The sequence below is a fragment of the Rhipicephalus microplus genome, chromosome 3 (genome assembly GCF_043290135.1).
Source record: "Rhipicephalus microplus isolate Deutch F79 chromosome 3, USDA_Rmic, whole genome shotgun sequence".
NCBI classification, from domain to species: Eukaryota; Metazoa; Arthropoda; class Arachnida; order Ixodida; family Ixodidae; genus Rhipicephalus; species Rhipicephalus microplus.
In genome coordinates, this window is record NC_134702.1 from 88,606,077 (window position 1) to 88,678,165 (window position 72,089).

Genomic DNA, 72,089 nt, shown 5'->3' on the forward strand with positions numbered 1-72,089 from the left:
AAGTGCTTACGTATAATCGTAAAGTTAGGATGAATGCTGCATTTACAAATACAAGGTGTTTTTTTCTAGCTTTTACAGAATATTTTGTCCCCTTGAAACAATCGTCCTTGCATATGGCAATGAATTGAACAAGACTGAAAGTTGGGCTAGTTGGTGATACATTATGGGCAGAAACCGCGCACAAACTCACGGGACGAAGAGAAGAGACACAAACAGCGCTTGTTTGTGTCTCTTATCTTCGTCCCGTGAGTTTGTGCTCTGTTTCTGCCCATAATGATGATATGTGGGGTTTAACGTCCCAAAACCACCATTTGATTATGAGAGACGCCGTAGTGGAGGGCTCCGGAAATTTTGACCACCTGGGGTTCTTTAACGTGCACCCAAATCTGTGTACACGGGCCTACAACATTTCCGCCTCCATTGGAAATGCAGCCGCCACAGCCGGGATTTGAACCCGCGATCTGCGGGTCAGCAGCTGAGTACCTTAGCCACTAGACCACCGTGGCGGGGCGTTCTGTCCATAATGAATTCGACAGTATGTTTAGTGAATTCAAAACAAAATAAATTAGGAAGTAGAAAAATTGAGCAGATTAAGTACACCCGTCCGCAAAAAGTCGCACGTGAAGAGTGGCACATTAGTATTGGTGTTTCTTTAAATAATGCACGTAATTATCTCAACTGTAGTGCTAATTAGGTTCGGATATTGCGAAGCTGCCTATTGCACGTAAATTCTGCTATCGTAAGCATCTCCTCTTGGAAAGCTCTGAAACAAAAACAAACGTTCTTCGAGCTAAAAGCAGGGCAAAATACTCGTGCGATGCAATTGTAGGATCTAAGAACACTTGAAACCCGATCTAAGCAAACCTGCTTCTACGAAGTGCCAAATCTAACAAAGATATTTTAATTTTCCGGCAAATGACCAAGAGGTTCCCAAATTAATATGGCAACCAAACGCGATACCACAAAGTTTTTTTTCTTGAAGTAACTCAGTGGAAAAAAATTATTTTCTTTCTAATTTAGATACAGACGGGCTTTTTTATCGCACGTGTACTTTAACGCTATCGTATTTAATCTTTGTGCCCACCTTATTACAGCGTTAAATACTTTGACCATTCTGAATGCCGTGTCCATGCACAGAAAAACATACTCGGCCAAAGCCACCTATAGTAGAATTTTATAAGGCCTGCTCACTGCCGCCGTGACGTCATTCGTTTTGCTTGAGCGAGCGGGCGTACGGGTGGGTATGAATCCATCGCCACCGTCTTCTCCCGTTAGTATTACATGCTTAACAGCCTTATTCTGCTTTTTGACTAAAAAAAGGCACATGTTTAGGTAATGTCTTGCGCTTGAAAGTGTTTGGAGATTCACTTGTGAGCCATTTCTTTCATGAACAAATCAGAGTGTACGCTCAATAGAAAGTTTGCTCGATTTATAAAAGCAATGTTTGTTGCACCAACACAGTGACAAAAAAATAAGGCACATGATAGTCATCATTTATTTCAACACACACACACACACACACACACACACACGCACACACGCACCCTGTCTAGAGCATGCAGAGAAACTGTTACTATTCATTTGAAAAATTACTGCAGCTTTATTTGTACTGTTTTCAACATCTGTCTTCATAGACACGTAGATATTGAGGACACTGTATGCTGCTACCACAAGTATGTTATTCAGCACAATATCAGCGGGAGGACCATTGCAGGAGAAAACGAAATCTTTTGTTTCACAAAAATTACTTGTGACCGACACAAGAAGAGGCATTTTCTCGTTTGCTCTGGCCCCTGTCGCAGTGGTGCGCAGTCGGTCATATAACTTAGGGCCCGTGCAAAATCTTAGTACTGGGTAGCCGAGTAGCCCCCATGGGCGCTTCTACTGCACTGCCAATTCTTGAATCGGTCTATATTTAGTAGCGGTTCTTAAGTATTCTGGCTTGAAGTAGAAATCACACACCTGAAAACCAATGAAGAAAGCGCTCTACCATAAGTCTCTACACATGTCTAAATTTCCAGGAAACTTATTACGCTAGGGTTGCTACCGCAATAATACCGGCCTAAATAGGTAAGAACACATGCAAGAAAATACTATGCATAAAACCGATGCACGAAATAATGCAACAGCATCCTTTCCATTTTGCTCAACCAAGTGAAACAAAGGTAACACAACAAGTGCCCGGTGCTAATCGCCAATAGCAAAATGTTTACCGACCCTGAAGAAAAAACGCTTGTTCGGAAAACGTGCTGCCATGCGCGTTTATTATTTCAATTCCAGGGCTTACGACAACTAGTCAGATTGATGGATATGTGGGGTTTAACGTCCCAAAACCACTATATGATAATGAGGGATGCCGTAGTGGAGGACTCCGGAAATTTTGACCACTTGGGGTTCTTTAACATGCACCCAAATCTGAGCACACGGGCCTACAACATTTCCGCCTCCATCGGAAATGCAGCCGCCGCAGCGGGTATTTGAACCCGCGACCTGCGGGTCAGCAGCCGAGTACCTTAGCCACTAGACCACCGCGGCTGGGCGCCAACTAGTCAGATGCTCACATGACACGTTTATTTCAAAGGAAGAACAGAACGTGGTAGATATGGTGCTATTGAAACGACTTATAAGTATGTAAAGTACACACACACGTACCTTCGGGTCACGAAGAGAACAGATGTCGGCGTCAGTTTGTCGAAGTTCTTCGGTTGTTTTTAGGAAACGAGAACACTCGCAACTTCATTCCCTTTGCCGCAGTGCTTCGCAACGCTGCATCACCTAACCATTCTGATTTGCAGCCGTGCATATTGCGAATACCCATTGCACAAAACGCAACACATATACATGCTGCAGTTCCTATACGCAGGAAAAGATGGTCTTCTCGAGTCTTCAACAAGCACACCAGCACGCCATGAAAACATTCGTCGGCTTTGGCAATCATGTCTGTCAAGCGAAGAGAGCAAGCGTAGGCACCTCGGTGCAGCGAAACACACTGGTGTTAATGAAGTGACGTCAGAGCCCACAGCAGATGCAGTGAGCTGGCCTAAAATTATAGGTGGCATTGACACGGTGGTCGATAACGCTCTTACGTACCCCATGGTGCGTCGCTGTGGATACTTTCGCTGTTTCTTGGTCTCTGGGGCACATAATATTGATAGCCTACTCGCAACATCCTCACTTGCCTGTCGGTGCTATCACTCCGATCACTTTTCCGTGCCATTGCGTAGTATGGGATTATTAGTACTAAAAACTTTTTGATCACTGGCTTCACGCAATAATAAAGATAACAAAAGATAGACGTCTCGCCCCCTGTTTCAGCACGCAAATTACATCCGACGAAAGAATACGCCTTACTTATATCTTGTAGTAAACATCAGGCTGGGAACCATGACCATGATTACTATTGCATCGGTTTGACTACGATGAATAAACCCTGATTCTACAAATCTACTTGCACCCCAGCGTACTTCCCGTGCCAGTGTCATCGCATTATAGGAATCTAACACGCGTCCTTCTGTCAGGAGCTTATACATCTGACCTTATACACCACGCCACTCTGTTCACCCAGGGGGTCTCGTCCTGAATTCTCGTTCAGGAGTACATTTAAAAGTGTGTCAGTGATAAAAAACGTTGAATACAAATTCCCCTGACGTTTGAAACATTGTTTCAGGACTATCAACGTTTCACGTGAGTGCCTGCCTGACTTGCATCCATCCGATGTGATGTACACCAGTGTTACGGAGTCGCCACTTCGGAATTCGAATGACTATGCAAATATTTCACGTTTTCGCGACCCCGGGATTGAATTGGTATATAATTACGTGTTCTAGCGAAAACAGAGCACGTTTTATATACGCTCTCCTTTTCAGAGGCTAAAAATTACTGTAAAAGCCCCGAATTTAACAATAAAGCAGTTATTAAATGCACGGTAAATTTAAAAGCCATGCACCAATTACAATTCTGCCTTTGTACAGACTGTGATGCTCTCAAGTTTGTCTCTATTGTTCGTTACCGTGAATAATAACAGCTCATCTTTGTGAAACGCGGCCCATGGGGTAGATGGCAGTTGTTTTATTTCACCTTTTTTTCTTTTTTCAAATATTCAGCCATTGAAGCTTCTGTCACTCACGCTTCTGAATTAAAAAACTAAACGGCGAAGCATGATTTCGCTCATTGCATTTTGGTTCATAAATTCGACGAATAAAACCAAAATAAAGCTTCTTTTAACACGTTGCGCTATTTGCGACCTTTATTGCCACATTTAAAATTTTCGAGGACACCTACCTAAGCACTTTTTTTATGACGTAGTGATTGCCGAAAAATTCGTTAAATTGCCGTGCGTGTCATTGTACAAACGTTCTTTTGAGTCGATCAAAATGCTTCGAAAGACTTCTGTAGTTCGAGCCTAGGAAATCAGGCGCTTGAAAGTCCAGAGCGAGAGCTGGTCCGCACACACTCCCGCTAATTCGGAGTGGGGTCATTCCATTATTATCTTTATCCTTTTTTTACCATCTTTGCTCAGTCACTACGATTCGGCACGTACCCATAATCGCATCGTGAAGCAAAGGGGGCACTGGGAAGAAGGTTATTTTGCAACAGATTTAATTGCTACTACTCTAATATCATGCCTCAAGTTAGTCGTCTACGCCTGAGTACATCTTTTTTCAAAGCTGAAGGCCGCAAGGCATTCTCTATGTCCACCTTTAGTTAGCCAGGATCACGGTGACACGAGCGTAGTCAGAAGTATTTTACGGGGGAAGGAACAACTTGATTTCAACGAGGGGAACGAGGGGGGCACCTTCTTGAAATAGTGATTTTTCGCTCTATATGTCATGGTGAAAAACTATGAGCATGGTCTCAGCGTGCCACTCCCTGGCTTTACCTTTGCACGGTGGTGGCCAGACAAAGCCAAAGGTAGGGGTGATGCAAAAGTGTGAACTCTCTCCCAGTTCGTAAAAAAGACACCAAGGTGTTATTTAGTGTACAAAAATATATTATTCCTGCTGAGACTGAAGGGGAAAACAAATTATCCCTGCAGGTTGGTTCCCACTGATTCCCCTACATGAAAGTGGCGAACACTCTATGCACAGCCTGGTCTATCTCACTAGCAGTTCAGTGCCTGATACGCGTAGATAATCTTTGCTAGAAGGAAAACACTGCACACCTGCGCACAAGCGAACAGAGAAAGTTCTCGTCTTCCTATTTATGCTTGCGAAGCGCACTTGATAAGCGTGAATGCTGAAGAACAGTGTGCCTCAGAGTTTTGGTTCAATGCAAAGGCGCAACGTGTCCGAGCGGTGCAATGTTCCGACTAATACCAGCCGATTTATAGGGTTTTCTTCCTCTTTAATCGATGGAGGTGAAAATATTGTAGACCCTTGTGCTCAGATTTGAGTGCATGTTAAAGAACCCCAGGTGGTCGAAATTCCGGAGCCCTCCACAATACGGCGTCTCTCATAATCATATGGTGGTTTTGGGATGTTAAACCCTACATATCTATCAATGTTCCTCAATAATCAAGTCTTCGTTTTCTCTATATTCACGACTGTTCTAGGCGGATGGCAACACTGCTCAGTCTTTTTGAACACTACTTTTGTCAGCATAAAAATGCACTCCATTGGTATTTCGGCATTACTAATTCTAAGCTTAAGCAATAGTAAAACATCACTATTCGTTCAAGCGCGCCCACCAGGCAAATGCTAATGTTGCAGGAATTATAGGAATTTGTAGGGTGGATGTACTGCAGGAGATAAGCCACCAAGCCACTATCCTTCAGCATTGGTGATATGTTTTGCGCACTTGAGCAGTTTTTACCAAATTTGAAGACATCAGATTTATAAAGCGCTAATTCTTAACTCGATTAAACTATTCTGATCCTTTTCCTACTTCGAGGAAATAAAGGAATGAAATTGAAGCACCCTGCTGTTACCAGAAAGGAAATGGGTCCAGTATTTTTTTTTCATTCTGTGGAATTTAAAGAAATTGAATTGCGGTGAGTTCTAATTCACCGGAATGCAATTGGAATAGAATAGAGGCGCCCATTCCGCAACACTGTTGTACATCATGTCCAGTTCACTTTCAGACCACAATCACAGACTTTTTAAATGCACGCACATTTGTCACCGGCAAAACAATACAGCTACATGCTCATTCGAATCGCTACGTTTTGATTACGAAGAACTGCAAAATCTTCTTTTTTCATTTTTCCGAATTGTCGATTTGATGAAATAAGTGAAACGTCGTCAACAAAAACTTTATCAACTCTACAAACAAGACACGGGAAAACGGGTTTATAAATTTGAGAAGACTACCATATGTGCTTGTGCAACAGTATTATTCGCTACCATTGGCTTCTTTTGGCTGATCCTAGTTACCACCTCTTAGAATCAAGAATTAAAAATACACGTGTGCTGCTGCTCCTCTGGCTTGCGCTTCTTCTTCCATATATATATTTTTTTTCATTTTTTCGCTTGAAGTGCAACAGCCGAATTGTGCGAATCCAGGTCGTAAAGGCACGTTCTGTGGAATCGAACGAAGAACGTGATCTAAAAGCCCAATTTTCGAACCAGATTGCCTGCCGCAACATTATTTCATTCGCTCTACAGCACGTAATAAACTTTCGACAAGGTGTTTCTTCTCTTTTGCTTTCTGCACTTTCTTTCGCACTTTTTTTGCGTGTATGTACAATAAGAGTTCAGTACTGACAGCGCAGCGCAATGACACGAACGACCCTGAAAGCGAATAGCTAGCCTGGTGTAGACCGAAAACGAAGAAATGTGAGGTGAATGATGTCCAAACATCTGAAGCACGAAAATTACACCAACTCCTACTGAAGGTAACCACGTGTAGATACGAAGCAGTGTGAGTTAACGCTCACACTTGCTGCGCGTTGACGCTGGTGATCATCGCGGCGTTGCGCAGTAGAGAAACCTCAGAAGGCGAAGCTCGAAGTGATGGACTAGTGTTTCCTTCGGAACATGCGAGCCACTGCTAACGGGCAACGAGAGACAGAAAACTCGGATTAGACACAGAGACCCACTGTTCACATTTAGTTAGCATGCACGCTGCGAATTTTTATTCAGCAACGCACAGGAGAAATCCAGCACCGGCACTACCTTGGAGGCAAGATCCAGTGCCTATATACACGGGGTGACCAGTTGACAGTTGTGCAGAACGAGCAGTCCAATTTTTAGGGGCGAAGCTCTTTATAGCAACACCCGTTCGTCCCCCGTAACCGTTGTAGTATGTAACAAGGATAACATTTTAGCCTCCAAGGGGGTGCCGGTGAGAGATTTCTTCTGTGCGTTGTTGAACAATATAAAATAAGACTCACTGTACATGCCAATGACTGCTAATGGAGAATAAGGGACAGGAGCAATTGGCTTTTAGTTAACGCTCACACTGCAATTTCCATTAGCAGCCATTGACATGTACATTGAGCACTATCTGACAAGAAAGGGTTGCTAGGCTATACTCTCTGGGTGTAACCTCCTCAGTTTTAAAAAGGTTTAGCGAGCGTTGAGCCGCAGTGCCATGAATACAATGAACTAGTATATACCATGAAAAAAATTGCCAAGCATTTCCCCGAGGGTGAACATGGTTAACTGCGAATGCACGGGGTGATGCTATGAGGGGTATTTATTAATTCGCACTATTATATTTATTAATCACACTATGGTGCCTTTATGGTGTAATGGTTTCTGGGAATCGCAATTTGATCACACGGGGGAGTTTACGTTAACTCACTGGCGAATGCCAACGGATTTTAACTTTACTCCCCCTCATAGCATCACCCCGTGCATTCGCACTGAACCATGTTCACCCTCGGGGAAATGCTTAGGAGTTTTATTACTGATGATGATGATTAAAGTGTAATTAATGAATTTAAGTGTTGTTTGTCATGAAGCATTTGTACACAGATACAATATATACGAAGTATTATTTATTTTTACTTCACGACGCGTCCGGACGAGCAAAGTCCAGGGCTCGCACCCTCTCCCGCTCGGCACGTTCACTGGCTCGAACGGCTTCGGGAACGTCCACTCGCCGTTGACGATTGCGAGCGGCGTCTTGACGCCGGCCTTCATCGCCCATCTCCGCCTGACGCTTGCGTTGTCGTTCCGCTTTTTGGGCCGCGTTCGCGGCTCGATGCTGACGCCTCATCTCGGCCTCGCGAGCGCGCAGTTCGGCATCCGCTGCACGCTTCGCCCGCTTGTCCTCGGCCTCGCGAGCGTGAAGTTCGGCATCCGCTGCACGCTTCACCCGCTTACGTTCGGTCTCGCGAGCCCTTCGCAGCGCCGCCTTGTCTTCCAACGTCGGCGAAACCACCACGGTACCGTCGCCTCCAACGACGGGTGCAGTGCTGGCATTCGGTTGTACTGCATTCGTTGTTGATGGTAGCGTTGCCTCCGGGACATCCATCGCACGACTCACTCTCAACGGGAGACTGAGAGAGAAGGCGGGCGCGCGAGAGAGAGGGGTGTGCGCGCAGCTGCAGCGAGCGAGGAGAGCGGAGAAGCGAGCGAAGGGGGGGGGGGAGATAAAGTGCGTTACTGACACCGATATCAGCGTCGCGTCCGAGGCTTATTCGGTAGAGTGTCGCGCTGCGGCCCGCCAAGTCCTTTTTCTTTTAAAGATACAGAGAAGACTGCGGACGCCGCCGACGGCGGTGGATGGTTTGCGGTCGCTTATAAAGTGTATTCACACTTAATAAACTCGAGGTGGCTAAAGGTGGGAAGTAGATACGAAGCACAAGCCGTAAGAAAGTCAAAGCCGAATTCTCCTGTCTCTCATTTCCCATTAGCAGCCATTGGCATGTACATTGAGCACTATCTGATAGGAAAAGGTTGCTACGTTATACTCGCTGGGCGTAACATGCTTGGTCTTAGAAAGGTTTAGCGAGTATAGAGCCGAAGTGCCATGAATACTGTGAACTAGTATATACAATGAACTCGAGGTGGTTAGAGGTGGGAAGTAGACCCGAAGTGCAAGCCGTAAGAAAGTGTGCGTGTGCCACCTCTCGTTTAGCCCTTGGAGTGTCGCTGAATGGCGGAGCTTCTATATGGGAAATATATGATGAAAAGATGCGAGATGGTGGTACTTGGAGTGTTGAATAGATGGACGAACGGACACACAGACAGATGCATGGATGGACGCATGGGGATAACCGGGAAATTCTTACAACATATAACGAGCTCACTAAACATTTCTACCTGTCTAGAAGGATTTTCCCTCCACCTCACAAAAATCTAACCCGGCCCAAAGCACTTACATTAAGGCTTTTGCAAACGCGGATGTGCCTTCTTTGAAAATGTTACACATCATGTACCCTGACCTATACCCAAGTAATCTTTGTCCACATTGTGGGGAAATAGCTTCATTAGAACACATGCTCTAGCAGTGCTATAAATTTGCTCATTTATCGCACATCACCTCTGCCAGATGGGAGGCGGCAATCCGCAGCTCGTCCTTGGCAGATCAGCTCTGGGCTGTCCACCAAGCCCGCGAGGCAGCTGAGGAGCTTAGCATCTCAGTCCCCACGTGGGAGCTGCCCGCAACACAGTGATCTGTGTTTTGGAGGACCAAATGAAAGTTTATCCAATCCAATCCAATGGATGGACGCATGAACGGACGCAGGGGTGCATGGACGAACGCAGGGACGCACGCATGAACAGACGCACGCACGGACGGGTGGATGGACGCATGGACGGTCACACAGATGGACGCATGGACGGACGGAAGCAAGAACGAATGGACGGACGAATGCTTCGCCCCACTCTCCATCATTCACTGCGTGGATATGCTGCCAATTTTTTTCTTCCTAGTAACTCGCTAACGGACGCTGCCTGCATTGGCATTGCGAGTCGAGAGAGGGGTGCCCACATGCCCAATTAGAACGCAAAATCCACGTGAGGGATGCCTATCGGAGTGAGAGGGGTGGCAAGCGTACACTGGCGGACGCTGCCTGCGTCGGCTTTCCGAAGTGAAAGAGGTGGCGAGCGTAGGAGAGGAAAGAGAGGAGAGGGGATACGCAGGTGCACTGAAGGTGGTCACGCCGCACACCTGATTGAGCTCGACTATAAGACGCCTCGCGTGTGAAAAATAGAAATGGTGAACATTTGTTTCAGCATGCACGGTATTGGACACGGTGACGATTTCCACTAACACGGTATTGGCTCAGGAATTTTTCATTGCCGATTTTTGCAATCTCAAAAGTCTTTGAGCGTATCTATCAATATATTCCTTTGATTCCGCTTAATAACCTGGCCATATTTAATAATTTAGTGGTATCATTATATTTAAGAGGAATCGAAGGCCTCGTTTTTCTCTATTAGACCCAACTATAAAAAGAGTATACATACAATCAAATGAATACAAGTACAGAAGAAGTTACATGAGTTATTATAGTATAGATTATTGAGTATTATATGATAGTAATACATGAGTGATTATAATATTAATACATTATCTTGATGGCAGAGACCAACCCTGCCACCTTCAAACAATGGGTTTCATGATCCACCCAATGGAGGGGGTTTGGATGTCCTTCTGGTGGCGTACATTTGTGCGTTTGAACCATGAACGTTTAGTGAGCGCTGTCTGTTGCCACGACGGCGAGTGTGATTTTGAATACGATAGTACTTCTTGGATACCGTCGCAAAACTTTTGGTTTGTCTGTCTGTACATTTGTCTGTTCGTCCACCTTTGTGGTGCATTCAGATGACGGGCCGAATCCGGATGTGGCGGGACAAACGGCGCGTCACGTGACCTCACATCAGCGATTCCCTTCGTCCGCGACTCATCCGCGCGGCTCGCGGACGGATGACCCCAACAAGTTTCTCACATCGGGATTGTGGTAGGAGAAAGCGGTACTTCAGCGGATTAGCTCGGGGTTTCTGGCAACCAGTACATTTTTCGTCTGCTCACGGCATGTCCTCCATGGCTCGCGGACAGCTGCTTGACTGTTTGGCATCATCTACGCCTGAGCATGGTTTACTTAGCTTCCGGGGGCTTTGTTCTCAGGTGAATAAATACGCTGAAATAACTTTTGGTGGTTCGGGAAATGTCGCCGCCGTTGTTTTGACACGCGAGATTTTTAGCCGTCATGGTGGGGAAATATTCTAACTTCTGCAACCAGTGGCGTGCCGCTTCTAGAAACGGATGATAGATGCGTTCAGAAGTACTGCAAGTGAAGAACAATGTAGTTGAAAGAACATTCTGCCAGCAACTCCCTTTTCTTATGAAAGATTAACACTCCTCGTTCATTTGTCACAACGCGACAGACATCGCCGCCAAGCATCGCTTCTTCCAAGTATCCATGTTGAATACTCTCAAACCGGTCTGCTGCCAGCGGGCGCAGGTGAACGTCGAATCTGCTGTCGAGGGTAATCCCGCTCTTTTCTCCTAGGACACCGTCCGTCGTGTGGATGCGCCTGCAGGCGGATCATCCGCGGAATAGCCGTCCACGTCCATGACAAATCCGTATTCGGATCTTCGTCTGAATGCACCCTTAACGATACTCAAAGCGGCACCAAACAATACTCCAAACGGCCAACTCCATCCGCAGCGCCCACCGACATTGCTCAACGTTTAGCGTTCATACTTGCGCGGTTGTCAATTAAAAATCAATTATTGCACATATCTGAGGCACCTTAGCAACACGTCATTATTCTGTATGCGTGTCTTTTTACTATAGAAGGCATACATAAGTAATTATAAGGACCATAGCACTTATCACGCTACGCTGACGATGCAATGTTTGCACGAAAACGCAAGTGTTTCTAACGCTTTGCTAGGACGACACGGTGGTGGTACCTATCCGTCGCCTTGCGTTCTACACCTTATCGGCTCCGAGACGAGCGCGCATGCCGCGCGCTTCGTTTTCCAAGTTAACTGCCAGATAGTGGTCATGTCTCACGTGTTACGTGACTTGATGAGCTCGTACGCCTCCGCTGCATGCTCGAGGCACTCTAACGCAGCGCCTCCAGAATACCATTCACCGATTTTCTTGCGCAGAACATCAAATAAACGTTTTGTTCTCTCTCTCCACACGCAAGACTATCCTCTTTCGACGACATTCACAGTGTAACACGCAGATACACGGCCATTTTTTTTTACCTGCTGGCATCCTGTAGCGCATGAAGTTTATGAGCTGGCATCTAAAGATCAACACATCGCATGCTACTTGAAGGGGTCACGCTTGTCAGAACAATACTTTCATTATCAAAGAAGAAATGTAGAAGAGTTTCAAGAGCTCATTTTCTTAATTAGACACGGTGCTAATGAGACCCCACGGAAAATAATTCAAAAAGTATACGGGACGTTATTTGCAGTATTTGCGACGTGAATGTACAAAATTTAAACCGAACGGAAAGACAGCTTGCGGTCTGCAGGGATCAAACTTGTAACCTGCAAATACTTCATCGGAAGTGTTATTCTAACGCTGTTGATTCGGTCCCTGTCAGTGGAATGCTGCCGCTTCATTCACTTCAAATTTTGCACATTTGCAGCAAAATTACTACGAAAAACTTCGCAATAACAATCCTTCGCTTGGCTCTCAATGGGTTTTGATGCTATTGTGATTATGTCTGAACAAGACGAGTTCAGTTGGCGAGCAGCATAGATGCCACAAATCAACACATTCTTTTTTCATCTGCACAATAAAACGTGTTTTGTGAACAGCTTGCTATTTGTCTTAACGTTTTTTTCTTTGAAGAGGCTGTGGAAAATAAGTAGGAATATATTATGGCAAAACAATCGCGCTTTTTCATGTGTAAATCGCAAGACTTTCTTGACCCTAAATCTGTTAAGCTGGCATTCTGAAAATGTACATCCCTTGGACACACCGCATACTCGTGAACACTACACAAGAAACATGATCCCTATGTGGTCATGTTTCTCAAAAATGTTTACGTAACGTTACCCCATGTGTAGGCCTAATAGTTGCTGGCTGTTCATTGCGGTACTAGGCCTTTAAAACATCATTATGCTTTCCTATAAAAAACCATCATATTTCAGATGAATAGCAAAGAAGGTGCGTGAAACTAGCAGCACGAGCCACCAGTTCAGCTTTTCATTACTTCGAATCCGACCACAAAGGAAGCCGGACCTCCTCTTGGCGTATTTATTAGTCTCGAGACAAAGATAGATGACCGTTCAATCGTTTCACTACTGTATACAGCGCCATCATTCCAAAGGGCGACCCGTGTACATCCTTGAGACACCAAAGCTGACACATGAAAGCCCTACAGCTCCCGCGATTCTGATTCAGACAGGTGATCTGTCAGAACAGGGTGATTTCTCAATGCACAGTGACCAGTAACAGAGGTAGCGTGCAAAAAAAAAACTAAACAAGCTAGTTGCATGCCGGTCTTTCGATTCTTTGATTTATAATGCTCATAAGAGCATGCTGCTGCAAAAGAATATAGTGTTGCAACAATGAACCGGATAGCCGCTTATTCACAACATTTATGTGGGTAAATATTCATTACAAGAAAGTCAATTAGCCTTAATACGTATTATAGAAGGACGGAAATATTTCATTGCAAATATAAATTCCATGACCAGAGCTGTAGAATTATTTTTCGTAGGCTGGGGCGGGGGGGGGTGAAATATTTCTCATATGTTCATGTGTCTAAAAATGCGCATACAAAGTTAAATCATTTCGGGGTGGAAGGTTTAACCCCTAAACTCCCTCTACCCCTTCGTCCCCCGGCTCACCCTGTGAGCGCAACAGTAGGGTGTCGAACTATCTTTTTTTGTTTCGTTTTGTTTTACATTTTCATTGTGATTTACGTAAATACGGACGCTAATTCACTTTACATGTTACTCGAGGATGGATGCTTAGGATGCTGATAAAGCAGCATGCACTACTTTGAATGGAAGATGCACGAAAGAATTCGTTCAACGAATCTACAAGCACCTTTCCCTCGTGTAGAACGCGCCACGTACACGATCCGTGCCGACACAATGGCAAGAAACAGTGAAACACCAAGATATAGTGTATAAGTAAAGCTGTGACGCTAGTTATTGGTCCGTATGAGTTTCGCACGAATTGCGTGCCACTCCGAGCGAAACAGGACGTAACTGCTGGAGCTGTCAAACTCTTAGGTGACGTCGAAGACAAACAAATGAACGCTTATGTGTGCCTTTATAGTGTACATAACTCAAACGTCGTTGTCAATCCACAATTGCCATTTGAATGAAGATAAGCCCTGTGTTAGCAAAACACAAAATGAAGGCGAAAACACTCGAAACGAGGAGAAGTCACAGGCGCACGTCCAATTGTGTCGGGAAGCTCCAAAATGCCACTGCATGGTTTTTTTTAGTACACCTACTAATTCAATTTCAAAATATGTTCTTTTTATCTTCATGCAACATGACTACTTCGTGAAAGCATTGCCAGTTCAAATACTTTCTTACACCTGGCGTAGTTCAACATAACCTTTGTTGTATGTAATTAAAATCTTGACCCCCTCAATGCACTCCATTTTGGGGACAGCATTGGACGTGCGTTTTAGATGGCAGTGATGCAAGCTTATTTTCGAATACACAAATTGCCCGATATTTTGCCATGAATGTGGCCACGCAAGGAGTCTATGCAGATAAATTTGTTAAATTTAATTGAAAACGTACTTGGATATTTACTAAGGATGAAGGGGTGTTTCGTTTCGGTAAGTTCCCGTCGACTTGAATGGGATAAAATAACCAAGCACCCTTTAGCAACCTGAGTGCTTTTGCAAACGTAGAACACTGACTGAAGAGTACATTGCTATTTTTTACCCAATATACCGAACCGTTTTAGTAAAGGGTACGCAAATCTATCTGAGTTATCTAATTTCTAGAAGGTTCTAACAGAGCCCCAGTCAGTGACTGCTGACTGCAGTGCCTAGGAAAAAAAAAAGAGCCCTCCTACTCGCTTTATTGATTGCCGACTTGTCACATGCATAAATGCTTTAACATTACAAGCTAAGTCTCTATTGGAGTGTTAACGTGAATCTCTCACGACACTCAAAACCCCCTCAAGGCAGTATAGTGACCGTAGAAAGAGAGTAGTGTATTTTGAAAGACTGTTAATACTGAGGCAAGTAATCCCTCATCAAAGAATAGTAATTCATTAGCTGTACTATTTTTATTCCTAGTAGGCAAAGGTTAAGATAAAAGCCTTAAGAGATGAATAATTTTTGCAGCACGGAATATCGATGGAGCTAGCAGGTGCCACCTTGAGGCAAATAAGTTCGCCTGTCAAAACATTCGTGGCAGCCACACCCCATCTTTAAGAATGTTTTTTTCTTAAAATGTATTTAAATACTGTAGTCCTTTAAGCACCTTCACTTTATTAATGACGTACAAGTGTTACGAGTTTGTTCGCAAATTCCTCAACCATTTTTCTGACGACATTCAGACACTTGTATTGTCATGAAGACTTTGATTGACGTCGTCAGCGTAGTTCATCTTACGGCACGGTAAGTTTCAGCCCAGCAGTGATAGTTTGCTAAGTAAAATTAAGTATTCGATGACCTCTGATGGTCCATACTGACGGGCATATTCGTATTAAAACTCATTCTTATATCATTAGCTTTGTCTATGTTGAAATAACGTTGCGAGTGGTTCAACCGAGCTTTCTATACAACACCTAACGAGGGTTGTAAATCAGACAATGCTTCTTCTGGAAAAGGCAGCCACTCTATTGGACGATATAATCCTTTCAGCACAATTATTAAGTCAACAAGTTCGGCCTTAGTGCTTGCACATGTGATTTGAATTTTTATGTCTTTACCACTCACTTGGAACCGCGTTCGCGCTTCCTTCTTGGCGTGTCTCTCAGCCTGTGCATTTTACTCTCTTTTTTTTTCTATACTGCAAGAGATTTCAAGGTAACATTTATGAAGAAAAAAAGAAAATTCAACCAAGAGATGTTCGTCTGGCGTTTCCCGGTGGGTCTCCTTTTACATTGCGTAATTCTGTTCAACACGAAGAAGCCCTGCGCTGTTTTCCTTCATCGCTTTCGACAGTCAGAAAGAAAGTATGTGTAACCAAAGACGTGCTCTTGCGGTATCTTTCTACCATCGATCTCGTTTCCAGTACTTCAATAGCGGAGCCAATGAAGTGTAAAAAAAAACGGTCGTAAACATGTAAGTTTCTAATTTTCTGTTTTCATGCGCGCATTAGCCCACTATTTGCATCGAAGAAATCTTCCCTCTCCCATCCCTTCCCCCTTGTGTGGGCACATTCGGTGAAAACATCTGAGCTATAAAAAGGACTCAAAGTCGTCCGAGTAACAGTATCAGCCTCACTGTTCTACTAAATAGCCACCGCAACCAGCCATGGCCGCCGTAAGTATCACGATGCCTTCAGCGATTCACCTTGTTCTATGTGAAAAACATACTTAATATCAGCTAGCCGTGTAAGAACGTCAATGAGTTATAAGGATAAATAAAGCTGGTACATGTAAATGTAACACAAGAAGCTCAGAAAGTTCTAGGCACATTTTTATTAGATTTATGTTTGGCACTTTTATTTGAATGCTGTGCCCCACCAGCCAACTATTCCGCTTCTTCGATTTAAGCACGTGAGCGTGCACACTTCAGGTATAACAGCTGTACAGGCATTTACATTTTAAGTTATAGGTAAAGTTTAATATTTTTATTGTAACAGCGCTGATATATATGGTTGTTATCTGCCAGATACACATGTTTATAAGGCCCGTCTTAATGGACGACTCCACCAAGTTGTACCATCTTGGGATCTTTGTCATATTCCCCTAAATTTAAGTAAATTGGCCTCAAGCATTTCCTCTCAATTGCAGTCCATAAATAACCTGTGCCCTTCTAATCAACTATTCATTCTTCTAAAGAGGGCTATCTCTAAATATAGGCTGCAGTGACAGGATGGGCCTCAGGAGCGGGAGTTTTAGAATAAGATGCGGGAAGTGTTGTGGTAGCACTTGTCGCCACTTCGCATGCGTCCTACGCTATCTTCTTGCGATCTCCCGATAACTTACCGAAATAGCGAGCGTGAGCAATGAACTTTATTTTTTGCGTGTGCTACTCTGAAGCTACCTATTATCATATATAATAATGTGATCTCGTGTTTACGTACCGAAACCACGATACTATTATGAGAGACGCTGTCGTCGAGGGCCCCGGGAATTTATACCGTCTGGTGGTTCCTTACGTGCACTGGCATTGCACGGTACTCGGGCCTCCACCATTCCACCTCCGTCAAGATGCGGAGTCAGCGAAGTGCAGAACGTACGCAGCCTTTGTTACATTTGCCGAAAGCCTGCTTGAAGGTGCACGTTCTTAATGCGCCCATTCACCGCTATCAAAATGTAACAATTGTCGAAAAGTATTCTACTGTTGGAGCATTCGGCCAATATGAATTTATGACATGAAAGATCAATTAGTGGAAAAAAATCGTGGCGCTACGTGTAAACGAGCCCTAATATCATTATTTTAAAATAGCAATTTACGCCGAGAAAACAAACAGGATAATGCGTCAGAATGTTTTCGAAATGTAAAATTTTCGAGAATACGCTAGGTGGTTGAGCACTAAATAATTATTCGTATATTAACTGATATGCCGCATCTATGGCATTGGCCACAAATTTCACTTGAAGCTGAGTATTTCGTTCAACAAGAAAGAATTAGAAAAACGAGGCATTTATGTCCCTTATCGATCCACTTATTTTTAAATGATGATTACTTCCACTGTAAAATTGTTATACTCCCTTTTGAATTGATATCCGAGTCTGATAATTCTATTTCACTTCCTCCTTGCAGATTCAAGTCGCCCTCCTTCTGACTCTAGCTGCCAGTGCGATTGCCGGCAATGCACCGTACAGGGTTGTCCGTCTGGGCTACAAGTATGACACACCGTATGGAGCGTACCCGATACGCTCTGCCCCAGCCGTCATATCCTCTCCAATCACCCACGTCACCTCGACTTACCATTCTACTCCAGTAAAGGCTGCCCTTGCAACGGTTCCTTCGTACTCAACCTCTTACCGCAGTGGCGCTGTCGTCGCACCTTACTACCAGGCGGCGCCGGCCACTCTTGTGGCACATGCACCAAGCGTGGCGACCACCGTCCACACTGTCCCGGCATCCTACGCTAAAGTCACCAAATTCAACACATACCAGACTGCGCCAGCCGTTGTAGCCAGTCCAGCTTTCGCCACTTACAACTCGGCCCCAGTCATCACCCGCCAGTACTCAACTTCCCCGGTGTACACGTCTTCTGTACTTGGTCTGCCCAACGTAGCTACTACTTACGGTACAGCCCCATACACAACCAAGGTCTACCACACTGCTCCAGCCGTAGCTACCACTGTTCGTGCCGTTCCAACTGCCACTGGCCTCACTAAGGTGACAGGCGTCACATATCACAATGCCCCTGCCTTGGCCACATACCGCAGCTCCCCAGTCGTCACCGGAGTGTACCAGAACTCCCCAGTCTTGACCACCGGACCAGCTGTTACCGCTGTGGTTCACGGATTTCCAGCAGTGACCAAGGTTACCGGGCACAGGTCATCACCAGTGGTCACCGGTGTCTATGGGGCCAGCAGTCCAGTATTGACTGCTGCTGCTCCAGCCACAGTCACCGCCGTTCACGCTGCTCCTTCTGTCGCCGCCGTGCACCACACATCCACTGGAGTGACGCGGGTGACCAAAGCCGACCCGTTCCACGTGATCGATCAGCACACCGTCCACACTAGGCCACTCGTCTCCACAGTCGCTCACTCTCCAGTTTCGACTGTCGCGCATGTTCCGGCCTACGGATACGGAGTCGGAGCTCTGGGGTACACTCAGGGCTTGCCCGTGTACGGCCACAACTACGGATACGGACTAGATGCCTTCGGTTACACTGCAAAGATTCACAAGAAGTGTGAGTACAAGTCGTTTTATGCCTAACTGCTTTCTTTGGGCTTCAATCAAGGTCTACTTTTTGGCTAGGTAAGAGAGCAACGCATTAGTTACATATCAATGTATGACAGCGCAGTGATCTTTTCTGTGAACTTTTTAATCAATGAACGAAACTCTCTGGAACACTCGTTTCAGAATTTGTGCAGAAATTGTAGTACGTTATTTCGAAATCAATAGCTGCACAATATGTCGTAGCTCATTCACTTTTATTATATTCCAGAGTTGACCGAGAACGGAGCACATGAAGAAACTGCCATCGTTGTACCACTTTCAAGACATTGCGCAAGGATAAACTCCCAACTGCCCATTTCTCTTTCAGTTTTAGAAAATAAAGTATGACAATATTTTATATTCTGTTCTTATTATTCGACCAGTGTATTGATTCTATCATTCGTTTGAAGCAGTGATAGTAGTTACTTTCGCAAAAGCCTGATAAATATTTTTTTTCGATAATCACAATCATTCCTCTTTCAGAGTTAACGTAGAGCTTCTCTGCACTCCAAAAAAAGGAGGTATCAGTAACACTATGTTGTAATACGAAGAAGGTGAAACTGTATGGAAAGGTAAAGTTAGCGAGAAAAAAGAAATAAAAGCTTATTTCAAAACCGAGTGATACCCGATATCACCGTAAGGCGGGAGGGTTTCCTAGTACATGAACCCTCTGGCTCCGACTCTTGGCCCTGGTGACAAGTTTTCGCTCGTCTCTTATGTCTTCGAGAACGAGTTTGGCCTCCCAAATTCCGATTAGGTGGTTGTCAATCATTTTTGGCCCTTGGCTCACGTCTCTCTGCGGCTGCGTGACGCTGTTTGGAAGGTACTGGCATTCCAGGAGCAAGTATGCTGAGGTTTGCGGTACACCTTTGCCCAACTTAACATGTAGCGCTGCTTTGTTAGGCAGAACTGTTGCAATGATGTTCAGGGTATTTGCGTCTTGCTTTACAGGCGTCGGGTGATCCCGCTACCTTCTTCTATCAATTTTGGAAGAAATGAAGGATGCGCCTATTGCTCCAGCCTATATTGTTGGAATATTGAATAATATGTGTTTTGTACAGGTTCCATCGCTACAGTCAAGGGTCGGATATTCTAAGAGCAGAGGTGCAGCCCGGCCGATGTTCTCGCGGACAGTGGCATGGGCCCGCTTCATACACCTGTATACACTCGTTTTCAGGAACCCACATTACGCCGGTATATAAATGAGGAGCTCTTAGTCGTTTTATGATGTTAGGTGCATCAGATGAGACGCGGGCTTCGGCATAATTACTTCAAGCGGCTTACGAGCAGCTGAAGATCCCCGCGGCGTCTAGTTGTGACGAAAGTGATTGCCGCTTCGTGCGCTGCTCCTGAGCTGAATAAAAATTGAATGATAAAGAATGCTTGATAAACAAGTGCACCTCAACTGTTGCGCTTTGGCCCGCTGTGTACTGTTTCATAACTTAACATTCTTCCCTACTTCCTTATCCACGCATTGGCAAAATAGCTGAAAGCGCTACTGTTCTGTAGGGCTTCCGCATATCAACCGCACTTCCCTAGTTTTCTCTGTAGTATACGCTCGTGTTCATGTGAAGTAAAAAGAAACCAATGGCCAACACATATAATAAAGAAGAACAATTTCTGTGAAGTGATTCATTAACATTCGTTAAAGCAGTCCTGCGAAAGGCGTTGTTATAAACAATGCCAATTATGAAAGCATTCCCCAAGAGCAGGCATTTGTAGAAAAATGTTAGACGCATAAATACATTTTCGTTTCAATATAAATCAGAGAACAGCTAACCGTCACAATGAGCAGTTAAAGTGCACACATATAGAAATGGAGATCAAAAAGTGATGTTGTTATGAAATATGTTCCGCCTAATATTTCGATGGTTTCGGTTCTTATTTTTTCGCACTAACATCAATGCATTCGAAATTCAGCGTCAGCATTTACCCCAGTTTAATGGGACTACAAGCCACACCTTCCAACATTTCCACAAATATTCAGATATTCGTACAACTAACATTTAGGCATAACACTTGTCACCAAGAAATGAACCTCCATCGCATGACTGCCCTAAGAGCACCATTAGGGCACGTAATATTTTGCTTGCAACGTTTGCACGCTAAAGTTAGAAATACTTTTTTTCTGGTAGAAATAGACACAATAAAATCGCCGTAGTTAACGACTTTGAAATACGCACAATTAATACTAAATATTGTGATGGGGTCGTTATGGGCTAGGTAATGAAAAAGTTATTTCATTACCGTTATTTTTATTTATTTTCTAGTGGTCCTACTATTCTGACGCTTTCTCCATTACACCATCTCAAAGCTGTTGCGCCCCACATTTGCTTATCATCACACTTGCGAATCGTACGCCATTCGAGGCGCACTACTAATATTTTTACCTGCCCCACTTTCATACGTGCCTCATAACCCTTTTACTGCTTTTTCGTAAAAGCCCTTTAAAGAAGTCAATACCCAGCAGCTCATTCTTCGACATGCCAACGCATATCCACCTTTCTGTTTTGCTTTATTTTAGCCCCACGTGTATGTAAGCCCTACTTAAAAATGCAAGTCATAAAAACGAGAACGCCGTCCGGCGAAGCTGCAATCACTTATTGCCAAGCCCATTTCTTACTTTATGTTTTATCTGTCGACGAAGACGTGGCTAGAATTACACGAGCGGTACCCGTTCTTCCACTCAGCGCTTAGGGTCACTGAGTTCTCGCATAACCTAAGAATGCCTTTTCGCCGGTCGGGCCATGTCGTCGTAGCAGCGCGCTGTTATTGTTTTACACGTTAACGCTTTCAATGGTGGCGTCAGCAGGAAGTGGAGAGCTGCGTGACCTCCGACACAAAGCATGATTTTTAGCTTTTGCACTAAAAGGTTGCTTCCCAGCTCGTCGTGAACCGATCCGGGCCGTGAAAGGCTTGTTTTTCTTCGACCTTGAAATCTAGTCTGTTGTCCTCGTAACGCAGACAGCTGCACTCGTAACCCTTGTCACACGGACACCAACAAACTCTGTTTAAATCCGTCAACGTAAAGCTTCGCTAGGTAGTTCAACGAAGATGGAGTTGTATCAGGGTCACACGGCAATGACAAGGTTGCAATAGTTGCCGCGAGGGGGCTCAGCCGGCACCGTTTGAGTTTCACTGAAGTATCCCGATTTCATCTCTAAATGCTTTTTTTTGTGAATCTTCGTTATACGGTTTTAACGAAAACAAAATATTAAGTACGTCTGAAGGGAACAAATCATTAAAAAAATTGGCAGATCCCACGTATAGTGGGAATCGATGATATGCGAAGCACAAATGAGGAAGGTTGATATGTCCCTTTAAAATCAGCACAACTTTACGAGGTGGAAGTAAATTGCGCCCTACATGACTTCCGTGTCATGATTATCATGTTTTGATGTGTCGTTTACCTTCATCTATGCACGTCACGTGACACCAAATTTAGTATATGTGTAGCTACTTCGTCGTCTATTGACGTCACGTAACACCAAATTTGGTGTATGTGAAGCTAGAGAAATGGCCGCGAGCGTATCATAAGGACCCAATATACTACAACGTAACATTGACATGCGTGAACACTGGGCACAGCGACGTTACGTTAGGAAAACGTGAACGCTCTATAATCTGATGCCAGGCGCGACCAGCGTCCGTCGGCACGGCCCGACGGCAACCGGCGCAAAATTAAGTGACATGCTGCATTCCACATCGATGCATTACCCAGACAGCACTGCGTCTGCCTTTTTTTGTGACGGAGGGATGTCGGACGCGCTGCAACGCGCATGCGTCAAAGCAACACAGCGCGGCACGCGCATGCAAGTATATAGCAGGACCGGCGCTTGGCGTGGCAACACCCGCGTGACGTGATGAAACGAACGCCGACGAGCACGCGCACCACGTCACGTGGAAATGTATTGGCTCCTTGACTGCGTCATGCAGTCATGTTCTCACATGACACGCCCCTCATGATTATCATGTTTGCACCAGCCACATACCTTTGTCATCCATTGACGTCACGTATTGCCAAATTTCGCATATGTGGAGCTAGCGAAACGGACGCGAGCGCACCATGAGTGTGGCATGTAGTCATCTTGTTACATGACATGCATGTCGTGATTATAATGTTTGAATGTACCATGCCGTCAGTTCGCGTTACGTAACACCGAGTTTGGTACATGTGAAGCTAGCGAAACGGCCAAACGGCCACGAGCGCATCATGAGCGTAGCATGTAGTCATGTTGTTACATGGCACGCATCTCATGTTTATCATGTTTGCACCAGTATCATACATTCGTCATTTATTCACGTCCCGTAATACCAAATTTGGTATAAGTGAAGCTATCGAAACGGTAGCGAGCGCATCATGAGCGTGGTATGTGGTCATGTTACATGACACGCATGTCATGATTTACATGTTAGGGTCTGTCGCTTGTGTTCGCCATGCAATTATTTCATACCATCCCAGTTTTGCAACATGTCATGTGAACTAAATCACCACAAGAGCAACAAGATCATAAAATATAACTCATGACATTCACGACATAGATATCATGATTTTCGTGTTTTGACTTTTCACCTATGCTCGTCATACAGTCATGTCATGCCATACCAAATTAGGTACTGATACTATTATCGAAAGAGCGAGGAGCGCTAAATGTCGTAGGCGGCTAGATAGATAAATAGATACGCTCAAAGTCGCCGAAGTTCGCTAAGCAATGCTTCGCATTTAATAAAGATTATTTCAAATGAAAACACATTCGCTAGTTGTAGCAATGCTGGCAGCACCGCTGGCCACCTTGTGCCGAACACTATGTTTGTTTACAATTGCGCTGTGCTCGGCGACTAGTTGGTTTTGTAGCTCGTGTACCAAAGCACTTGTTTCCTTCCTTAGGAAGCGCATCCCAAGTCACCCTTGAATTAGGTCTGATCCCATTACCCATTCCTGCAGTATTCGAAGCAGGTGACAATGGTGCAGCGCTGTCAGTCATCCTTCTCCTGGGCACACGCAAACACGGCGACGACAAGAACCACACGCATCGACGAAGCCCTCCATGCCGCGCTAAAGAAGCACACGTTATGAATGAGTACTGCAACAAAAGAATGTTTAATATTACCAAAATATATTTATTGTTGTCACTGCGGCATTTAAGGGTTTGAAATTTTTTTCTGACCTGCCGATACTGGGAACGAGAGTACCTCGTTCCGCTGCAAAGGGAGATCGTCGAACGTCCTTTGCAAAATGCTCCATTTACCTTCGTTTGCGGAAGGGTTGCCGTGTGACACGGACCGCATCTTCCTTGTCGTAAGGACGAAGGAGCTAAACGGTGTTCGTGGGTGCCCGTGTGACAGGGGTATAACGGGGGCACCAGACCCTATCACCGTTTTTTGCATGGGCACTTTTGCCTCGTGTTTATGTCAGTTCGATTTCAAAGGTAATGCGAAATAACGAAAGACAGCAGTACAAGACAGTATACAGCAATGATGTGGCCCGGAGAATAACAATGTGAGAAGGGGGTCGAAATGTTTGTTAGACTAGAATGCTCAGGAAACTGCCGGGCTCAAGCTGGTTTCACCTCTGTAAGAATAGACCACGTGAAATGACGGTAGTTATGCGTACTTGCAAATCGGCTGGGTACATGTCAATCCAAAATTATGCTTTGGGTGGGTCGGATCGCATATTTGCGAGTTCTTTTTGTGACAGCACATATCATGTAAGTGGACATGAAGTATCTTCTTTTAGTGCTTCTGTATCTCTAATTAATTTTGATAGATAGTCATTGTGCGAAATCTCACATTATAACATGATTGGTTGCCACTTATGGCTCAAGGCAAATGATCTTGAGAAATGCATTCACAGAACTCGAGCCATCCCGTTGATATCAACACAAGTGAGGTGTTTGAAAACCACGTTATATACACACTAAACAAAAATGACCTGAAATAACCTCAAAAACTGGTTAAACCATTTGTCCTCTAGCGCACTACCTTTCCTGGGTTTTTTTTGCCACCTACTACCGAGGTAAAAATTCACTCTCGCGCTAACTGAGTTTTTGAACGTAGCGAGAGTAGTAATTATTTACCCCAGTGAGGTTTTCAGCGAGTATAGAGGGAGAAAATTTTTACTACCTTCACAAGGTTTTTGAAGTGATTACTGGGAGTTATTTCTGGTGGTAAAAAATAAAAATGACGCGTGCATTCGCCCAGAGTCAACAAATTTATTGAATAGCAGAATTGATTGAATTTATTGAACGGCAGAATTGGTGACACATACATTCACATACAGACAAACACGCACACACAACAAATGCAGAATAATACACCAATAGCACAGACTGCATTTTTTTTCTTTCTTTATTGCCTGTTTACATACAACATTCACAAACATATATACATCAAACAAAGTAGAAACATGAAACAAAAAAGAGGTAAAAAGCATCATATTTAACAGGCTTTTTAAAATTCCTTCATCTGTAGAAGGCTTTCTACTTGATGAAGCCATTCGGGCACCTCTTATTGAACTTTTTGTGCTTCCACGAACGAACAGACAGATTGAAAGAAATATTGCCTGACCGGACGTGCATTAACATCAGCATGGCGCACCGCCATTCTAGATTGCCATATACGTGCAGGCCCAGTAACATAACTAGGTCGAAAGGTATTCCTTCTTTATTTGATACTGGTAGAAATCTGATGCCATAGGCATCGAGAGGCAGATCCTTTTTCAAAGTCCTCTGGAGAACATCCCAGAATCTTAGCCTTTTGGCTAAGATCAAAGTGTATGCCGGGTGTCTCACGACCCGGCTGCAGCGGTGGTTGGGCGACCATGCGGTCTTGTCCAGGTGTCAGAAGGGCTTCCTGCCGTACGATGGGGTGTTTGAACACAACTTCGTGCTGCAGGGACGCCTGGATGACGCCAGGACAAAAGGTGGGGAGCTGTGCGTAGGTTTCCTCGACTACGCCAATTCCTTTGGCTCGGTCGCCCATCAGGCCCTCGTTGAGGCTGTCCGCGGCGCTGGCGCAGGAGAGACCTTCGCGGAGATCGTGGAGGAGCTCTACCGCGCCAACACTACCTGCGTCGTGGCAGCAGCTGGCACCACGGAGCCTATCCCCATCAGAGCTGGCCTGAGGCAGGGATGTCCACTGAGCGGCCTGCTATGCAACTTGGTGGTGGATCCAGTCATCAGGGCAGTGCAGGGAGGCGATAAGCAGCACAACATCCTTGCTTACGCCGATGATCTGACTCTGCTCGCTGCGGACCCCACCACCTTGCAGCGCCGTCTCAACGTCGTGACAGCCCTCTCGGACCGGCTGGGACTGCGACTCAAGCCCGCCAAGTGCTGCACCCTCCACCTATCCGGGCGCTATCCAGTGGGCACACGGCCCACCACTTTCACCGTTGGAGGCGTCCCGGTTCCGGCACTGGCGGACTACGAGGGGCATCGTTTCCTGGGGCGACCTGTGGGCTTTCGGGTCCTCCCGGACCAAACGACCGTCGACGAGGCCATCCACCTGGGCAGGAAGCTACTCTCCTCAATGCTCACCCCGTGGCAGAGGCTGGATGCAATTAAAACTTTTTTATATCCAGCTCTGAACTTCGCCATGCGGGTGGGCCTCGCCAGCAAAGGAGAGTGGCAGCGTCTGGATGACGAGCTCCGCCCCCTCATCAAGAAGACCCTGTACGTTCCGGCCAGGGCATCTAACGACTACGTGTACGGGAGCGCACGGGCCGGCACTGCAGGGATCCCTTTGGCGGCGGAGCTGAGTGACATCTGCCGGGTGGACGGGGCCTTCAAGCTCCTGACGTCGACGGACTCGGAGGTTCGGGAGCGGGCAAGGGAGCCGCTGCACCAGGTGGTCTCCAGGCGGCTCCGACGTGATGCTGACGACGAAGACATCGAGGCCTACCTCTCGGGCGACACTGAAGGCGACTTCAGACAGACCCCCACTCAACTTCAGTCTGTCTGGACGGAGGCCCGCAAAGCCTCCCGTCGCCTAACTGTCGCCTGGGAGCTACAAGACCAGGGCGCCCGCATCACCTGCGGGGAGGCCACGGTGTCCGCGCGGAACCGGAACAAGCTGGTGAGAACTCTCCAGGCCATCCTCAGCCAGAACTGGGACCGTTCCCTCGAGGCGAAGCCAAACCAGGGCAAGGCGATGGCGTGTGTAGCGGCGGACCCCGCTAACTCCCACTTCATGCGGACCAGCCGCTACAACAGGTTCAAGGAGTGGCGCTTCATTCATCGAGCCCGGCTTAATCTCCTCCCCCTCAACGGCACACGTACCTGGGTACCTGCAGCAGATAAACGGTGCCGACGCTGCGGGTACAGGGAGGAGACGCTGCCGCACGTACTCTGCCATAGTATGCGGCAGAGCCGGGCAATGACGGAGCGCCACAACGCCATCGTCGCACGTATCAAGAAGGCTGCCCTGGGAAGGTTCACCGTCATCGGGGAGAACCAACAGGTCGGACTTCCCGGCCTGCGACCTGACCTGGTCCTGGCACGAGGCGAGGAAGCCTTGATCCTGGACGTCTGCTGCCCTTTTGACAACAGACTGCAGGCGTTCCAGGAAGCCCGGAGGCTTAAGGAGGAGAAGTACGCCCCCTTACAGCGACATCTCCTCCGACGGTTCCAGCGCGTCTCCGTTGAAGCCATCGTCGTCGGCTGCCTGGGGTCGTGGGATCCGGCTAACGATCGTGTCACGCGCAGACTGTGTTCCAAGAACTATCTGCGAACAATGAAACGCTTATGCGTCAGTGACACGATCGCGGCTTCCACGGACATTTACCGCCGCCACATCGGTGTACAGTGACATTGTATATAGCCAAAGTTTTTAGAGTTGCGATTTTTCCATGTTTTTAGACTTATACACCTTTACAGTTTTACCGTTTTTAACTTATGTGTACTAACAGTTTTTAACCCTTTCGTTACCGGATTTTAACTTTTACACTTATATCAAGTTTTCTATTGAGTTTTTTCTAACCATTATGATGTTATTGTGTATGTAATATTGAATAAAAAAGTCTGTTCTTATCAGCTTAATAGCACAGACTGCACGCGTTGCTCGACTACACTTCGACAATCCGGTATATATATATAGGCACGACTTTTTGACCGGCAATGTAGTACCGGTAGGAGAGCTCTTTTTTTGCAACAATTAACAACAACGCTTGAAGGTGCAAGTGTAAGCTTCAGGTGGGCTGCAGGGCACTAAATGTCACACCAACCTTTTATTATAAATCTACACGATCTCACCTTTTTGATTATTCAATAATTGCTTGGCACACCAGGCTCTTTGCCCCACGCGTGTTAGCACTGCTGATGCACAAGTCCACAAAATATACCTAAGTACGCACAAAGCATGGTAGCTCAATGATTTTCATTCAGCGACGGTGCACAAACACGGTAGCAGCACGTATTCATCACAAAGGGCGTAGAAGAGCGGTCCACGCCTGCATACAAGCTTCTTACCGACGGCGTTCTAGGCCTTTTTGAGGAGCACGGCTATCCGATAAAACACAGCTGGCGATCACAGAACACATATCATGTGCGAATTTCGTCGTCATTTCAGACGCAAATGAACACGTCACCGCTATCTTACGGGGACGGGGCGGTGTATGCACACTTCCAACGAAAGACCACCATCCGGGTTTTCTTCGTGCTCACGGGCAGCCTCTTGTTCTTTTCGTATCGGCTTCGCGCGACATGTTTGAGAACAGTTGTGGCATGAGGTGGGCAATTCGGGCAGCACTTTACTCATGCAGACATCACCTACTGTGGAACAAAATATATGCGATGCTTCTTTCACCTGCCCCGGCGACACACTTTCACTGGTCACTGGTGGCCACGGCTCGGTGACGACGACAGAGTGAAGCATTTCGCTTATTGCTTCTCCAGCAGGCAAGCACGGACGATGACACCAGATTGATTTTGTTACCACTGGCAGATCTTCACGATTCGGCTCGGAACTGAGATATCCGCGACATGCAGGTTCGGAGGCGCTCGGAAGAGCACGGTCGCTCGGTGATGTGGGAAACACGTGAGATCCATCAACCCAACCAGACACACAGATACCGAGCTTCTTGCACTGTCTGTCTCCAAGCCCACCGCCGAGCAAAAGCAACGTTTTGCGAAAATATGCAGGACAGCTTTCCACAGCAGGTTTTCTTTCTCTTTTTTTTTCTCTTTTGATAGCCCCCCCCCCCCCCGTCTTTTTTTTTTTCGTTCAAAGAATGCTGTTCTCGCTTATTGTGCTTATGCCGCCCCCCGTTCCAGTAAAAGTGCGCAAACTCGAGGTCAGTCCAGAGGCACGGCGATGCAAAAAAAAACAAAAAAAACATCTGTGGGCTTCGCGTACCTTCAGTATTCACTGAGAGCGTCACAAGGAGGGTATGGGGCAAAAGCCGCCGAAGCAGCTGCACCTTGCAGTCACGTGGTAATAAACTCTGAAACGCAGGTTAAAAATCACGTGATAGAAAACTCCCTAAGTGGTAAAACTGGATTTTGACATCCTTATACTACTTGCCTGAGAGGTGGTGGTAAAACTATGTCATGTACCATCTTTTACTCCTACGCGAGGTAGTAATTTTAAACCCGAGAGAGTTTTCAGAGTTCATGAGCCGCAAAAACCCCAAACTTGGATAGTTTTTTGCTTACAGTGTAGGGCCCTCTAACGTATTTTTTTTTTCATACCATTGGGATCCGAACGAGCCGTTCAGATACTTCATTTCCTTAAGAGAAGACCTCAAGGATAACTTCCATCTCAACAACATAATGTTTCGTTCTTCAAACCCCACAGTCATAGTTCTTGTCGGCCAAACCATTAGCTATCGTGCATGAGGGGCAGTTTCCTTCTGTGTACCTTTGCCACACGACTGAATTGAGTTTCAGTTTAGGACAAGTGTATGGCCATAAAGCACATGTCCACGAAGCGATTTATTGTAACTCCATTGCACAAATAGCTTAAGTATTGGCCGACTGTACCTTTGCCTGCAATTAGTTTATTTATGTCTTAATTAATTCAAATAGTTAAGGCATAAATATCGAATGTTCGTCGTATATAAATTACTGCGGTACTCAAAGTACTCAACCCTCCTCTCACCATTATGAGGCCCTCAGTGACGAATTGAATCTTGTGAAAGAGGTTCTGATATAGTTGTTTGCACTGGGTTTCAATTTCGACGAATATAACACCTGAAACACCACTTCTCTTATTTTTGCCTTCTCATTTAGAGTCCTACAAAAGTCACATACACTAACTCAGCTCAGCAATATCATTCACCTCATTTTTTACTTTCATTTGCGTTTAGAGTTCCCACAATACATTATGTCACTTTTATCATCTAAGTGCAAGGACATGTCTACTTCACTCTGAAACTGCTTTCGTGTGCACTCGATAACTCTTGCGTTGTAACAGCCCTCAGAGTTGTAAAACTATTCTTGAAAATGCGTGGCCACTGTGCTCTGTACTACGCCCACCGCACAACTGATTGCATGAGCGGCATTTATATTGTATCTAGAACTAACCGGTGTAGTTCTTCCTAAGACTGTTTTTCAAATAAGTATACAGAAACAAAAACCTAATGGTAATTTTTGCCTTGATTGAAAATTACATCATTTATCATGCACTTCCTCTTCTACAAGTACGAAGGCTTATTCACGTGCAATTGAAGGTGTATTCTCCTGCTTTCCTCTAGAAGCCTTAGAACCAACATGTAGAAACAACATCACCTACCAAGAGTGCCTACCAAGAGTAGTTGTGCTTACGCAAGTTTCTATTACAAGGAAGGGAATTAAATCAGTCATGTGACGTTTCCACGCATTTTCCACTTTAACATGCTTTCTATTTTCACCGACAGTACGGCATCTTTCTCGTTCTGGCTGGGACCACCTTCAGCATCTACGTGCCCGTTCATTGCGTGGCTCCTCCTTACCACGTCAGCCACGTGGTGGCGCAAGCAGCAACCCACCACACTCCGGTCATTAGCAAGGTGGCCAAAACGGACACCTACCACGCAGTCCCGGTCGTTGTCGCCGCAAAAGTGTCGGAGGTGGTCACTTAAAGGCCCTCCGTGGCGTCTGTGCACATCCTTCTCACCGTGGCCACCACACTGAAACACGTCGCGACCCCCGAATATAGCTTCGGTTACGGATTCGGCTACCCACTGGGCACCTATACGCCTACGGACTTGGCTACGGTCTTGTGGCATACGGCCTCAACTATGGTTACGGCCTCAGCGCCAACAACTACGCCACCGTTCTTATGAAGAAATGTAAGCACATAACAACAGGCTGTACAGCAGTATGTAGAGGGGCAGTACCCGTACCATTTTTTACTCATATTCATTCACCGGACAGGGTTAGCTGGAGAAACATTGGTACTCTTTTGCCCGGTTGGGTGTGTAGTCAACATGATGATTACGGCCATGAATTGAAAAAATAACCCACCTTAGATCTTGACCTGCCATATTAGTTGACATCGGGACGCCTTCAAACATTGCCAGACGCTGCAGCTGGCATGCTGCCTGGAGCCTGTCGCTTAAGCCTAATACCAAGGCAAACGCGAATCTAACGCGGATAAATTCCACAAAATCAGTTAGCTTTCTGAAGAATTCTGTTCGAGCAAGGCTTCATGACATGCCATTTATATGTCTTTCGTCTCTTCACTACTTGACACAAATGTGTGCGCTGGGTTTTGTCACTCCGTTATTGCGATACTGTTTTTTTTTGTGTGGTAATGAAGATTCTATTTACCATGCTTTATTTCTTGTCTTACCAGAAAATACCGGACGAAAGAACTTACCCAATCCGAAACGTCGTTTGAAAGGCATGACCATCATTGGAATGTAAGTTATCGCAAAATACATTGAAGATACCAAAATAAAGCGAATGGTATCTGCAAGTCACTGCTTCTTTTATCACCACGGTAACACTAGCAATTTTTTTTTACCTGATGGTATGCGAGTAATCAGAAACCTCTGTGAGCATCAGCTCAAATCTTCCCTACAAAATTAGCTTCAAAATTTAAACATCGCCGACTTCTGAACGCTTGAATCTGTCCCTTAAAATACCGAAATGTTCACGCCAGTGAAATGCAACGCCATAACACCCACTGCATGCTCGCTTGCAGCGCCATCTACTGAATCACTCATCCAATATGAAAGGGTGAAGTGCTGTTGACCGCCAATATGTGCCCTACTTTTAAGAGAGACTTTTTATATTATTAGGCGAGATTGCGACAGAATTTCTTAAAATCGGCGTTACAGTGAAGCTGAGCCAAGCTGCGGACCCACAGAGCATGAGTGTCATCAAAGAATGTAGTTAGTCGGCATATCAGTAGATGTTTCAGCACTTTTTTTTTAAAAGAGGAATAAGTACCGGTTTCGGTAGGTGGTTATTTGTACCTTTGGCGGAGGCCGCTTTATGCAGTAGAATCATTTTAGAAATTTTCACAGTATCAGGAAATATTCTGTTAGATAAAACTCTGTTGAAGGTATGACATAATGAAATGGTGATAAAATCAGCAATAACTATGACTAAAACTGCTTTTATGTCGTCTATTCCGGATGCAAAACTTTGTTTTTCCTATAATAATGTGACACGAGTACGTTTCAGTGCAAGATGATAAGTAAATGGATAGGAATGTCTCATCCCCCTTATGACACCGATAAGGAAGAAAAATGTTTTATAATTCAAATATTTGGCCAAATTTCTCATACATTAAAACAGGTTACGCTCGAAAAGTACAAAGTATAACTGTTTGGTCAACAAAAGAATGGCAATTTCACAGCAAGTAATAACCCCACTTCTTATTTTACGCAGTGCTTTGTAGCCCACCTCAGCTGTAACTTGGCCATTGTGCTTCAAAGCGCGGTATTCATTCGGTACGTAGTACATTCAAAACGCCTGCATGTGCACAATCATTTATTGAAGTGGCAAGCGCGACTCATCGAAGTTTTTAACCATGGCCGGTGACTGAACAATGACTCAACGCTGCTTTAGAACTCTGGAACACTTCGGGTGTTTTTTATAATCAACATGTCAAGTTAAACGAGTTGACTAGTAGAGAAAAAGTTAAAATTCATTACAAAAGCATTTTTTGAACTTTGCGGTCTTCCGCAGAGAGGCGAAAAGAAATCCCATCAGTCTCGAAGAAATACGTTAAAATTCTGGCTATTTTATATTAATGCTCATTGATAACGGTACTTCTAGTGCTTTGCTTATAAACAGCTATATACCTTGTAGGCAGAAATGCAGTGTATTTGAATTGGCTCACGTATATAAAGATAAGACATGAAGGTCATGGGTTCCTCATTAAAGAAGCTCGTCGTGTTTAGTCTATGCTAAATCCCCAGAAAAAAAGAAACCTGAAGTCTAACACTGCGATAACAGTTTGGACGATAAATGTCAGAGTGGCGACGAGGAAGATATATCTCCTAGTCGAATTTAGGAAATAAGCATACAAGTATAAAAGTATAACATCACAAAACTGTACTACAATCTTTTACGTTCGTGCGCACCACTGCTTGAGAATAAGCATTCTGTATCAACCGCGTTTGTGTTCTTTAAATTAGGGTCGACATTACAGAGAAGCCATCTCGTTAAAAAAATAAAGAGGCTGGGCGGGGAGGGGGGGTGGATGGTGAACGAGTTGCCATCTAATACTCTTCGAGAAAAATTACGCTTTAAAGATAGCCGTGACGCGCAGGGACGGCCTAGCGCACGCAGTGCGTATGCCTATAGATATGTATCAGCGATTCCGAGAATCGATACTTTAGCGCGATAACGATCAACTTGACGGTCTTGGAACGGTGCCGACAGTAATAGGCACACCTAATATTACAGCGTCGATGACCCTGCTGGCACTTTTTTATCTTAATGATTTCAACGCACGTCCAACATTTGTCTGGTATAAAATTTTTATGAGTGCCTTCTAAATTGCGTCGAAGTCATTTTGAGTGCTTTCTTGAACGGTAGTACCACTAGACACACATTTGACGATGACATAGTAAATGCAGAATTTGCTACTTGGCGCCTACTAAAATACGGATACTTTCGTGGAACAAACGGGCAATAAGAAAAGTGTATACGTAGCACACGCAGGCTGGGATGATGCATGCCGTATCCAGCGTTGTAACTTGCAGAAATTTACACAATGAACGATGTCTGGACTTGCTTTCACCAAAGGTGCCGATTTCTCAATAATCTCGCGCAGCAGACGCGTCTCCAGCACCTTGCGGAAAGAGAAGATATTAAGGTATGATAGAGCTAAAACAACACAATTAAGCATGATATATCTCCTACTGCAGAAATACATTTCATACCTTGGAATTTCCTGTAGTGGGGTTTAATATAATAGTTTTCCTTGTTGTCCACATAGTTGACAACTATTCCTGAAGACGACATGCTCTCAAGTACTCGATTTACTTCTCTCTTCAGTCTTGTAGCCTAGTACTTTTCAAGCTGGAGTAACAAACTGAATTCTGCATAATGTCACAGGAGCTTAATCCTTGCAATATGTAGTTACCCCGAGATGAGTAGGATCACCTATGCTTCCAATAGTCAGTCTTTCTACCAGATAGAAAGTACAGTGGCGTGACGTAGTATAGTCTTTATACGAGAGCACAAGAACTTCCTGTTATGTGGATGTCTTGGTCACGACTATTTCTTGGTTAAGCGGTACGCTATTACGCCTAAATACTTTCTATAGTTAAATCTGGAACTGCCGTCACACGCGTATCGCGACACGATCGCGCAGATCTCCTATAAGCTCATCCGTATTCCTGGCCCCCGCACACACCACTGGCCATGACGTAAAGGCAATCACACTGGGCGACCACCAGCGTACAACAGACAGCGCTGTCTTCTCTCTTTTCTGCGCATCCCCGCGATCAGCTCTCGTATCGGGACTACTCATCATTCCAGCACGCCTTCTTTGGGGTCGTTCTTTCTACAGGACACACGGGGACGTGAAAGGATATAGAAAAACATGTATTTCAGTAGAGACGCGCGGGGAAAACAAAGCAGCGAAGTAAATTACTGAGAACCACCCCATACCCCGAAAGATGTCCTACGAGGGGTTCGCTTGCGTCGCTCCACCCCCGTTTTCCTTCTGAGCTACTGTTAAATACGAGGTGGGCGTGGTGGTTACACATGGCGTGAGGCCAAGAGTGGCCGTCAAGGTCAATCTTTCTTGCGTGGGTTCTCCGGGTTCATAACCACCGATAGATGCACCCTTCGTTTCCCCGAGATGTCGCTGCCACGAGATGTCGCCGCCGAAAAAAAAAGACAAAGAAGGAATACAACCTCCACACCGAGCACACCGTCCAAGCTGAAAGCACACGGCACCTGCCGGGCCTAGCTGTACACCCTTTGCAAGTAGAAAGAGGCCACTGCGGGACTTTTAGGCCCTCTGGTTTTTACTGCACTACACGTCGCTGCTGGTCGTACACAGTGGGAGCCATGAATTCCATGGTAAGTACTCCGTATTCATTCATCATGCCCGCATTCTTGTTTTTTTGGTTAATGGCACAACCCTTTGAAGACAGCTGTCTGCATGAATTTAAAGGGTTCCTGAATGCAGTCACGTCATAAGTGATGCGCCGTTAGCAAATTCGTATTAGCACACGTATCCACTCACCGAATAGCAAGACTGCTAAATGATGTCCGCATTCACCTTAGGCTTTTTAGCTCGTTGGTATATATTCATGAGAGCATTCCAGACTAAGCGTGCCACCGGCCCTTCTCGCAGATTATACATAGGGGGCCACATGTAACCAACGGCTAATGAACAAAGCTTACTAACACCAGCTTGTCTGCTTCAGCAGCTGCTATTTTACATTTAAGTGATTGTGATTCTGGTTTGTAACAATTACGAATAATAAAATATTAATTGCTTTTCTGCATGTGGGCCCCTCCTTGATTAGGTAACCTACTTAAAAATCTAAAGTAGCCCTTGTATGGTAAAATCTTAGAAAAAATGCCCAAAAAAACTCTCTTCCTTTCAAGTATGCTCGCCCGCCTCACGTTATGTTGACCGCTACGTCACATAAGTCAGCAAAAATGCTTACTTCACTTTTGATTTGCGGTCGAACTTTCATGCATACATGAATAACTCTATTTTTAAACAATTGTACGACGTCATCACTTGTTTTCCCTATCTATTTGTCAAATTTCTTGATCATAAATATTGAGCCATACGTTACATTCAACTACGTCTTGAACAGAGCATCTTGAATACCGCCATGTTTTTTTAATGTCCCTGATAATTTATTTTTGAATGTCTTATCGCTCAGGCACCCGGTAACTGCTAAGTATCCGTTGCAATATTTAGCTGCTGGATGCAGGATAGTGTTATCAATTCTATTTTTCTTCCACCGGATTAGAGGAGAGGTAAAAATAATTGCACACACCTGCAAAAGAGGTATATGGGTGACAAAATGTCACAACACCACTAGAATAATGAGATGAAAACTTCAAAATGGCATTTTGTCTCCAATATCAAGCCTTATTTCGTGTCTTATTTCCCATGTTGCATGTGGAGGCATCGTGAACGGTCTGTTCTATTTGCTTATCCTTGTTTTTCACATTTTTATTACGAGTGTACGCAAATACATTTTATGGGACTTCATTCAGAAGACGTGCAAAGAAGCGTTAGTGTTAATTCAATATCTTTTATCGGAAAGCACAAGCACTTTTTTCATAGTCATGTCACTCAATGGTTCCATGTACTTTTAGTTGCGCGTAAAAATTTTCGTGAAAGAGTGAGTGAATTGGTTACAGTTCTTTCGGTCGTGAGCAGAGTAGAATCGAAGCCGCGTGTTTTATTCCATCATCTTTCGCATTTTAGCATCTCCCCTTGGACACTAAAATGTTTATTTGCTGTGTTCAGAAAGAAATATTTTCTTGCAGTTCGCAGTGGTATTCCTCGCAGTGACACTAGAAGGCTTGCGAGCAACCGCAGTCTTTCCGCAAGTGGTCGTGCCAGTATTACCACAGAGATTCCCCCAAGGATTCCCGCAACTGGTACCACACGTGCCTCCCGTGCTCGTACACCAGCTCATCAAAACGAACGTGGTACCCACTGTTAGCGTCAACGACACGATCTCCGACCATGGTTTGCCGAAAAGCGGTGAACATCCTGCTGTGGAGTCAAGACCGGCTTCTCCCGAAGAAGCCGGAAACTGCACCGCGGAAGTAGACGACAAGAAAGCCGTTGGGCCTAGAGCTCCAGGCCCGTTTGTGCCCATGACACTGCCTTTGCTACCCTTCGGGCATGCCGTTAGAACTGTGCCCTACGTCCCAGGCTACGGATTCGGCTACGTACCTTGTTTCAACTGTCCTCGTTTTGTCTTGGGCAATGGCTTCCCGCCTTATGGCGTCATCGGATGAACACACTGCCGTTGCCGCATGGTGTGATAGTCCCTTCGTCTAGTATTCACTGCAATAAAAACGGGTTTCTGAAGCACACAGAAAGGAAAATTGGATCTTTCATTACCGAGAAAATGGGGTCAAGAGATGCTAGGCAAGTACGTACCTCACCTAATGTTTTTGTTACTTTCTATTTTCCATCTTTACTTGTTTCTTGTGTTCTATGGCACTGGGCAATGCTCCAACTCGCTTTTTTTTTCTTATGCCGAAAATGAGACCTTCACACTTGTCATAGGCATGCGCTGGGTGGGTAGGGACAGACGGAGCAACCCTGTACATTAACATAATAGGGAAGGGGCGCTGCGACTTGAGGGGCGGTGCGAAGTAAGCTCCATACATTGACTTATTAGGGAAGGGCCCCGCTGCCACAAACCTCTGAAGGCAAACCCTGCGCATGTCTAGGACCCTCGTGCTTAGCAGCTCAAGACATCTGTTCCTTCACTCAACAACGACAATCATGCTTGAAGCAATGATAACGCCGCCCTAAAATGGAGTACCGTGAAATATCAAGCGACTTTCATGAAGGACCGGATTGCCATGCTAAAAACGTCTGACTATGGACAAGCCATCATGTAGTAAGTTATACAGCTAAAGCTGTTAGAAGATCAGAACATGGGTCACGCGCAACACCGTAGTTGTCCACCGCCACCACCGGTGTCCGTAACCGGTTGCGAATGAAAAAACTCAATGAATAAAAAACACCATCGACACAGTGGGATTCAAACTCGCGTATGCTGCGTGTCAGTCCAGTTTTCTACCACTGAGCCAAGCCAGTGTTCGGATCTTGATTCTTAACTGGCCTTAGGCAGGCTTACTGTTGGGAAATTAATCGCCTAATATGAGTAGTAAATCGTTTTATACCATCATAGGAACGGCCAGGCGTCACACAATAAGATTCGCGAAGCGAATGGGTCGTCCAATGCTCTAACCCATTAGAAACCTTGTTCTTGATCACAAATTAAGAGTGGGGCATAGCCACTTCGGGCTTCATTCTTCATTGTCGTCAGTTACTGCAATGAAAATCTGCACAAAATTTCTAAAAAGTGCGTAGCGGTTACCAGACTTCTCCAAACAATTATGAAGGATATCAGAATGAATGCTGACCTACTGCACAAACATTATGAATAGTTAAGGCGTGGTGGGTACCTAACAGTGTGCTTGTAGCAGTTGCCCAAAGAGTGTTTAGAAAAGGCACTGAAAGGCTGCTCTTCTTGCTTTTGCTGTAACTGTGCTGCGCGTTCCGGGCAGACCTGGTGTTTTTCTTCAGGAACAGCATTTACAAATACGCTGGTGACAAGCGCACCTTCGTTGTCCTCATTTATGTGCTCATTCCTGCTTATTGGTGTGCACACACGAAATACGGAACCGCTGCCATCTTCACCTAAATTTGTCACTTATGGAAGTTTGGATTGACAATTGCCGGGTGTAAATATTTGAGACGTAACATAAAGGGTGGAAATATGAAGGTTCGATGACACGTCAGATGGCGAAAGCCATGTTGCTACCGCATCTACTATCACTCTTTGCCAGCGTTTAGTTGTAGTGCCGCTGGTTGTAAATCTCGTTAAGCTATACTCATGTGCATTCAGGGAGTAGAATGAGTGAAACCTAATCACAGTGCCCCCCCCCCTTCCTCCTACATCAATAACCGTCCTGGCTGTTTTTGCTACTCTCATGTGTACAACACTACCGAATAAGATGGTAACCTGCAAACGTATAGAGGGGTTCACTGTTAAAGGGAGCACTTTCATGTGCACGATTCCCGCATTTCGCTCTCTGGCACAAGCATAGTGGCTTAGATTTGCATGAGACAACTTCTGGTTGACTGCTATGAGTTCTTTTGATAGACCAGTGCAGTGCACGAACAATGTTCCAACGTCTAACAGCAGTTATGGGACCTTCAATATGACAGGTGCTCGTTAGAGTGTTTCCTTTAACAGTGGATGGCACTGTACATGATAACCTGTAAACGCACCACCATGCGGCTATTCTGGAAGAGTTTACGTATCTGTACGCCTGGTAAGAAATGCTCACACTTTCATTTAGGATTCACGTAACCTCAAACCACGCCCTCAAACTTTCTTTCCGATTGTGATCGAAAGCCCACGTGGTTACGAGGCAGGATGCAGCGGGTATAGGAGAACACGCTTTCATCAGCATAGAGAGACGGACCAAACATTTAGTGTGTAGCGACGTGACGGTATTTGACGTAGACGTGCCATAGTCGCTGGTTTATGAAGAGGACGAAACGCACCGGAAGCAAACTGCCGAAGTAGAGTAGCGGCCGTGGCGTCAAGCCAGCCAGAAGCACCCTAACGCTGTATAGGCACCACGCGCCGCGAGCCACCGGCGCTGCTCGTCTTTTTCTTCAGCAGGCTGGCCACCACTAGCGCTACGCTACAAGAGTATATACAAAAACATGCATATCTCCGGCAAGTACTAAGAGCCTGACCACAAAAAGGAAATTCACCCAAGATTAAGAATGCGGTTCGGTGCATATCCTGCGGCTGTCATTAAAGTGAGAAGTGTATATATCACTACGTACTAGGCGCTCTAGCAATCGGGCTGAAACTCGCAGGATCACAAAACAACAAAATGAAAAGTTGGGCGCCGCTAAGCCTTCAACGTAACCTAAAATGACTGGAGAAATGACCGGAGAAAGTCGTGGGGGTTGCCTCATTCGTACACTCGAAAGAAGGGGCCGCTGATGTTTATTTTTGTAGCAGTGTCTGGGGCTAGCATCCTCACGAGCCGCGGCGTTTCATATCAGCTAACCTCTTCTGGTGCTGCATCGGTGTAACATTGGCTAGTACCAGCGCGAGATAAAACCTGGTCATTTTCTGTCAATAAAATTTAGTTTGAGAGAAAACAAAGAGCGCTCATTAGTGCAGTCCTTCTCTTGTGTTTTGTCTGTTTTATGCCCCTAAATATTATTATCAATGTTAGTGTCAGAATCATTACACAACTGTAAACGACTGGTTATATAAAACATACGCGGCTGTTTAGCACGTGCCTATTTGTGCATTTGTATATATATTTAACGCCGTTTCGTACCATTTCTCTGAATAAAAAATTACAACACCGTCACCTTCCATCCGAATGCTACGAACATCATCAATTCACGACGTAAGTGGGATCTGCCAAACCTTTATTTGTGGAGGCGCGAGAACCAATGTGAGCTGTTCGTGTCCAGGAAAACTTGCACCTAATATGTTTCATCGTGTTCAGCTTGTTGGGCGGAAACCTGCATATGCATTGAGCGTATTACTTCGCATGAGCAATGCATTGATTCTGTAGCAGTGTAAGTTTAAAATATATGTAGTATACACGCCACAGCCACAATATTATCATCAGGCATGCCACTGGTCAACGCAATATGCAGAACAATGAGGCAATATGAGCACGCGTTGGGCCATTGTTTTCGCTTATGTTCTCGGTTCACGACCAGCCATTCGTACCTAGTCTTGGGTGAAATTCCATTTCAGCGGGTATTTAGAGTCAGTGACTATTCTCCACTACTTGTGCAATTGAACGCAAGCCACCGGTAACAAAGTATGACAGGTGAAATTCGGACACCAAAGTTTCTTTTATTCTTCAGGTAAGTCTGGCTGATCTTGTGGCAGTTTAAATGAAAACAGATAAAGTACACGTCAGGTACTATGCGGACTCACTGTTCTTCATTTGTCATCTGCACCAGGGGGAACACTTGGCTCGCGCTGTAGTGCAAACTGTATCTGTAAAGGAAAACAGCTAGCATGAATTATTCCGTCGAAGACATAAGCAACCAAAAAACACTCGTTGCACTAATTGTTTACAGGTGTAGCACGTGAACGTCAAATACAATCACTGCCTTTGCGATTGCTTCTAAGAAACATCAAGACCGGGTTCAATATATACATTCCGGAGGTCTTACACGCCGAACCCATGATTTCGACTCCGAAACAATTTCAACAACGAAATGATTTTGACCAACCATGGTCGATTAATCTTCATAAACCTAAACAGACGAGTGTACTTTGAGTTTGACAATCATTCAAATGCGACAACCACAGCCAGGGCCGCACCTTGAATTTTAGCAGCGTGCCGTCTTTCGTGCTAAGTTACCTCAGCGGGTATCAACAGAGTTTTCTATGTTATCAGAAATCATACGGAAGCGCAATAACTATCAACACACAAGAAAACAAACAATGACGCCCCATGCACTTTAAAAATTTTTGTAGTCTAGAGTAGGACAATGATATGCTAAAATATTTGAACAGACAAAACATGCACATCTTTGCGTTACCACTAAAAACTGTTTCCAATAAAAACAACCACTTACGTTTCCTGCTACCACCGACATCGTCGAAGAAATATTCTACAGGCATATTGCATAGATCCTCCTAGTGCATGTCACCATGAACGTAACGCACTGAGTGGTACTGGTATTGGTGGCCATAGCTGTAGCTAACCGGATTGCTGCCGTACGCGTAGCTTGGAGTGAGGTGGACAACGCCAGCTACCGTGGCTCGCGCTCCGGCGTGGACCGCGTAAGCTGGAGCGTGATTCACAACCACAGTTGGCACCGAAGCGTGGACAGTGTGGACGGCCGTGGCCGCGGGTGTGTAGGAGGACACCTTGGCAGTGGTGTGCGGCACGCCAGGGTAAAGGCTCTGGTAGCTGGCCACTCGGGTTGCCTTGAAAACGGCGGGAGTGTGGTGAACAACGCCAGCTACCATGGCTGGCTCTGTGGCGTGGACGGCGTAGGCTGGAGTGTGATGCACAACCGCAGTAGGCACAGAAGGGTGTACAGTGTGGACAGCCGTGGCCGCAGGTGTATAGGAGGACACCTTGGCGACGGTGTGAGGAGCACCAGGGTAAGCACTCTGGTAGCTAACCACTCGGGTTGCCTTGGAAACGGAGGGTGCGTTATGGACAGTGGCAGCCATGGGCGGAGCCCCTACAACGGTTGCAGTATAGACTTCACTTGTACCTTCTGGCCAGGAACAGGTGACGCCACTGGCGAACACCAGCAGGATACAAGAATAGTGCTGCGGCAGATCAATTTCAATGGAAGGTGAGTAAAATACATGCTTCACTGACCTATTATACGGGATGTCAAAAAAGAGAAGTTACGCACGGAAAAAAATTGTCTGTCTTGAATTTTGCCGTAAGAAGCAATCACAAAACATGCCATTTGGAACGATCGTGATGCTCACTTGACAGCTGAACGTGAATGTGAGGCACGTTTACGCAACAACGAAGCTTAGCTTTTTAGTTTAACGTCAACCAACTGCGCATTATTTAGTAACGATTTAGGAGATATTGCTTTAAAGCGGGTGCTACGTCCTAACAAAAACTGAGAGTCAGCTGCACAAACCACTCCAGAATAAAGTCTTCAGTACATTTGAGCGATTGTGAAGGCAGTCATAACGCGAAAGCCTAACCCTATACTTTGCTGCTTCCATATTTAGTAATTTTTCTAGTACCAATAAAATCGTATGACGTGACATGAGCGATGGCAAAATGCGTGATTAAAGGTTCGAAAGTGAAAACATATGCTACGAGCGACACTATTACTTTCATGTTCCCTATTTCTCTATATCTTTAAATGTTTTTATGGTTTTTTCTCTTTATTCGTTGTTCCACATTCGTTGTTTTTCACGCCTTTCCTTTCTGACTCTACTATGTCTGCTTTTTTTCTATACATCTTTTGCGTTCCTTTGTTATATCTTTTTATTTTTTCTCTGTCGTCATTTTCAATCTATATGCCTATGTTTCTAAGTCTTTTCACTCTGTTCTGGTTATATTAAACATCCTTGTTGCTGCATCTCACGCCGGACAAGTCAGCACACACAACGGGTGAGTGCACGCCAGGTTCACGTGTTCGGAAGGCAAAGAAGAAGATGAAGGAGAACGCGAACCGGCTTGACAGTTTTTCGGAAGGCGAATTGGGAACTTTCCGAGGAGGTGAACGCTTACCTTGTCAGACTTTTTAGCCTGTATTATTCTTTGCCTTCCACAGAGAAGTTTTTTTTCAGCAAATGAAGCAAAGGCAATTGTTTAAGCAGTTTCATGGTTAATTAAAGAGGCGTCGATATCGAGGGTAACGGCCGTAGGCGTGTGCAAGGGACGGGGACAGGCACAGGATAAAGGCGCGGGGAAACTACTAGTGTCCTTGTCACTGAGGGCGCAAGGGCTGCAGTACATATACATAATGAGGGGGTGGCGGTGCTGCGATGACCTTTGAACTATATCCCTTGGAGCATCGCAAACTAGTGACTCAAGAGACAAGCATGTAAAGGCCCACAGATTTTGGAGCTTCGCCCTGAAAGAGGGTCTGAAAGGCAGCTCGTCCAGCTTTAGCTGTTGCCGTACTAGGGTGGCTAGTACACTAACCGTTCTGTGCCATCCCTAACCGCCCTAACCGTACTGCGCCTTCCTAACCGTACTGCACCTTCCGCAGGCCTGGTTGTTTTTTTCTGTCTCTGGCAGTTACTCCATCAAGATATTTCTACATGAGCGGTATGAGCGACGCTGCATGAGCGACGCTGCTTACTATAGCCAGTGCGACTCAAACTCTAATGAAAGCGAAGCTATAGAAGTCCCACAAGTATGCAGAGACCTCGTCAGCTGTAACAGAGACAAGTGGGCTTGAAAGAATGAAAGACCGGAACTCACGTTCGGCTGCTGTTACTGTATTCGAAGTCTCACCCGATCCTGGATTATGTGGTTAAACCATTTGTGATGCTAGCGTCAGGCCAAGTATTTTAAAAACAATGTACATATCCACTAGACACAAGTATTCCCCATGTTACTTTCATATCTGACCTTAGAGCCACTGCACATACCTTAAAATTTAGTCTTCCCAAACCGATTCACTATATAAAAATGCCCAAGAATTTATTAAAATATGAATATTTGAATTGTGATGTTAGTGTGACCCTGACGCGCTGTAGTCACATGAATGGTAACGGTGGCTTTCTTGCAAAACAATGCTTTTTTTGATGCACTATACAAGAAAATTCTCCTTTTTATATTATGACCACCCTTGCTTCCGTAGAGCTGATTACTATCATTTTCGATATTCATATCAACAATGTAAAACTCCTGCTACCAGCCCTGCTGCCGGATATGAATGCAGCGTGGGAGATAAGAATGGGATATGAAATACGCCTCGAACAATAAGGAACCTTTCAGACTTTTTGGGAAATATATATATATTCTAACGAGGGTTCACTTCAGAAGTGATCAGGCGACACTGCAATATTATCGTTTATTTAGATATCCAATGTTACGAAAAGGTACACCATTTCTCCGAAGCAGTACTTGCTACTGTTCGGCGAATCCTAAGTCACACTAATGTTTGCCATACGTATATAACGGTCAATATGTCGAAGGGCACTACGAATCCGTGCCGTAAGTTCCCCGAGCAGCTGCTGCACTCATTGTATATACACATTCTGGAAAAGGCGCATTGCTTTCCTGCAACAAGCCATCAGAAAGCGAATAGTCACTCACGGCAACCCTGAACCCCGTGCATTTCAAGATGGCCGTCCAGGATCTCCAGGACCATTTCAAACAACACGAAAGGTGATACTCGACTCGCGTTGTACTACCAAGTCCGCCGCGAATGGTGCTAGTGGAGCTCTGCGTCATCATGTCGACCGGCAAGAAACCGCGCATCAAACCACGAGGCTGCCCGTTGAAGTCATCTCTGAGTAGCCATAAATGCGTGGCGTAGGACTTGAAGCTGAACGCATGTACCAGCCTTGAAGGAGGACAAAACGCTTGCTTCACCGATGCGCCCATGGTAGCGCTTGCACAATGGCTGAAGGTGAAAGCAGGACCCGACCGGAAGGCGTTTTTCGAAGAAGGCACAGGTGCAGTGCGAGGCGCTTTGTGAACGAGCTCTTGGCCGTGCATGACGATGTCGCCTGCATTTCGCAGGAAGCCCGCAAGTCCGAAACGGCGCTACTCAAACACAAACAGAAGGTCTTCAGCTTCCCCCTGTGCACTGCGTTCCTGCTTTCCCATGCGAACGCGGTGTCGCTGAGCATTGTCCCGAGGTGTAGACGTGTAGTTTTCTGTCTTCACGACGCTTCATGTCAAACGGGAGAGCCAAGAAGGTCTCGGTCGTACGTGTTGTCAGCTGGCAAAACTCGCGAGAAACATACGCTGAGACATGCAAGAACTCTTGCAGTGGAGGCTTCAGCAAGATAACGAGCGAGCTAGTTCTTGTTTTTGTTCACCTATTGTCCGTGGCGCATGTCCAATATGGGGGATATGCCGAGAATAGAGTGGTTTTAAAAATTATTGTTCAGATTTAGAGTATTGAGATATAGTAGAAAGATTACCGATGATCTAGGAAATCGTCGTGCTTGATTTAATGGATATAATTATTTAAATAACGTGGAATGCCTTGCAGAACGAGCCGCTACGCACATGTGACACGAGCGTTTGCCGAGACCTACGTAGCATTTAAAAAAATTGAGGAAGGTTAATGAAAGCACCTGGTGTATTAGCGCAGGGCAGGCCTGACGATAACTAGAATAAGGCGTGCGCACGCCAGCCGTGCATCAAAAGCTCAATATATATGTATGCATGCATTGGGTAAAAATTAGCGATATCTTTTCCTAGTATGTACTTCAAGCACTGAAATATATTCGAACTTGATATGCCCCTACTACGTGGCCATAATGGAATGGACGCTGTGAAATGTGTGCTTAAGTGGGCGGCCATCTTTCATCCCTGAAATCGTTATCTTATTCACATGCTCTGATGCCTGATGGCAATGTATACGCTTGTACCAGGCATAATAACTGCAAAATTTCACGTTGTATTGTTGAGCTTCAATAAAGCACGCGTATGTTTGTAAAGCATGAAAACTCTTTCACTGCATTTCCAAGCATAGGAAGTTGTTTTCGCTGTATTCACACGAATAGGCGTGGTTGTGTGGTATAATTTCACAAAACGCAGAATTTCCTGGCCAGTGCTGAACAAATCAAATTTAGCGACCCTTTAATTAGTGGCGGAAGGCTTCAACTACCTGTGTAGCTGGGCGGTGTTTCTTGACCCTCGTTATTTTTGTCTTTCGCTCTGTTTTTTCCTCTTTATTGTTTGTCTCTGTTTTTGTGTATTTATTTTATTTTCTTTATATCCATTTTTGATATTTTTATCGTTTCCCTAAACAGCGTGCTTCCACTTCCTGTGTTTCTCTCTCCCGGCGTTTCTGACTTTATAATAAGTTTTATTTCTATATACTTCTTTTGCCTAATTTTGTACCCATTTGTCTCTTTTTTTTCTTCCTTTTTCAATCTATGTGTTTATGTTCATATTAGTTTTTCTCCCGCTCTGTGCTGGTTATTTCGAACAACGGTTTCTGCCTCTCACGTCGGACATGTCGGCACGCATAGGGTGAGTGCACGCCAGTTGCACGTGTTTGGGTGGCGAAGGAGAAGATGAAGGAGAACGCGAAGCAGCGTGATAGTTTTTCATGTTACAATAGTGTGCTCTCAAAACATATTCGACCAAGTGGCGTAACGAGAAGAGGGGGAGACAGGGGTGCAAGTATTCCGGGTGCCACTTGGGAGGAGGCGCTGAGTCGACTACGCCCCACATGCTTGCGGGAACTTCCTGAGGATACGGACGAGGCTCTAATGCCCCCAACCCCCTGCCCCGTTTCTGGAATGTTCGCTCCTACTTGTTCTAAACCAGTGGGGGCTTGCCCCCACACTCTTACAACGCTCCCTTCTTCGCCTTTTCCCCCTGGTACCAGCCATGAGGCCAGATATTCAAAGAGGGAAGGGGGGAACGCTAGTCTGCGCTCGTTTGTGTTCTGGTGTCGCACATAGTCTTCGTCTAAATCGTGCTGAAGCCTAGCTAATTATGTACCAACTCGCCCAAGTCAAAGTGCTATTGGCCGGGTACTCCTTTGACTAGGTAAAGGTTGATTCTTTTCTTCGCCCCGCCGGAGAGGTCTAAGTGCTAAGGCACTCGGTTGTCGACCTACAGGTCGCACGTTCGAATCCCAGCTTCTGCGGCTGCGTTTCCAACGGAGGCGAAAATGTTGTAGCACCATATGCTGAAATTTGGCTGCATGTTAAAAAACCCCAGGTGGTATAAATTTCTCTAGCCCTCCACCATGGCGTCTCTCATAATCAATGGTGGTTTGGGGAAGTTAAGCGACCGCTAATAAGCGTGCAATGAACAAGGTCACATCTACACACACATTGCCCTTCACTTATCTCTCTCTTCTCCTTCAATCCCCTCACCCCTTTCCCCAGTGCAGGGTAGCAAACCGGACGTGCATCTGGTTGACCTCCCTGCCTTTCATTTTTTCCCTTCCTCCTCCACTTCCTCCTAAACCTCCCATATAATTTGATATATTCTTTTTTTCTTCAACACACAAAACCCATTCTTCTGGGAACTTGTGGCTTATATAAGGAGCTTGTGGCTATGTGCTCGTAATCAAGCCAATAAAAAGCGATAAGATAAATAGGTTGGTGTATACCTGATTACACATAAGAGGGTTTTCAACCATTAGTGTGCCTGTTCCGGGTCTAAGACAAACAACTTTTTATTGTGTTCTGACTTTGCTTGATTTGTGATTTGGCATGTGATTTTGTGCACATATACGAATGTGTCCAGTAATATTGAAAAAAAAATACAGAAGGAAAGGTACCTGCGAGCTACCAGCGGCGTTCCCTTTGGTGTGGTAGAAGGTATCTACGGATGCGGACAAACATTATTTACGGCAATAATTATACATTAAAATATAAATAACTCCTTATCCAGTGAAATTTAGGCAGTCGAGTCAATCAGGCGACTTAAGTCCTTGCTGGGAGTAGTCCGTAGCCAGTTTGCAATGTCTGAAAAGTGGCCGCTGGTGCTTGCCGAATCAATAAAATATGGCTAATTTATGAGGCGAAACAATAGTTCACTGCAAATATTGAGGCAGCTGGGAAAAAAGCATGAAGAAACGAAGGCAATGAACCAGCTGTAGGGGAACCTGGGAGACAATATTTCACAGGCTATTTTCGAAAAAAAAATTATACGCGCCATCCGATCTGCTGTTGAATGGTTGCAACTTGCTTGAAAACAAAACATATACGGCTTGCAAGTGACGAAATCAAATGGAAGCCTACCTCTGGGTGTGATTTTGAATCAAACGAGCTTTTCTCTACTCCTTTTTTTTTTTCAAAACCAGCGCATCGCCATAAGAAAACGACAGATTCAGAACATATTACTAAGGTTTGAAAGAGAGCAATGTCGTCTGTCAGCGCGAACTCGTCCTGTTTTCCTCACTTCTATCCTAAATCAAAAAAAGGTCACTCAAACTGTATTCTATACTAGAGAGTCTATTTCGACTTCCGCACTTTTTTTTTATCATAGGGTCGTTGAAAGTGCTTCAGTGTTTTCATTTAAAGTCTTACGGGTGTTTTCAATTAGACTGTCCTACTGGAGGCCGAGGTCTAGTCTTTTTCATTTCGGGAAAATATGCCGTAAGGCGAAAATTATTATCCAAGTTATAAATCGAGGCTTTGAATTTATAACCGCAAGCTAGTGCTTACGGGGTGTTTACCAGTCAAAAATCAAAAATTATTTCTTTACGATGTTCAGTGTACTAGCCGTCTTGACAGGCTTTAAATTTTATAATGAGCGTAAAACATGGACTTCTAGCGGACGAAGAAATAAAACGAAAAGTAAAAAATATAGCGAGTGGTGTAAAAGCAAATTTCCTTCTCTCGTATTCTGAAATACTGAGTGATGAATTTAATTGAAGTATCAATAATTGAACATGCGAACGTTATGTGAGGATCGACTTGCAAATTACGCTGCAGTTGGTGACGGTAGTAGCATTTCTTTGCGAACTTCGGCAACACTTAGCGTATCTATCTATCTATCTATCTATCTATCTATCTATCTATCTATCTATTTATCTATCTATCTATCTATCTATCTATCTATCTATCTATCTATCTATCCATCTATCTATCTAACTGCTTACGTTCAGGTGCTCTCGTGGTCACCCCCTTAACTTGGCGTGAATCAAAATTAACATTAGAGGGTAAGATGGTTTGACGAACAAGACGCGCTGGTCAAAACATGAATAATCTCACAATCCAGTCGCGTACGTCGTCAAACACTTCCTGTCAGACATCGGCACATACCCACAGGCGGGTATGTGCCACTGGTATGCGCCTATGTGCCACAGGTGATTGACACTTACTATCTACCCAGAAACGATGAGAACACACATGGGCAATTAAAATGCGTAAGCGTTAGGAAATAACCGACATCGATAGCGTCGACCCAACGATAGCATAGAATAAATGTCAGTGTTGAGAAAAACCTGAAAGAGACAGCTTTGACCTTCCGATCAATGCAAACAATGAATTTCAGGGTCCCAGCAGGAATCAAACCTGAGCATTCTGCGTGGCAGTTAAGCATTCTCTCTAAGAGCTACGCCAGGCCTCGGAACTTTTTTTTTCAAATCGACGCTAATCTTCGTGAAACGTCAATAGGGGTTGCAGTGCTGCCTACCTAATCTTATAAAAAACACATATGAACTCCTCTGATACAGCCGTCACGTCGAGTTAAGGTCAATTGTGGTTAGGTGCCTTGCGCTGAAGTTGATTTATATAGCAGTGTCCAAGGCCAGCATTTTCGCGAGCTTCAGCGGTTCATATCAGCTTCCGGTGTTGCTAATACGCATGTTCCAGTTGGCATCGTTCCGCAAGTGCAAACTACAGGTTCCATGAACATCTGCAATTATTCAACATATGCCTGTGCGTGCAACAGTTGTAAATATACTTAGCGCCATTTTATGACACATCGCTCAATAAAACGAAACTGCATTTAGGTCACCTTCCCTCCGCATGCTTCGCATAACGTCGATTCCCAGGTAAGTGGCATCTCCCAATTTTTTTTTTATGGAGGCCCCTGATATTTCGCTAGGTATAGGCAACCATTATATCAAGTGCTCGTGGATTCATCATACTAGAAAATTGCTAAAAAAGTTCCAGTTCCTATAAACAATTGTGCGTGATACACCTTGGACAATATAAGACTTATGATGAAAAAAGCGCCAAAAATGCACACAGTAGGAGAGGACACAGACGAGCTCCTACTAGCAACTGAAAATGTTGTTTCGAAGCGAACACTAATTTATGCATAACACGCATGTACCTCATTTCAAATTTCTTAAATAGGTGCAGGGTTCCCAGCACCTTACCACCATCTTACAGAGACGAGCGGCTCCTAGCCGCTCTAAACAGAGCAATAACAAGTCTGCAATTCTCTTAGATGTCCGGGGCCTCACGCACGCTACACTGAAGAGAGCAGCGTGTCTTTATCCCTCTTTGAAAAGACAGAGTAACCTGTGGAACTTCTTTTGTCATTAGGATAGAGGCTTGCAATTCTTCCCTTTGAACGAGGAATTCCCTGTAAGCACGAGTCATAAGCTCGCATTGATTACGTCCCTGCCCTTTGTACACACCGCCCGTCACTACTATGGATTTATTATTTTAGTGAGCTCTTCGGACCGATGTCTGGTGCGGCCTTTTCGTTGGGTCGGTCTATTGGAAAGATGACAAACTTGATCATTTAGAGGAAGTGAAAGCCGTAACAAGTATTTACACGTTTTTGTTTCCGGTTGTGTGCCATCGATAATGGAAGTGGTTGTTTGATATATCACGTTGTTGATGATGACAGGGGGAGGTCCGGAATGACGTACATAAGTGCTATGCATATATTACTCTTCGCTTTTAAATTATATTTTCAGTAGCTCGCAAGTGCTCATCTGTGTTCTCTCTAAGTGTGTGTATATTTCAGCGTCTGTTTCATCATGAACTTTTGCTAACACGCCCAAAGGGCAGTCATCCCAATTATGTGATCAACAGCGTTAGCTTCTAATGTGTTTAAATCAAGATGAATATTCTTTTATGTAAGTCTTATTAAGTTGGTGAACATTTGAGAAGTTCTCAGTCTTTTCAAAATCGGTTCTAGAACTCTATAATATATCTGGCATGCCCAAGTAGACTAGCAGAGCCGAATTTAATTGGCGCACTGTCATTGACAAACAGCAGCCCTGGTAACTTTGGATATATTAAAAGCTTACGATAGTGTATAACATAAAATATTATTGGAATAATTAAAACTTCATGACATCCCTAATTCCATAGTAAGGTGGTTTAGCGAGTTTTCAAATTGAAGGAATTTTTCCACTCAAAGGTAATTTTTTAATTGTACACTTCTAGTTACGAGGCGTTCCTCACCGAGCAGTCACGTCGCTTCTCCTTTTTAATATATTGCTAAGCACTATTCCTACTCATGATGATGTATACGCATATGTATATGCAGATTATAAATCATGTTTGATTCAGACAAGGATACATATTCAATATCATATTCGCTTACAAGCGTATATGTGCGTCGTTCAAAACTGGTTACAGAATATCTATTTACACCGTAATGTTTAAAAGAAACGCAGTTATGGTGTTTCCTTTGGGTAAACCAGGTACTATTAAAATAACTTGCAACCTGCAGAACACGCCACGTTTGAACTTCGCAAAAATTTGAGAAAAATTTATAATAACCATCCCCTTTAACATGCCCACGTTGAATACACAACTATACATACATAGCTTGCACATACATACATACATACATACATACATACATACATACATACATACATACATACATACATACATACGTACATACATACATACATACATACATACATACATACATACATACATACATGCATACATACATACATGCATGCATACCCTCATACATCCATTCATACATACATACATACATACATACATACATACATACATACATACATACATACATACATACATACATACATACATACATACATACATACATACATACATACATACATACATACATACATACATACATATATACATGCATACCCACATACATTCATTCATACATACATACATACATACATACATACATACATACATACATACATACATACATACATACATACATACATACATACATACATACATACATACATACATACATACATACATACATACAAGTACGGGCGCTTAGAGCCGTTCGAAAGGCTTTGCAAAGGTCGATCGGCGATGCAAGATAGGTACACTAACTTTGGTTTACAAAACGTATTTACGCCCAGTATTCGGAGTCGCATGTGTTTATATACTGAAGCAGCATCTTATAAACTGCGCCTCTTGTATACTTTTAGAAAGAGAGGCCCTGAGGCTTGGATTACCGATATTCATTTAGGCAATAATGTTCTCTATTTAGAACCACAGTCGCCCTATCTGGGCTGGTTGAGGATGCTACGGTACAAACATTCCTAAAATTATCAATATACCATAAAAATAAAAGCAACTTTTATGTATCAGCGATGCTTATTTTTCTTATTCGCCTCGGTTTCATACAACTCAGCTAAACTATCTAAAAGCACATGTTGAACCAGTCGATGCTAAAGTGAATGAAGTTCCTTTCATTGGTCATGAAAGACAGTACCTCTGAGTCATTTTGACTATATATATCCCAATCACTCCATAAAGTTGCCTTACCGGTGTCTACGTGGGGCTCAGCCAGATGCGGGACCCTGTCGCGTTGTACAGAATAAAAATAAAGTTATTTTCCTTCGTTCCTTGATTACCAGGGATAAAATGGGCTTTTACCAGTCTCCGATAGGGGATATATGGAACAAACATTATCAGGTATCTCACATTTGAGAGAAAATCCAGCTTTGGTATTATCTTTGAGACCCTCAATTAGTCATTTTCATTACAGCACTTCTCAAATTCTTATCAAGATTTCTGGCGGAAAATCTGGCGGTTGTAATAGAAATAAGAAAGCTCCCCATCGACATATATTATGGCCATACATAGTTACTTATTCTTTCTTTTTGTGCTCAGCATAGCCCTCAAAACGCGACTGTCATTTATTACGTAGTTTTCATTTTCTAGTCCCTATCCACGTAACTGTAACCAGGTTAATCTGGGTACCAGGACACAAAGGGAGAAAAACAAATGAAATCGCACATGCTCTGGCGAAAGCTGCTCTCTGTGTTCCGTAATTCTCAATTATACGGACAACTCTCATAAATCGTGATAGATTAAGAAGGCGTGCCAAAACGCAAGACACTCAAAAAACATCAATCGCTCATATAAACGAGTATCAACACCTCATGTTTCCTTGGCAAGGAGTTTGTGTTCAACATGACAAAAGGCGGATATTTTTACAAGACCTCACTGTCGCTTTCAAAAAATTAAAGTATTATATGCCCAGAGGTGGTCTGGCTCCGTCCCCACGTTGCTCGCTTTACTACGATGGGAAAAGAATCCAGCACATTTTCTTATCATGCAACTGCTTCTTTTTTTTATGAGAAAACTTTCCAAAACGGTGTTGCATTATATTGGAAGTAAAGTTTCAAATATTCAATCCTTGGGAGCATTAGGTTCTTGTAGATCTCCGTTCTGCGGTACAGAAATATTTATTTGAATCAGGGTGGCTTTTATCGTGATTAGCATTATTATTTATTCTAAGTATTGTGTATAATTAGTCATACAAATATTATGTGATCACTTTAATTATGAATAACTCTTTCCTTGGTGAATACCTCATAGTGGGTGGGAGCCATTGTATAGTATCATTCTGCGCAAGCGGCCACCAGAATGCAGCGACGTCCACTCACAGCTGCCGCCGCCCCTTATTCCGCCATGGACGAACCTCGGCGAAGTGCAGCTACGTGCAATATGGAGACCGCGTTGGCCCAGCCTAAGCAGCCGTCGGGGCAGTGTCTGCTGAGACTCAACCATGACTTCAATAACATCGTTGGCAACCCTGTGCCAGGAATCTTCGTCGAGCCCGAAAAAGGCAACGTCACTTACGTCCACGCCGTCATCGTGGGACCCGACAACACGCCGTGCCAGGGAGGCTTGTTCCATTTCGTGCTCAAGTTCCCTCTCGACAACCCAGCCTGTCCACCGCAGGTACGCTTCATGACGACAGACGGTGGAAGGTGCACTTCAATCGGAAACTGTACAGCAGTGGGCTCATCTCGCTCAGCATTCCGGGCACGTTTCACGGACCCTCGTGGAACCCGGAGATGATCCTGAAGACGGTGGTGGTTTCGATCCAGTCGTTCCTCATCGAGCAGCCGTTGGCCAACGAACGTGCACTGGGACGGGAGTTCGAAACTAGGCTTGAAAAGACGATTGGTTGCAACGCCAAACTGTGCTCCCAGACCTTCATGGTTGCGATTTGCGACGCACTCGAGGCTTGCCTTCTCGGCAACTCGTTGTACCCGCAGGACCTGCCAATGGCTGTGATTAAGCACTTCGTAGAACAATATGACAAGTACGAAAGTGTAGCCTTGTCCCTACTTGGTGAACACTCCAGCGCGGAGGAATCTCAGCAGTACGCAGCGCTACTCGAGAGACAGCAAGAATTGCATGGCCCCGCAGCGGAAGTCTAGTGGCTAAGGTACTCGCCTGCTAACCCGCAGGTCACGGGTTTGATTCCCGGCTGTGGCGGCTGCATTTCCGATGGAGGTGAAAGTGTTGTAGGCCCGTGTACTCAGATTTGGGTGCACGTTGAAGAACCCCAGGTGGTCAAAATTTCCGGAGTCCTCCACTACGGCGTCTCTCATAATCAAATGGTGGTTTTGGGACGTTAAACCCTAGAAATCAATCAATCAGCAAGAATTGCATGGTCATATACTGCAAGAGAATCCAACGATGAGGAAAATGTTACAATGCGACTACAAGGGCATCAGGAACTGCTAGGGCTCATGAATACTTTTTGGAGCTTAAAAAAAGTTGGCTAACCGTTAATAAACCAGTGGCGTAGCCAGAAATTATTTATGTGGGATGTGGTCACACCGACCCGACTGGTGAGAGGAGGGTGGAGCACGGTGAAGTCTGAACCTCCTCTCTCCTGCACTCCGGGTCTCTTTGACGTGACTATCACCGGTTGTTTGGGCAGAATGTGTACATGTATATCAAAGTCACGAGACATCCAGCCTCATGCGTATATGGCTGTGAAGAGAGGAGGAGTAAGTAAATATAAAAGTAAAGTAGTCACTATAAACTGCAGTAAACGGCAGGTACATGGCCACCATTAAATGAACTAGACTTCGAAAACGAATCATTGTGACGTGTACTCGACCATTCTTTCAAGTCGATGATGACTCCTCTTTATGTGTATTGAGATGCAAACGCAGAAGGTTTTTGCACATTAATAACTGCTTTTCGCTTTCGCTTATTTCCTGAGCGATTTTTTTACGGTCGATGATTGTGACTGCATGCTTATAGAAATAGTTTTTTTAAGCTCTATATGCCAAGCAGCCCTGACGCATTCAAAGCTCTAGGTCGACATTTCTTACTTTACTGCGTGCGTCCAAGCATGCTTGCAATACGCAATAAGAATTCGTTTTTGTAAGTTATGCCACACGTTCCCAACTTGATTTCGCACGCGTTATTTTTCGGGTAGAATTTTTCGCACCTTTGCTTGACATTAGGGTTCCCTGTGACTTTCGATAGCAATGAAGCACTCCAATTGTAGAGGTGATGTCGTGCACTCTGTTAGTGCAAGCTAATCACTGTTGAGAAATATTAAACTAGGCTCCAACGAAAATGCAACTGGGACTAGACTATATACTCACCAAGAAATAGCTCTTTCGCTGCGTGTACCCACCAGTAAACTTATATACGCGCAAAAACGTAAGGTGTTCTCTTTTTTGTTTTGTTTTTCGTAACTCCCGTCGCTCTGCTCTTCAAAACGCCAGCGTTGCGGCAAGGAGTCTTCTGTGCTTAGAAAGCGTGCAGCCTTCATTTTTCTTCAAGTCAACATGTTCAAAGCTGTACATATATGCATATCGCCATGCAGTATAAAAAGGCCATGTATACACTGTTTTAACTAGTACGCGCATTCATGTTTGCCGCACTTACGCTGGCGTGAACAAAGGCAGCCTCGTTCCACGCAAACTCTTGAGTGCTCGGTTCACTAGTGACGAAGGAATGAACTCCGGTTTCGTTTAGAGCATAGTGCACCATAATCAAATTCTCAGAACGCGTGAACTCTGACGACAATTTCACAACAACTGCAAGCGCATGCAAATTGTTAACTGAATTACGCGCTAATGTGCACCATCTCTGCCTCTCAGTTGTCTGTTTCTTGCATTCTGATGCGAGTCACTGTAATTTTATTGCTAGGTCAGTTCTGTGAGCGCTTTACAATGCATCGCCACCCCTATAAGATGCTTTTTCTCTTCGGTCCCTTTCCTTTTCTCCAAAATCTCCCCGTCGCTTTCAAAAATTAAAGTATTATATGCCCAGAAGGGGTCTGGCTCCGTTCCCACGTTACTTGTTTTACTACGATGGGAGAAGAATCCAGCACAATCTCTTATCATGCAACTGCTTCATTTTTTGATGAGAAAATTTTCAAAACGGCGTTCAATTGCTTTTTAATGGAAGTAAAGTTTCGAATATTCAATTCTTGGGAGCATTAGGTCCTTGTAAATCTCCGTTCTGCGGCACAGAAATATTTAAATGAATCAGGGTGGCTTTCATATCGATTACGATCATTATTTATTCTAAGTATTGAGTATAATGAGTCATACAAATAGTAAGTGATGATTTTAATTATGAATAACTCCTTTCTCGGTCAATCCCTCCTAGTGGGTGGCAGCCATTGTATAGTACCATCATCTGCGCAAACGGCCACCGGAATGCAGCGACGTCCGCTCACAGCCATCGCCGCCCCTTATTCCGCCACGGACAAACCTCAGATAAGTGCAGCTACGTGCCAATTGGAGACCGCGTTGGCCCAGCCCAAGCAGCTGTCGGGGCAGTGTCTGCTGAGACTCAACCATGACCCCAAGAACATCATTGACAACCCTGTGCCAGGAATCTTCGTCGAGCCCGAAAAAGGCAACGTCACCTACGTCCACGCCGTCATCGTGGGACCCGACAACACGCCGTGCCAGGGAGGCTTGTTTCATTCCGTGCTCAAGTTCCCCCTCGACAACCCAGCCTGTCCACCGCAGGTACGCTTCATGGCGACAGACGGCGGAAGGGTGCGATTCAACCGGAAACTGTACAGCAGTGGGCTCGTCTCGCTCAGCATTCCGGGCACGTTTGACGGACCTTCGTGGAACCCCGAGACGACCCTGAAGACGCTGGTGGTTTTGATCCAGTCGTTGCTGATCGATGGAACGGGAGTTCAAAACTTGGCTTGAAAAGACGATCGGTTGCAAGGCGAAACTGTGCTCCCAGACCTTCAAGGTTGCGATTTGCGACGCACTCGAGGCTTGCCTTCTCGGCAACTCGTTGTACCCGCAGGACCTGCCGATGGCTGTGATTAAGCACTTAGTAGAACATTATGACAAGTACGAAAGTGTAACCTTCTCTCTAATTTTCGCAGGCTCAAGCATTGATGTACCTCAGCAGTACGCAGCGCTACTCGAGAGACTGCAAGACTTGCATGGTCGAATACTGCAAAACAACCCAACGATGAGGAAAATGTTACAATGCGACTACAAGGGCATCATGAACTGCTAGGGCTCATGGAGACTTTTTTGGAGCTTAAAAAAAGTTGGCAAACCGCTAATAAACCAGTTGCGTAGCCAGAAATTATTTATGCGGGATGTGGTCACACCGACCCGACTGGTGAGAGGAGGGTGGAGCACGGTGAAGTCTGAACCTCCTCTCTCCTGCACTCCGGGTCTCTTTGACGTGACTATCACCGGTTGTTTGGGCAGAGTGTGTACATGTATATCAAAGTCACGAGACATCCCGCCTCATGCGTATATGCCTGTGAAGAGAGAAGGAGTAAGTAAATATTAAAAGTAAATAATCGCTCTAAAACGCAGTAAACGACCGGTAAATACAACTATTTATTGAACTACACTTCCAAAACGAATCATTGTGACGTGTACTCGACCATTCTTTCAAGTCGATGATGACTCCTCTCTATGTGGAATGAGATGCAAACGCAGCAGGTTTTTGCACATTATTAGCTGCTTTTCGCTTTCGCTTATTTCCTGAGCGATTTTTTACGGTCGATCTTTGTGACTTCATGCTTATTGGAATAGTTTTTGTTTTAAGTATGCCAAGCAGTCCTGATGCATTGGAACCTCTTATTCGACATTTCTTACTTTACTGCGTGCGTCCAACCATGCTTGCTTGCTGCAATAAGAGTTCATTTTTGTAAGTTATGCCGCACGTTCCGAACTTGATTTCGCGCGCGTTATTTTTCGGGTAGAATTTCTCGCAAGTTTCTTCACATTAGGTTTCCCTGTGACTGTTGATAGCAATGAAGCACTACGATCGTAGAGGTAATGTCGCGCAACCTGCCAGGGCAAGGTAATCACTCTTGAGAAATGTTTACTTACACTCAAACTAAAATGCACCTGGGATTAGACTATATACTCATCTAGAAATAGTTTGTTCACTGCGTGTTCCCGCTAGTAACCTTATCTACGCGCAAAAACGCATGGTGATCTGTTTTTCTTTTTTTCGTTCTTCCCGTCGCTCTGCTCCAGTACACTACAGCGTTGCGGCAAAGAGTCTTCTGTTTTTAGCAAGCATGCAGCCTTCATTTTTTTTACGTCAACATAATCAAAGCTGTACATATATGCATATCGCTGGCAGTATAGATATGCCATGTATACACTGTTTTAACTGGTACGCGTATTCATGTTTGCCGCACTTGCGCTGGCGTGAAGAAAGGCAGCTTCGCGCCCCACAAAACCTTGAGTGATCGGTTCACTGCCCCGCCGCGGTGATCTAGTAACTAAGGTACTCCGCTGCTGACCCGTAGGTGGCGGGATCGAATGCCGGCTGCAGCGGCTGCATTTCCGACGGAGGCGGGCATGTTGTAGGCCCATGTGCTCAGAGTTGGGTGCACGCTAAAGAACCTCAGGTGGTCGAAATTTCTGGAGTCTCCACTACGGCGTCTCTCATGATCATATAGTGGTTTTGGGACGTTAAACCCAACATATAAATCAGTTATCGGTTCAATAGTGACGAAGGAATGAACACCCGTTTCGTTTAGAGCATAGTGCACCATAATCGAATTCTCAGAACGCGTTCTCATCGAATTCTCATAATCGAATTCTCAGAACAACTGCCAGCGCTTGCAACTTGCTTACTTAATTACGCGGTAATGTGCACCATCTTTGCCTGTCGGTTGTATGTTTCTTGCATTCTGGTGCCAGTCGCTGTAATTGCATTGCTAGGTCAGTTCTGTGAGCGCTTTACAATGCATCGGCACCTCTTGTAGGTGCTTTTTCCCTTCTGTCCTTTTCCTTTTTTTCCCATTCTTTTCCTTTTTTTCCCTACTTTCAAATCTGCAACTCTTGCCAATGCCGAGGAGTTTTCTGACGTCTAGTCGAATAAAATCTAAACTTTGGGTTTGTAAGGCGATTTGGTAGCATACGGGCTGCGAAAAAGAAGTGAAAAACCTTAACATGTCTGCGATGCATACAGTTGAAAATTGCCAAAAGATATTGTTCCCAAACCTGCACCATCTGCTAAAGATTCTGGGGACCCTGCCCATCAACATAGCAGAAGCGAAACGCCCTTTTTCATTGCTGATACCACCAAAAATTAGACCTGAGAGCTACAACAACAAATGAAAGATTGGTTGGCATCGCTCTTTTGAACATTCACCGTGAAATACAAGTCCGCCCGGAAAAAATAAGACAGTGATACTACAGCGGGCTTACCGGTATACCGGGCGAACCGTTATAGCGACTTCGAAGTGTACATGTGCAGATACATACGTTGCCCGTACCGATTAGCATGCGCGCTAGCTGCTTTTTCAACCTTACCATGTTAGAAATCTAAATTTCTATAAACTCTGCTATATAGTCTGCTCAGGCACCTTCGCCACTGTGCGCATTCTGTGATAAACTGGAAACAATAAATAATTTCTCTTGACCTGCAGGCGGTTTAACAAATTGCGAAAAATCCTTTTAGAAATTCCTTTACGTGGTATTTCTATGGACTTATCTGTGCCTTTCATTTTGCCTTTTAGAGCTTCCATTTCAGGTTTCTCTAATGCGGCAGTATGCGCGGCCGTCCGCGACTATATTGATAAAATAATAGGTTGAATAATTAACCGGTTTCTATAACCTAACATGTCCACATAGTTATATACGTATAAAATCAGATTATTGCTCTATTCTAAGAATAAATTCGTTTATGTAAATATTTGTATGCATTACATTAAGCACCACGCTTTCCTAGGCTATCGGTAATCTTTCTGTTATACCTCCATTATTCCAAATATGAACAGTAATCTTTAAAACCACTCGATTCTTGGCCAATCTTCAGATTGGGTATGCGCCAATAACAATAGGTGAACAACAACAACAACATCATTCCACGTTAGCCCACTCGTCATCATGTTGAAGCCTCTGCAGCAATTCTTCGACCTGCTGTTCTCAGCAAATGCTTGTCGCGTCTTTCGCCAGCTCACCACGAGTGCGACCGAGGCCTTCTTGGCTCTCTTGTTTGGCGTAAAGCGTCTTGAAAACAGAAGACTACGCAAGTATTTACCTCGGGACACCGCCCATGGACACTGCGCTTACATCGGACAGCGTGACTGTGGCATCGCCCCCTCGGAGCGCAGAGCACAGGGGGACGGCGAAGACCTGGTGTTTGTGTTTGAGAAGCGCTGTTTCGGGCTTGCGGGCTTCCTGAGAACTGCATGCGACATCGTCATGCACGGCCGCGAGCATATTCGAAAAGCGCTTCCGCTCGGCACCTGTGCCTTCTTCGCGAAACGCCTTCCGGTCATGTCCTGCTGTCACCTTTGGCTGTTGTGCAAGGGCTACGCTGGGGGCGTCAGCGAGGCAAATGTTTTGTGCTCCTTTTAGGCTGGTACATGCGCGAGCTTCAAGTCCTCAGCCTGAGCTACGCCACCCATCCGCGGGCACTCAGAAAGCACTTCAATGGCCAGCCTCGTGCAATGATGCGCAGTTTCTTGCCGGGTGACATATTGCCACACTTCTCCCCAGCACTACGCGTGGCTGGCTTGGTACTAAAAAGCGAATCGAGAATCACCTTTCCTGCTTCTGGAAGAGTCCCACGAGATCCTGGACGGCCCTCTGGAAAAGGCACGGTCTTCAGGGTCACCGTGAGTGATTTTTTTCTTCCTGATGGCTTCCTGCGTATAGCAGATGTGTATAGAAGATGTGTATAGCCAACGTGTGCAGCAGCCGCTCAAGAAACTCGCAGCACGGACTCACCATGTCCTTGGTTACATTGAACGTTATACACATATGACAAACATGAGTGTGAGTTATGATCCGTTGTACAGTAGCAGGTACTGCTTCCGAGAAGGGGTCTATTTTTTGTCACATTGGATATATAAATAAACGATAATATTGCATTCGCACCTGATCGCTTGTGACGTTAAGCTTGGTTATAGTGCATACTGGGTCCCCAAACAGAGAAAATGTTTTTGTTCGAAGCATCTTTCATCTCTCCCTCATCTGCCACGCTTCAAATATATCGGGAAGTAGGGCTGGCACCAAGATTTTCATATTTTTGCTATGAATATCGACAATCAGAGTGATCAGCTCTACGGAGGCATGGGCGGTCGTGATATAAAAAGGTGGGTTTCTATGTATAGTGCACCGGCAGCGCAGCCTTGTGATAGTCACTTCTTGTTTTCGAGTGCGGCAAAAGTCTCCTCGCCAGGGATATAATAATTGGCGATGTTCTGTATAGTTTGTTAGTGCTGAACCTTTAAAGACTTCCATAAACGTACGTCTGCGGAATCGAGCAGCCGTCACATAAGCGGATGATGGACAGAGCGGTAGAATTGGTTCGCTGATTGACGACTTAGATAAGGAATCGGCTATTTCATTTAGAAACAAACCTTTATGTCCAGGCACACAAACTAATCATACTTTTCTCAAATGCGCAGGTACAAGTGCACGGAACACCTTTGTTACGTGCTTATCAGCACCAACAGAAAGTGCCGCACAGAAAGATAGGGTATCTGTTATTATGAAAGCTGATGTAATTGCTGTAACTAACTTGCGCAAGGCGAGCCCTACTGCAGAAACTCAGCCACAAAAACGGGTATGAACTCCTGTAGTCGAAGGAAATAAATCCAATTTAAAATCCGGCTGAAAATACCAACCCCTGACTTTTCGTCATATTGCGATGCGCCTATAGCAATAATAACGTCCGTTTAATACGACGCAGGTGATCTTGCAGTAAACCATCCAAAATAGTATGGGGAAGTAATCTGGCATTATTCAGAAAAATGTCGTCGAATTTAATTTCGACCAGGGCTGAATTATCAAGACTCGGCATGATGTCGCATATAAATACGTTTAGAGGCTCCAGTAAATTTTGCACAAATATAATTTGTGGGGTGTGAAATCACGGCCATCTAGAAGCAAAAAATGATTCCGGGTGAAAATAAAGGCTGTTTTTGAATGTCGCAATGGTGATTCATAAATTCTTAAGAATGTCTGAACAGTCAGAAGGCGAATTCTACAAGAAAGCGGAGAGACCCTCGATTCGAGATACAACACATTGTTGGTAACTGTTTTGGGAAGGCCAAGGCATGAGCGCAAAGCTTCTCTTTCCAGAAGAATAAGGGGCCGCAACTTGTAAGCTGGAACTCCAGAGAAGAGCACACAACCAAATTCAAAAATAGGACGAACGTACATGATATATCATTACCAATGTGTCTCTTCTCATACCTTTGCGGTAGTTGCTTAGCCTACGTAATATGACAATGGCCCGCACACCTTTTCCGGCAATATATTCAATATGTGGTCGCCAGTTTAGCGATGTGTGATAAATTACTCCAAGGTATCTAACAGATTCCACCTGTTGTATATCCTCATGATGGTAAGACAGAGAGATGATCACAGGGTATTGCAGTCGGAAACAAAGGAGGGCACATTTACTCGAATTAAGTAGAAAGCAGTTGCCATTAAGCCAGCTCTCCAATATATAAAGGTAAGTCTACGGCCGTTCATAGAAGGTGTGAATGTCATCTGCCATTGCAAAAAATGCGATATCGTCAGCATAAACATAGGTTGGTGTATCCTGATTACGTGGAATGGGATGCCTTGCAAAACGAGCCACCACGCGCATATGACATGCGTGCTCGTGAAAGCGATGTAGCGATCAAGAAAAAGAGGAAGGCCAATGAAAGCACCTGGTGTATATGCACAGTGCAGGCCTCACGGTAGCTAGAGTAGGGCGTGCGCACGCCCACCCTGAAGAAAACTAAATCTATATGCATGCATGCATTGCTTTAAAATTAGCGATATCTTTCTGTAGTGCGTACTTCAAGCACTGAAATATATTTTAACTTGCTACGCCCCCCCCCCCATCCCCATACGTGGCCATAAGGTAATAAACGCAGTGAAGTATGTACCTTATGTAGAGGGCTACCGGCTTTAAATCATGAATTCGTTATTGTTAATTGCGTGTTGTTATGCCCGATGGCAATGTGCGCTTGCTTGTACCGCGCATTACTAATGCAGTATTTCACGTGGTAGTGTGTACGGGACGCGCATGTTTAGGAAGCATGAAAATTACTTTCACAGCATTTTCAAGCAAAGGGAATTATTTTCGCTCTATTCACAAGCAGAGGCGTGACTGTAAAATAGCATTTCACAAACCCTGGAATTCGTTGGCGAGTGCTGTACAAACAAAAAGTTGGCGCTGCTTGCATTAGTGGCAGAAGGCCTGAACCAACTGTGAAGCTGGACGGCCTTCCTTGATCCTCTTTATTTTCCCTACCGCTCCCTTTTTTTTCAGTTCCCTCTTTGTCTCTCTTTCTGCCCATTTCTTTCATGCTCCCTATCTCTATATATCTTTAACTCTTTTTTTGTTTTTCTTTCTATTCGTTATTTCAGTTTCTTTGTTTTTCTCTGCCTTTCTTTCTAACTCTATACTCTGTCTGTTTTTCTCTATATATTTCTTCGCGTATTTTTTTGCAGATCTTTCTCCTTTTTCTCTGTCTTCATATACAATCTATGTGTCTATGTTTCTAAGTCTTTCCGCTCTTTGCTGGTTATATCGAAACTCCGTGTTGCTGCATCTCACGCCGGACAAATCGGCACGCACATCAGGTGAGCGCACGCAAGGGTCACGTGTTTGGGTGGCGAAGCAGAAGATAAACGAGAACGCGAACTGGCATGATAGGTTTTGCGAAGGCGAATCGGGGACTTGCCGTGAAGGTGAACGCTTAGCTTGTCAGACTTTTTAGCCTGTATTATTCTTTGCCTTCCGCAGAGAAGTTTTGCATTTTTTCTAGCACAAAAGCACTGCCCAAACAAACGGAGGCGTCTATATCGAGGGTAATGGCCGTAGTCGTGCGCAAGGGACGTGCACGGGCACCGGGGGGGGGGGGGGGGGTCTTTTAGTGTCCTAGTTAAGGAGGGCGCAAAGGCTACCTCACGATCGCGGTGCGGTGCTGCGACGACCTTTGACCTAAAACCCCCTGAAACATCGAAAACTAGTGACACTCGAGACAAGCATGTACAGGCACACGGCTTTGGAAGCTTCGCCCTTAGAGAGGCTCTGAAAGCAAGCTCGTCCAGCTTTCGCTGTGACTGTGCTGCGCGTTCCGCACAGGCCTGGTTGTTTTTCTCTGTCTCTGGCAGTTACTCCATCATGATATTTCAACATGAGCGATATCCGGGTGCCCTGAACTTATGCTTTGTTTATTTATATGCAATTTCCTCTTGGTTTGAAGATAGAGGTAGTGGAGAAATAACTATGGTCGAGTTTCTATTTTATTGCTGTTTGAAAATGTAATCATTGATAGTTCAATACCACTAACTCTTTTCATCAGGCCGCTTTTGGACCATTTAAGTACAAACTGAGTGATGCAATTGCACGGCTTGGCTACTTTGGTAACGTTCAGCTTGAGTTTCCGTTCCTTTTCTAGTCCACCCAATGGCAACTTTGGTGGCGTTGAATCGCGATAATTTATAGCACGGCAAGCGGTCTTCTCACCAATACCCTTATCTAGCACTTTTTTACTATTAGGTAAAAACATTTTGTTTTAAAAACGCTACATCCCAGTCAGCTGTTGCTGCCACCTGTCGTATTTATGCAGAAACTGTAAAGGCCTAAAATATTTGCAGCACCTAAGGCTACACCGAAATGAATCATTAACAAGAACTCAGTTCACCTTCTGGTTACTCACCTGAGGGCAGGTATTTTCTTTCTCACTAAAAATTTTTTATTTCTTGCCTCTTATCGTCATTTTAGTGAGTCAAGTGTTGTGTCAAAGTCGAGAAACTGGCGATAATTGAAGAGAATGAGCTCGCTCACAGAATTGTGAATATTATTGAGAGAGGCCTTCATCCTGCACTGAACAAAGAATCAGTAGGGGGTGTTGATGATGATGATAATGATGATGATTGTTATTTGGTTTGTTTGTTTGTTTTTATTCATTGTTCATCTGTTTGCTTGTTTGTTTATTCCCTCGTTCTTTTATTTGTTTGTTTCTTTGTTTACTATTAGAGAATCAATATCTTAAAGCAGATGTCATCTATTTGTTGGAAGTCCCTGCTCTTTGTGAGATCATAAAAGGAGAGTAATAGCCTTCAATTCAAGCTGTCGTGTAATTAACTTCCACCTTTTAAAACTTTGCTCATTGTCGGTCATATACTTCTTTCTCTACAAAGTAGTCGAAAAGTATTCCCCTCCTCCGGAAGTAATGGATCTCAAAGAATACAATTCCGCGATCAGACACCATCGACATTAACAATTCCGTAACAACTAAAAAACATGCACACGCGTTAGAGTGTTCCTCTCACCAGTGTCGTCAAGCTATTTGAGATGCGCCATTGTTCGCCTTTCATTCCATTACTTGATTTTTCGTGGAAGAAAATCAAAAGAAGGGTACCTTCTTTTGATTTTAAAGAAGAGAACCAGCGCTTACAACGGGGGCACTAAATATTAAATACTTGAGCTTTGTCGTTTGAGCTAAGCGTCTTTGCTGGTTTTTAAGAACAAGAAAGCGTGATCATTTATTTACGGAAAGGTAGAGAGGTGCACCTGAGCAACAGTTTAGCTCTGCCTTGCTTCTCTACACAGGGAAGGGTGACTGGTGGTGAATAAGTGATGAATGGCGATAGTAAGGTAGGGAGATGAGAAGATGGTGTTTTTAGGCTGTGGTGACTCTACAGACGTATATTCAGTCCCGTGGCTTCTAAGAAGGCGACGGCGGCTCTATTACCACACTTGTGATGCTGGAGTCAGGCCAAGGATTCTAAAAAAAATGTACTTATCCACTAGACACACGTATTCCCCACATTGGTTTCATAACTGTCCTAAGAGACACTGCGCACACCTTGCAAGTTAGTCTTTTTAAACATAATGGCTATATAAAAACGCCTAAGAATTTAATAAAGTATGGCTATTTGATAAGTGATATCACTGTTACCCTGACGCGCTGTAGTCACATAAACAGTAACGATGGCTCTCCTGCACAACAATGCTTTTTCAGGTACACTAGACATAGAAGTCACCTTTTTATATCGTGACCGTTCTTGCCTACGTAGAGCTGATTACTACCATTGTCGATATTCATAGCAACATTATGAAATTCCTGGTGTTAGTCCTGCTGCCAGATATAAATGCAGCGCGTGAGATGAAATATGCTTCGAACAAATAAGAGTTTTTCAGCCTTTTCAAAAACCAATATATACTCTAACGTGTCTTAACATCACAAGTGATCAGGCGAGATTGCAATATTATTGTTATTTATAAATCCAGTGAGACCAAAATGTACACCAATTCTCCGAAGCAGCATTCTCCGAAGCAGTACTTGCTACTGTATGGCGGATCAACACGCACACTCATGTTGGTCGTACGTAGATAACAGTAAATATATCCGAGCAGACAATGAATTTGTGCCGTACATTTCCTGAGCAGCTGCTGCACTCATTGGAAATGCACATCCTGGAAAGGCGCATTGTTATCCTGCAGAAGGCCATCAGGAAGCGAAAAGTCACTCACGATGACCCTGAACCCCGTGCTTTTTCAAGATGGCCGTTCAGGATCTCGCGGACCACTTCAATTAAGGAACAGTAAAGGTGATACTCGACTCGCGTTGCAGTACCAAACCAGCCGCACGTGGTGCTGGCGGACCTCTGCGTCATCATGTCGACCGGCAAGATACAGCGCATCTAAACACGAGGGTGCCCGTTGAAGTCCACCCTGAGTAGCCGTCAAAATGTGACTTCAAGCTGATTGCATGTAGCAGCCTTGAAGGAGCACAAAACGCTTGGCTCGCCGACGCCCCTACCGTAGCGCTTGCACAACGGCCGAAAGCGACAGCAGGACCCGACCAGAAAACGCTTTTCAAAGAAAGCGGAGGTGCGGAACAGAGGCACTTTGTGAATGAGCTCGCGGCCGTGCATGATGATGTCGCATGCGTTTTGCAGGGAGCCCGCAAGTCCGAAACGGCGCTTCTCAAACACAAACAGCAGGTCTTCGCCGTCCCCCTGTGCTCTACATTTCGAGGGGCGATGCTGCCGTCTTGCTGAGCGATGCCAGCGTGGTGTCGCTGGGCGTTGTCCCGAGGTGAAGACGTGCGTAGTCTTCTGATTTCACGACGCTTTACGCCAAGGGGAATAGCCAAGAAGGTCCGGTCGTGTGTGTGGTCAGTGGGGGAAACTCGCGAGGAACATACGCTGAGCAATTCAAGCAGAATACTTGCTGCGGTAGGCTTCATCATGATAACGAGCGACCTTGACCTTGTTCTTGTTCATCTATTGTCCGTGGCGCATGCCCATTTTGGGGGATTGGTCAAGAATTGAGTGGCTACTTTAAAATTTATTGTTCAGATTTAGAATAATGGAGAAATAATGGAGAAATAATGGAAAGATTACCGATGACTTAGGAAATTGTGGTGCTTGATCTAATGCGTATAATTATTTAAATAACGTGGGATGCCTTGCAGAACGAGTCACTACGCACATGTGACACGAGCGTTTGCCGAAACCTACGTAGCAACTAGAAAAAAAATGAGGAAGGCCAATGAATGCACCTGGTGTATACGTGCAGTGCAGGCCTCACAGTGGCTAGAGTAAGGCGTGCGAATGCCATTCCTGCAGCGAAAACTCAAGCTATATGTATGCATGCATTGGATAAAAATGAGCGATATCTTTCCCTAGTGCGTACTGCAAACACTGAAATATACTCGAAATTCCTCTGCCCCACTGCGTGGACATAATGGAATAGATGCAGAGAACGGTGTGTCTTTGTGGGCGACTGGCTTTAAACCATGAAGTCGTTATTTTATTCGCGTGCTCCGACACCTGTTGGCAATGTATACGCTTTTACATGCATAATTACTGCATAATTTCACGTTGTATTGTTAAGCTTGCATACAGGACGCGTATGTTTTTAAAGCATGAAAATTAATTTCGCTGCATTTCCAAACAAAAGAACTTGTTTCCGCTGTATTCGCAAGCAGAGGCGTGGCTGTGTGGTTGAATTTCACAAATCCCGGAATTTCCGGGCGAGTGTTGTACCAATAAAGATTGGCGCACCTTGAATTAGTGGCGGGAAGATTCAACGCACCACCTGCGAAGCTGGGCGGCCTTTCTTGATCCTTTTTATTTTTCTTTCTCACACTGGTTTTTCTCTGTTTGTTCTTTGTCTCCATTTCTGTCTATTTCTGTCATTCGCGCTATACCTAATACTTTGAACTCTTTCTATCGTTTCCCTATAAATCCTGCTTCCACTTTCTTTGTTTCTCTCTCCCTACCTTTCTTACTTTTTGACAAATCTGTTTGTTTGTTTCTTCATAGATGTTTTGCATTGTATTGTATCTATATATCTTGTTTTCTTTCTTCGTTTTTATTATATGTCTCTATGTTTTTATGGGTCTTTCTTTCGCTCTGTGCTGGCTATTTCGAACATCCGTTTTGCTGCATCTCACGTCGGACATTTTTTCCTTGGTACCAGCCGCGAGGCCAGACTCTGGGGGAGGAGGGGGGGGGGGGGGGCATGTCTCCACTCGTTTGTGTTGTGGTGTCTCCTAAAGTCTTCGTCTAAATCACGCTGAAGCCTATCCAATTAGGTACCAACTCGACCAAGTCAAAGTGCTATTGGCCAGGTACTCCTTTCACTAGTTAAATGGTACTTCTTTTCTTTAGATCGCCGAAGAGGTTTTAAGGTTAGGGTACTCGGTTGTTGACCCGCAGGTCACGGGTGCAAATCCCGCCTGCTGCGGCTGCATTTCCGACGGAGTCGAAATTGTTGTAGCCCCGTTTGCTGAGATTTGACGGCATGTTAAAAAACCCCAGGTGGTCTAAATTTTTGGAGCCCTCCACCACGGCGTCTCTTATATTTGATAGTGGTTTTGGAATGTTGAACCTCACATATTATTCGATTTTCTCTTCTTTTTTTCAAAAAACGAAACCCAATCTTCTGGAAGCCTGTGGCTTCTGGAAACCTGTGGCTGTTAGAACAACATTGTGGCTATTCGCTCGTACACAAGCCCATGAAAAGCGATAAGTTAAATAGGTCGGTGTAAGCCTGTTTACACATAAGCAGGTTTTTAGCCATGAATGGGCCTATTCCAGGTCTTAGACAAACACATTTTTATGGTGTTCTGACTTTGCTTGATTTGTGATTTGACGTGTGTTTGCATGCTCATATACAGGGTGTTTCAAGAAATGTGTCCAGTAATAACAAAAAACTGCAGAAAGAAGGTAAATGCGAGCTACCAGCGGCGTTCCCTTTACTGTAGTAGAAGGTATTTTCGGATGTGTACAAACAATATTTACGGCAGTAATTATACAATAAAAAATAAATAACTCCTTATCCAGTGGATTTAGGCAGCCGAGTCAATCAGGCGATTTAAGTACTCGCTTGGAGTACTCCGTAGCCGATTTGGAATGTCTGAAAAGGGGCCGCTGGTGCTTGCCACGAATCAATGAAATCTGGCTAATTTATCAGGCGAAACAATATTTCAGAGCAAATATGGAAGCGGCTGGGCAGAAGGCACTGACGAACGAAGGCAATGAACCAGCTGTTGGAAAACCTGGGAGACAGCATTTCACGGGCTCTTTTGGAAAAAAATTATACGCGCCATCCGATCTGCTGTTGAATGTTTGCAACTTGCTTAAAAACAAAACCTATACGGCGTGTAAGTGACGAAATCAAATGGAAGCCTACCTCTGAGTGTGATTTTGCATCAAACGAGCTTATCTCTACTCATTGTTTTTCAAAACCAGTGCTTCGCTATATAGAAATGACAGATTCAGAACATAATACTAAGGCTTGAAAGAGAGCTATGACGTCTGTCAGCGTAGACTCGTCCTGTTTTCCTCACTTCTATCCTAAATCAAAGAAAGGTCAGTCAAAAATTATTCTATACTAGAGAGCCTATTTCGACTTCTGCAGTTTTTTCACCATATGGGTCGTTGAAAGTATTTCAGTGTTTTCATTTAAAGTCTTACAGGTGCTTTGGATTCAACTGTCCTACTGGAGGCCAAGGTCTGCTCCCTTTCATTTCGGGTAAAGTTTGTCGTAAGACGAAAATTATTTCTAAGTTATAAATCGAGGCTGTGAAATTATAACCGCAGAGATAGTCCTTACGGGGTGTTTGCCGGTAAAAATAAAAAAAAATTATTTCCTTACGATGTTCAGTGTACTAGCCGTCTTGACAGGGCTTTAAATTTTATAATGGGCGTGATACCTGGACTTCTGGGGGACAAAGAAATAAAACAAATGCTAAAAAATATAGCGAATGGTGTAAAGCAAATTTCCTTCTCTCGTATTCTGAAATACTGGGTGCTGATTTCAATTGAGGTATCAATAACTGAACATGACAACGTTATGCGAGGATCGACTTGCAAATTACGCTCCAGTTGGTAACGGTAGAGCAACAAAAAATTTGAAATGCGAAGCATTTCTTTGCGAACTTTGGCAACTTTTAGCGTATCTATCTATCTATCTATCTATCTATCTATCTATCTATCTATCTATCTATCTATCTCTCTATCTATCTATCTATCTATCTATCTATCTATCTATCTATCTATCTATCTATCTATTATCCATCTATCTATCTATCTATATATCTTTCTATCTATCTATCTATCTATCTATCAAGTGTCTATCTATCTATCTATCTATCTATCTATTCAACTGCTTACGTTTCGGTGCTCTCGTGGTCACCCCCTTAACTTGGCGTGAATCAAAATTAACATTAGAGGGTAAGATGGTTTGACGAACAAGACGCGCCGGTCAAGACATGAATAATCTCCCAATCCAGTCGCGTACGTCGTCAAACACTTCCTGTCAGACAGCGGCACATACCCAAGGGCGGGTATGTTCCACTGGTATGCGCGTATGTACCACAGGTGATTGACACTTAATATCTACCGAGGAACGATGATAACACTCATGGGCAATTGCAATGCGTAAGCGTTAAGAAATACCCGACATCAATAGCGTCGATCCAACGATGGCATAGAATAAATGTCAATGCTGAGAAAAACCTGAAATAGACAGCTTTGATCCCCCGATGAATGCAAATAATGAGTTTGAGGGTCCCAGCAGGAATCGAACATGAGCATTTTGCGTGGCAGTTAAGCTTTCTCTCAATGAGTTACGCCAGGCCTCGGAACGTTTTTTTAAATAAACGCTAATCTTCGTGAAACGTCAAATATTGTTGCAGTGCTGCCTACCTAATTTTATAACAAATACATATGCACTCCTCTGATACA

At 44.6% G+C, this 72,089-nt stretch overlaps 5 protein-coding genes across 5 annotated transcripts; all 5 read left to right on the forward strand.

Annotated features, from left to right (window-relative positions):
* The first annotated feature begins 16,272 nt into the window (after positions 1-16,272).
* On the forward strand, positions 16,273-19,272 carry LOC119160228 (uncharacterized). The gene is made up of 3 exons (XM_037412887.2): positions 16,273-16,331; positions 17,781-18,885; positions 19,144-19,272. Coding segments are annotated over exons 1-3 (1,116 nt in total). The 5' UTR covers positions 16,273-16,322; the 3' UTR covers positions 19,146-19,272.
* Positions 19,273-26,286: 7,014 nt separating this feature from the next.
* LOC119183546 (uncharacterized) lies at positions 26,287-30,972 on the forward strand. Its single transcript, XM_075887921.1, has 2 exons — positions 26,287-27,662; positions 30,769-30,972. The coding sequence occupies exons 1-2, from the start codon at positions 26,445-26,447 to the stop codon at positions 30,970-30,972; spliced, it is 1,422 nt and encodes a 473-aa protein (XP_075744036.1). The 5' UTR covers positions 26,287-26,444.
* Positions 30,973-35,142: 4,170 nt separating this feature from the next.
* Positions 35,143-37,390, forward strand: LOC142803252 (uncharacterized). The gene is made up of 2 exons (XM_075888369.1): positions 35,143-35,383; positions 36,821-37,390. The coding sequence occupies exons 1-2, from the start codon at positions 35,372-35,374 to the stop codon at positions 37,298-37,300; spliced, it is 492 nt and encodes a 163-aa protein (XP_075744484.1). The 5' UTR covers positions 35,143-35,371; the 3' UTR covers positions 37,301-37,390.
* Positions 37,391-54,063: 16,673 nt separating this feature from the next.
* LOC119160120 (ubiquitin-conjugating enzyme E2 Z) lies at positions 54,064-54,821 on the forward strand. The gene is made up of 2 exons (XM_075887922.1): positions 54,064-54,280; positions 54,337-54,821. The coding sequence occupies exons 1-2, from the start codon at positions 54,064-54,066 to the stop codon at positions 54,819-54,821; spliced, it is 702 nt and encodes a 233-aa protein (XP_075744037.1).
* A 2,253-nt stretch (positions 54,822-57,074) lies between these two features.
* LOC119160196 (ubiquitin-conjugating enzyme E2 Z) lies at positions 57,075-57,584 on the forward strand. Its single transcript, XM_075887923.1, has one exon. It carries the CDS (start codon positions 57,075-57,077, stop codon positions 57,582-57,584), a length of 510 nt encoding a protein of 169 aa, XP_075744038.1.
* Positions 57,585-72,089: the final 14,505 nt, after the last annotated feature.

Coding starts and splice junctions, on each gene's coding strand:
- LOC119160196 (XM_075887923.1), top strand. CDS start 57,075: ATGCAGCGACGTCCGCTCACAGCCATCGCCGCCCCTTATTCCGCCACG.
- LOC119160120 (XM_075887922.1), top strand. CDS start 54,064: ATGGACGAACCTCGGCGAAGTGCAGCTACGTGCAATATGGAGACCGCG. Junction 54,281..54,336: donor CAACACGCCGTGCCAGGGAG/GCTTGTTCCATT, acceptor TGTCCACCGCAG/GTACGCTTCATGACGACAGA.
- LOC119183546 (XM_075887921.1), top strand. CDS start 26,445: ATGCTCACCCCGTGGCAGAGGCTGGATGCAATTAAAACTTTTTTATAT. Junction 27,663..30,768: donor GAACAATGAAACGCTTATGC/GTCAGTGACACG, acceptor TTTCACCGACAG/TACGGCATCTTTCTCGTTCT.